The following is a 72,089-nucleotide window of genomic DNA, read 5'->3' on the forward strand; positions in this document are numbered from 1 at the left end:
AATAACATTGTGACTTGGAAATTTGCTTGGTCCATTTCGCATGTACAACACAACTGCTCTCGATCATATATTTTTCTTCTGACATTGGACAAAATAAATGGTTGCGCCAAGCAAAATGAAATCCATATACATATCGTAGAGTAAGAACCTAAAAATAGCTATTAAAAAGTACAGCAACAAATCCAATATAGTTCTATCGTAGAGTCAGAACCCAAAAGTGTTAATTATATATGAAGATCATTTTTGTAAATAAAAATATTTCATGAAATAATAGATGTTGTGGCGAATGGTGAAGTGGAAATTTCAATAGAAATATTAGTACGTTAGATAAAATATATATTAAAATAGTAGTGCTTTGAATTATAAGCTAAAATTGAATCAACCTAACTAATGTGTTCCCTTGGAATATAGCTTTTGTATAACTTCATCAATATTTTGAGATATGAACAAAGAAAAATGTAGAGCTGGATATAAGCGAATAATAATTAGCATCAAAGAACAAATTACTGATGAAAGACATTGAGTATGACAATCAATCAATCTACGAGCACGGATGTTCAAGCCTCTACATCGTTAACAATGAGATGGGTTGAGGAAGAGAATGCCATGTCCAGATGTAAGACTTAAATATTTTGATTTAATTCTTGGTTGAGACTTATTCCTAATATTAAAATATCATCATTTGGTAAGACTTAAATATTTTGATTTAATTCTTGGTTGAGACTTATTCCTAATATTAAAATATTATCATTTGGTAAAATTGCCAACCGATGAGGAAAAACAAATAGAGTGAGAATAACGTGTGTTTGCTAAAATTTAGAGAATTAACTACTAACATATTAATGATTTTTTGATCTCGCAAGGCAAATATTTTGAATTTATCAATGCTTCACATTCCACATAGCATATTCATGTGAAAGCAATGATCAAATTATAAAATGGCATGTGTAGATAGATATATGTTGAAACTTATTCTTTAGAAGAGCCTGTCTAAGATTATAGGTAGTCATTGAAGCAGTAGGTAGCTCCAGCAAGAACATGGATTTTTTTTAGATGCAACACACGCTTCATCCACATTGTCGCACCTGGCGCAAAGACCGGGAGGAAACCAAGCATCTGAACCAAGCAAATAAGAATATTAAGAGACCAATCATAAATTTTTGAAGCATAAGGAAAATGATACTTGGATATGATGTTACATAGCGTTATATATTACAATGCATAGAACGTAGCTGATGGTTTAATCTATATACATGCGATTGCCGCAACTAACATACATAGCCGGGGATAGCTTAAGTTCAAAGTCCATCAACAGGATAGAAGCTCTGGAAAGACTGACAGATGAACTATGGCAGTGATCTTCTCTAGACAAAGGTAATCACTTGATATTCAAAGAAGGCTGTTGTAGCTGGTAGTATCGGCATCTTCTGAAGGCACATAGGCTGTGGAAGTAGATCCTCTCCTAAGTGGATATACCGATGTGTTTTGGATTACCTGCATAGAGTTTTCACTCAACTGGCCAAGATGAGCATTTGCATTGTGAATATCTATAGCCGCTTTGTCGAGCTCGCGACCACTTATGGAATTGGCTGAGCATACACTTCGTTTAGCTGGGTGGTGAATCTCAGAAGAAGTGCTTTTAACCTGATATAAGTAGTCTGCAAAGTCTTTGCTAAGTTCTCTAATCTTCAGAGCCTGTTCTTTGATTTCTTTTTCTTTGTCCCGACAAACCAATCAGATGCAGTTCTCTTTCCTTTGTTTGTTGCAGCTCGTTGTAACTATAGTCTTTCAATACCTTGGCACGCATGGTCTCCATATATTTCATTACTCGAGCAGCTGCAACGTCCATTGCATCTTCTATAGAATTGTATGAATAGCCAGACAATGTCATTGCTTCATCGTCACGTCTGTGATGTTGTGTGCTCGGAGGAAACATGATTGCACTGCAATTCTTTCCCCAACTTTGCAGCAGAAGAACTGACATTGACATCCACAACTTACTACTACAAAACAAAGGCACATAACCTCTAAACCAATCTCCTAGTTCTGAAGCTTAAAATGAAGTACACCATGACAGAGTATATAAGAGAACATGCAGTGAATACAAATTTTCAAGTCCTGATACAAATTTGCACCTGTAAATAATATCTGCATTGTTTTTCATAAAAAATACTGTATAACGATAAAGGTGGCCATGTCAAAATAAAAAGAGACGTGATCTTTATCCCATATGATTTCAAAGTTTAGAACATTATAGGCATGATAAAGGAATAACTAATATGCCTTTATATCCTAGAACAAAGTGAGTAAACAATTATAACAATAACAAAACCTGCAATAGCAAAATAACCATGCACTTGATTCGAGGAATAACTAAATAGAGAGGAAGAGCCAAGGGAAAGGCTATTAGCAACATATCAAACACTGAACTACAATGATCAACGTACAAAGAGAGCTAAAGTGGTTTCTCGTGGTTAATAGGCAAGTTTCAATGGCCATGAAATGGTATGGAATTCCTGCTAGGAAACATCTACATTTCTTGTAAATTACCTTCAATTGTAACAGAACATGCATGGGCACCAATTAGTGAGCAGTTAAAAGTTAATTGATTGAAAGAAAAAACCTGAAGCATTATAATGCTAGCTTCAATTCTTTAAAATTTATATAATTCTAAAACCTACTCACCAAGAAGATTACATACACTGTATCTATTATATACAATGCGCACCAGAACTTATAACAAAGTTCAGCTAGTGCAACCACCAATAAGTTATGTGATGATCCAGCTTGTGAGAAAAACAAATTTGACTCTGTATGTTATGAAGATCACTCCAGAAACTTATATGTTTAATAAAGTGAATAAAATAAAACAGAACATGCATGGGCACCAATTAGTGAGCAGTTAAAAGTTAATTGATTGAAAGAAAAAACCTGAAGCATTATAATGCTAGCTCGATTATTTAAATTTTATATCATTCTAAAACCTACTCACCAAGAAGATTACATACACTTTATCTATGATATACAATGCGCACCAGAACTTATAACATAAGCTCAGCTAGTGCAACCACCAATAAGTTATGCGATGATCCAACTTGTGAGAAAAACAAATTTTACTGTGTATGTTATGAAGATCACTCCAGAAACGTATATGTTTAATGAAACGAAAAAAAAATAGCCAAAATTACACTGGCAGTAAGTGAAGGCTTTACTTTCATACCAAAGTAGTCTTGGGAGGCCAATGAACCAAAGAGAGGGAGCATAGACTGGAAGAAGCACATTCAGATTCAAGCTGTGAGCGATCAATAGCACTGCCAAGGTGATGAGGGAGTCTACTAAACATCATCTCGATCCACACCATGACATACCAATAAAACCATTCATAAATTTTGAGTACCATCATGCAGATTTTCTGGAAAGTAAAATACAAGAGACCGAAAAAATCTCACCAATTACTCCTCCTATAAAGTGAGATGACCAATTCGATCAGGATTAGTGTGCTCCAGCCTCCAGCCATGTCTTGGTTAAAGATTCAATAACACCAAAGATATATTCCACCTGTAGCAAGTGAACCAATAACACTTGGACTAAATTCCCCTGTTATAAACATGCAAACAGGCGAACGGTACAAAAAGGTGAGGAATGCTATGTTTATCAAGACTACTACTATTAATGTTGCGAACAAGTTCAGTCATTTGGCCACTGTCAACCTCAGGCTCCGGTATCACATGGCTGAAGCAAGCTGGCAGCTCAAATATGATTAGACTGTCTCTTTGAACCATAAAATCATTCTCCTCAAATTTATATGCAGCACAAAAACAAATACACAAACCTTCATAATGACAAGATAAAATCAGAAAAGGGTGAGTCTGAACCGTATCATCATTTGCCTCAAATTTATATGTAGCAACGCAGCTGAGAACAAAATACACAAACCTTCATATGTACAAAAAATACACAAACTTTCATAATGACAAGATACTACTAATGGATAGAATCACTATTCAATGGCCACTGCAGCAACCATATACAAAAAGAAAACGCAACGCCAGCGAAACCCATGGTAAAAATTAGGACCAATGCTTCAGCAAGCAATTATTAAGCATGCATGGCAATAAAACACATGTCCTTCAAGGATGACTATAATGTATTAACACAATACCAATTTAGTTTCGGTATAAGAATCAACGAATAAGCATATGCCTACTTAATTCTGTCACAATATGTAACCAGAAGTAGTTGATTTAGTGGACAGAAAAATATACAACACACTCACCCTTCTGATAAAAGAAACTGTCCTCTAGGAGGGACTCTGCTTTGGAAGTAACATTGATGTATTGAAGAGAAGTGTAATGATCTTTAACAGAAAAGGTACATGATAAAAAAAATATGAGCTCGATTTCAATGCATATAGAATACTTTAAACAACTATGAGCACGATTTCAGTGTATATAGAATACTTTAAATAGTTGAGTTATATATACGATGAGAATCAATCAACGCAATCTCTCTAGGGGTGCTATAGCTCCTGCTCTACCTGTATTTCAGAACATAGAGCTTATATATTTTTGTCAATGCCTATCGATCCACAACTTTTGACAAGCTTAAGGATCGTGGCCAAGGGAACGTTCAAATGCATGCGGGCAACTAACACTTGTATAAGCCCAAATGTCTGATGGATAAGTCTGTGTACTAGGGTCCTTGTGGGGCTGCAGCACATGGTCCTTGTGGCAGTTAGGAGGATAAAGTCCTGGACCATCAAGGACTGGCTGTTAGGATAGAGTTCTGTTCTTGACCATCAAGGACTGTCAGTTAGCATCTTAGACTAGCATCTTAGACTAGCATCTTAGACTGGCATCTTAGCAGCATCTTAGCATATGCCTTGGCTGGCTAGCAGCCTATAAATATGTATCCCCAACCCCTCAGGTTGGCATGGCATTGTGTGAGAAATAAACCAACGAAAATTGTCCCAACTCTCCTAGTGTCATCCACAACTATCAATGCTCAGGCTGAAAGGCCTAACAAGTGGTATCAGAGCCTCGTTAACCTGCACCCTGAGCATTTCCTGTGAGCAGCCCAAGTCGGTAGCAGCAGCTGCTCCGTCTGCCTCTGGTTACCTTCCTCCCTCCGGACTGTCGAGCAGCAGCTCGTCTTCATCAGCCTCCTCTTCACGCAACAGCCCCCCTGCAGCGAGTCATGTCTGCAGGTCGCTCTCAGCACACGGCTACCTCGAGCATGCGGCGCCGGCAAGAGGCCGAGCGCGCCGTGGCAGAGGAGCGTGAGCGAGCGGCTGTAGCAGCGGCTGCTGCGGCGGCAAGAGTGTCGAGGCTGGCTGCAGCGGAGCTGGCAGCAGCCAGAGCGGAGGTAGAAGCAGCCAGGGCGGAGGTAGAAGCAGCAGCAGCAGCAGAAGCAGCCCGTGAGGCTACGGCGGATGCCAAGGCACTCCGCGGCAGCCCCGGCAGCTCCAGCAGCTCCGCGCCTGCGGACGACGGCGCCGACGCAGATCGCGCCAAAGTGGCGCAGGACGCAGTGGGCAGCCGAGCACGCCCGCGCTCCAAGTGGAGGCGCGCACCGCGACGGCGGCTGCAACGACCAGGACCGCGGCCTCTACGAGGTCCGAACTGTGGTCAGGGATGTTGGTTCCAGTGTTGGGTGGCCTACCCTCACTAAAACCAACTACGTCGAGTGGGCCGGGATCATGAAGGTCAGGCTCCAGGTGCGGCGCATGTGGGAGGCAGTCCAGGACAGCAACGTCGACCACCTAGAGGATCGACGGGCGCTGGACGCCCTCATCGCCGCAGTCCCGCCCGAGATGCAGTTCTCGCTTTCCAACAAGCGGACTGCCAAGGAGGCTTGGGACGCCATCGCCGCAGCACGCATCGGCAGCGACCGTGCTCGCAAGTCCACCCTGCAGGCACTTCGTAAGGAGTGGGAGAACCTGGGCTTCAAGCCAGGTGAGGACGTTGATGACTTTGCTCTCCGTCTCAACACTCTGCTGCAGAAGATGGTGAAGTTTGGCGATGCCACCTACACCGAGGAGAGAGCTGTCGAGAAGCTTTTTCGGTGCATTCCCGAGAAGTACAAGCAGATGGCTCGCTCGATCGAGTCGTTGCTGGACCTCTCCACGATGACGATCGAGGAGGCGATAGGTCGACTCAAGGTCGTCGACACCGACGAGCCACAGCCCCCCTCGAGGCCCGTCACCACCGGCGGGAAGCTGCTCCTAACTCAGGAGCAGTGGGATCCCAGCCTTGGTGACAAGAAGAAGGGGGAGCCTTCCTCCTCGACGGGCGGCCGCAAGCGTGGCAAGCAGCGTAAGGCGCGAAGAGGCCCCCCGGGCAGGGCACAAGGACGTGTCGCGGAGGCGCCAAGGACGGCGCCGCTGGCAAGCCCAGGCCGGCACAAGACAACAGTTGCCACAACTGTGGCCGGTTTGGCCATTGGGCCAATGAGTGTCGGCAACCACGACAAGGCCAGGCTCACGTCGCACAGGCGAAGGAGGAGGAGACGGCTCTGTTCATGGCGCATGCAAGCATTGAGCTACCCTCGGCGACTCCAGTCGCAAAGGCTTTCATCCACCTCGATGAGCCAAAAGCACACGCTCTTCTCGGCGATGGCTCCGGGAAGGACAAGGCTACGGGGTGGTGCCTCGACACCGGCGCCACCCACCACATGACCGGTCGAAGGGAATTCTTCGCCGAGCTCGACTCCGATGCGCGAGGCTCCGTCAAGTTCGGGGATGCCTCCGTTGTGGAGATAAAGGGCGTCGGCTCCGTCATCTTCACCACCAAGATGGGAGAGCACCGGCTGCTCACCGGTGTCTACTACATCCCCGCGCTAAGGAATTCCATCATCAGCTTGGGACAGCTGGATGAGAACGGCTCACGCGTGCTGATTGAGCATGGGGTCCTACGCATCTGGGATCACCAGCGTCGCCTTCTCGCCAAGGTGCCCAGAGGTGAAAATCGACTCTACGTCCTTGATGTGCAGGTGGCACAACCGGTCTGTCTCGCTGTCCGTCGAGACGACGAGGCGTGGCAGTGGCATGAGCGCTTTGGGCACCTTCACTTTGAGGCCCTGAAGCGTCTAAGTGCCAAGGAGATGGTGCGAGGACTGCCATGCCTCGACCATGTGGAGCAGTTCTGCGACATCTGCGTACTGACAAAGCAGAGACGACTCCCCTTTCCCCAACAGGCGAGTTTTCGGGCTAAGGAGAAGCTGGAGCTCGTGCACGGAGACCTGTGCGGCCCGGTGACGCCAGCCACACCAGGAGGTCGACGCTACTTCCTGCTGCTCGTCGACGATCTCTCCCGCTACATGTGGGTGATGATCCTCGGCAGTAAGGGAGAAGCGGCGGACGCCATCAGGCGCGCGCAGGTTGGTGTGGAGGCGGAGAGCGGCCGCAAATTGCGCGTGTTGCGCACTGACAACGGCGGCGAGTTCACGGCGGCTGAATTCGCGTCGTACTGCGCCGATGAGGGCATCCAGCGCCACTACTCCGCGCCGTACAGCCCGCAGCAAAACGGCGTCGTCGAGCGGCGCAACCAGACAGTTGTGGGGATGGCTCGGGCTCTCCTCAAGCAGAGAGGGATGCCGGCTGTCTTCTGGGGAGAGGCAGTGCTAACGGCCGTCTACATCCTCAACCGCTCTCCTACTAAGGCACTCGACGGCAGAACTCCGTACGAGGCCTGGCATGGGCGGAAGCCGGCGGTCTCTCATTTGCGGGTCTTTGGCTGCCTTGCGTTCGCCAAGGAGCTCGGCCACATCGGCAAGCTCGACGACAGGAGCACTCCGGGAGTCTTCATCGGCTACGCGGAGGGCTCAAAGGCCTACCGCATCCTCGACCCAAAGACACAACGTGTGCGCACAGCGCGAGACGTCGTGTTCAACGAAAGGCGAGGGTGGCAATGGGACAAGGCGGTGGACGACGGCTCGACGCCGACGTATGACGACTTCATTGTCGAGTACGCTCACTTCAAGGAAGCTGGGGGAGCAAGCAGCTCCTCTTCACCGGGCATGTCTACCCCGGCCCCCAAAACTACATCGACTCCGGCGCCTGCTACACCGACGACACCACAACCGGCGACGCCGCATACTCCAGCCCCGGCGGTCGCCACTCCGGGCTCGTCTTCATCAGCACCAGCTCACGCAGAGCACAGCCCGATGAAGTTCGCTTCCCCGCTCACTCACGACGAGGAGCGGGTCGACGCATGGTATGGAGGCGAACCGCTGCGGTACCGTACAATGGATAATGTGCTCGGCGACTAGCCGGTGCCAGGACTGGTGCCACGTGACCTGGAGGCGCAGCTACAGCTCGTGTGTGAAGATGGCGAACCACGGTCCTTTGCAGAGGCCGAGAGAGACGCGGCATGGCGCGCCGCGATGAAGTTGGAGATGGATGCGGTCGAGCAAAACCGCACCTGGGAGCTTGCTGATCTCCCTCGAGGTCACCGCGCAATCACCCTTAGTGGGTGTTCAAGCTGAAGAGGGATGGAGCCGGCGCCATCATCAAGCACAAGGCTCGTTTGGTGGCCCGAGGCTTCTTGCAGCAGGAAGGAGTCGACTTCGACGACGCTTTCGCTCCCATGGCACGGATGGAGTCCGTGCGACTTCTCCTTGCGCTGGCTGCCCAGGAGGGCTGGCGTGTCCACCACATGGACGTTAAGTCGGCATTCCTCAATGGCGACTTGAAGGAGGAAGTCTACGTGCATCAGCCACCGGGGTTTACGATTCCCGGCCAGGAGGGCAAGGTGCTCCGCCTGCGCAAGGCTCTCTATGGCCTGCGGCAGGCACCCAGGGCGTGGAACGCCAAGCTGGACTCCACGCTGAAGAAGATGGGTTTCGAGCAGAGCCCGCATGAGGGTGCCGTCTACCGACGGGGGAGTGGAGGAAATGCCCTGCTGGTGGGCGTCTACGTTGACGACCTGGTGATCACCGGCACCAAAGATGCAGAGGTGGCGGCGTTCAAGGAAGACATGAAGGCCACGTTCCAGATGAGTGACCTGGGGCTCCTCTCCTTCTATCTAGGGATTGAGGTGCACCAGGACCACTCCGGGATCGCGCTTCGACAGTCCGCCTACGCCAAGCGCATCGTTGAGCTAGCTGGGCTCACCGACTGCCATCCAGCTCTCACTCCGATGGAGGAGAGGCTGAAACTAAGTTGCGACAGCACAACGGAGGAAGTGGATGCTACGCAGTACCGACGCCTTGTGGGGAGCCTTCGCTACCTCACTCGCACACGGCCGGACTTGGCATTCTCCGTCGGCTATGTCAGTCGGTTCATGGAGCGACCAACGTCGGAACACCAGCAGGCAGTGAAGAGGATCGTCCGCTACATAGCAGGGACCCTCGACCACGGCCTCCATTACCCTAGGTGCCCTGGGGCGGCACACTTCGTCGGGTACAGCGACAGCGACCACGCCGGCGACATCGACACCAGCAAGAGCACGAGCGGGATCCTCCTCTTCCTCGGCAAGTGTCTCGTGAGCTGGCAATCAGTCAAGCAGCAGGTGGTGGCCCTGTCCAGCTGTGAGGCTGAGTACATAGCGGCCTCCACCGCCTGTACTCAGGCGCTCTGGCTTGCTCGACTGCTTGGTGATCTTCTCGTTCAAGACACCAGAACGGTGCAGCTCCTGGTGGACAGCAAGTCCGCCCTGGCCCTGGCAAAGAACCCCGTGTTCCACGAACGGAGCAAGCACATCCGACTGAGGTATCACTTCATCCGCAGCTGTGTGGAAGAAGGGAGCATCGAGGCGAGCTACATCAACACCAAGGATCAGCTCACAGACCTGCTCACCAAGCCCCTTGGGAGGGTCAAGTTCCTCGAACTTTGCTCCAGGATTGGGATGATTCAACTCTCCCACAAGACGACGTACAAGACTTAGGGGGAGAATGATGGATAAGTCTGTGTACTAGGGTCCTTGTGGGGCTGCAGCACATGGTCCTTGTGGCAGTTAGGAGGATAAAGTCCTGGACCATCAAGGACTGGCTGTTAGGATAGAGTTCTGTTCTTGACCATCAAGGACTGTCAGTTAGCATCTTAGACTAGCATCTTAGACTAGCATCTTAGACTGGCATCTTAGCAGCATCTTAGCATATGCCTTGGCTGGCTAGCAGCCTATAAATATGTATCCCCAACCCCTCAGGTTGGCATGGCATTGTGTGAGAAATAAACCAACGAAAATTGTCCCAACTCTCCTAAGTGTCATCCACAACTATCAATGCTCAGGCTGAAAGGCCTAACAATGTCACCATCACATTATCTGTGACTTTTCATACTGCTAAAAGCCTAAAACTGTATGAACTATGAAGAGAATATATATTTAATTAACAGTGAAGGGCAGTAAAAGACCGCAGTACTGCACTGAGCGCAGCCTCCCTTGCCCGAGCCCCAGCATCCTCTCTGTTTTGTTTTTCTTTGATATATTGTAGAACCTTCTACATATATGACAAATATCCAGTATGCACATAAAATAAGTGGTTCATCTGAATTGGTGAACATATATTTAAGAACCCTGTGAAATAATGAGCCATTAAGCAAACAACAAAATCAGTATCTACAAATATAGACAAGGCGGCCGACAATCCAAACAAAAGGTTTACCTGATCGAGCAGAATTTCATTGACAAATTCCAAAAACAAAAATTGTCAGCACTGTGTTGTTGCAACAAAATCCTGCGAGATAGAAATAAAATTGGAACCACTGTAAGAACAAATTAGCTCATGAACACATCATCAGACACGATAGGGAAATAATCCTGCCCTCATCCAATGTTGTCCCAAGGCTCTCTTACTCTTGTTAAGTGTACTGGTTGGTCTCTTGTCGTCGAGGTCGGTGCGCTTGACCTGGCACTGCATGCTACTGCCTTCGTGTCCCAAGGCTCTCTTACTCTTGTTGTCCTCTCCCTCGAATGCAATGAACAATAGGTACATACTGTTAGTTATAATATTAAGTCATGTACCCCTTTGTATTAATCACGTTGTATAAGGGGTTTTCTGCATATGTTCCACACCTGTACATGTATATATATCGGCCTATGGCCTCATGGGAATACAAGTTGCTTTCCTAACATGGTATTAGAGCTAGGTCAATTTTTTACACGCCGCAACTCGTGTGATTGATCCTCCCGTGGCGCCGCGGCTGCTTCTCTCTCCGCTCCCGATCGCACTCGAAGTCAGATCGCAGTCGCCTGCTCGTTGTCCTCTCGGATCTGGTGTTGCTCGCGCCCCCCCTTTTTATCTCTCGCTTGGATCGGCGACTCCCGCAGTCTTGCCAGATCGAAGCGTTCCAGCCCACGTGACAAGGCGGTCGACCCGCGTGTCCTCCAGATCGCTCCAGACCGCTCCAGCTTCACGTGCACTCCAGGTCGCTCCAGCTTCACGTGAACTCCAGATCGCTCCAGCTCCAGCTTCACGTGACGCCTTGCTCCAAATTACCAGCTGCCGAGCTGCTCCTCTTCCTGCTCGCCTCCCGATCGGACCCCGTCGCCTAGCTGCTCGATTCTGCCCTCCAGATCGGATCGAGCTTCCACGTGATTGTAAAAAAAAAGACAAAAAAAAAGGGTGCGATGTCTCTGTCCTCAGGCTATGTTGCTGTCCCTCGCTGTCCGGTGATCTTCGATGGTACTAACTACACCGAGTTCACTGGCTTCATGCGCATTCACATGCGTGGCATCCGTCTCTAGGGTGTTCTTTCTGGCGAGGTCTGCTGTCCGCCACGTCCGGTTCCTCCGGTGGCCCCTACTCCGCCGACTCCACCGGTTCTTCCTACGGATGCTAATCAGGCTGCCAAGGATGCGGCTAAGCTTGCTGATGAGGCTGCTGATCATGCTTATGAAAAGAGGGTTTTGGCTTATGAGGAGGCTCTTCAGACGTATCATGGTGCTTTGTCTGTTTATACCCAGTGGCTTGATGATGATGCTCGTGCTGCAGCTGTTCTCACTGCTAGTGTTCTGCCTCAGTTTGCTTCTGAGTTTCTGGGTCTTCCTACTGTCTTTGAGATGTGGACCCGTCTTCGTCAGCGCTATCAGCCCTCTGGTGATGCCTTATACCTTTCTGTGGTCCGTCAGGAGCATGCTCTTCAGCAGGGTGACTCTACTGTTGATGACTTCAAAGCACAGAGTTCTGCTATCTGGCGCCAGCTTGATTCTCTCCGCAGTGCTGGTTGTCGTACTTGCCCCTGTTGCCAGGCTGTCCAGGCCAATTTGGAGTTTCACCGCGTCTACGAGTTCCTGTCTCGGCTCCGTAAGGAGTTTGAGCCCCGGCATGCTCAGTTGTTTGCTCGTGGCCGTATTTCTCTCATGGAGGCGCTTTCCGAGATTCGTGCTGAGGAGACTCGCTTACGTGGTGCTGGTTTGCTGGAGGTTCCCTCTGTGCTCGCTACTCGGCCTCCTTCCACGCCACCTGCTGCACCGACCCCTTCTCGCTCGAGTGCTCCGCCGCTCCTGCCCACTCCTTCTGGAGGCTCAGGTCGCCCCCGTCCACATTGCGACTATTGCAACAATGATGGTTATATTGAGTCTCAGTGCTACACGAAGAGGAAACACATGCGCAAGGCGCGATCATCATCTTCAGGGACTTCGTCATCTACCTCGATAGCTTCAGCCATTGCTTTGACTGAGCAGGATATTCTGAGACTTAAGTGTCTGCTCGCGGCTTCAGGTTCTTCCTCGGCGGGTACTGCTGGTTCTGTGACTGATGCTTCTCGCACTAAGCAACCACCCTCTACACAGTCAGCTACATCCCCATGGGTTCTGGACTCTGGAGCTTCTTTTCATATGTCTTCTCATTCTTCCAGTTTGTCCTCTCTTCGATCACTGGATTCTCCTGTTCATGTTCTCACTGCTGATGGTACTCCACTTTCTGTTGTTAGTAGAGGCAATCTTACCACTCCTTATTCTGTTCCTGATGTTGCTCATGTTCCTCGACTTACCATGAATCTGTTTTCTGCTGGTCAACTTACTGATTCTGGTTGTCGCGTCATCCTTGACGTTGACTCTTGTTCTGTCCAGGACCGTCACACGCACACTCTGGTTGGGGCTGGCCCTCGTCGTCGTGATTCTCAGGGTCTTTGGGAGTTGGACTGGCTTCATGTTCCTTCCGCTGCCACCACCATCGCCAGTTCTTCCGCTTCAGTCGCCTCCGTTACTGGTTCCTTCAAGCAATGGCATCATCGACTTGGTCATCTGTGTGGTTCTCGATTGTCGTCTTTAGTTCGTCGAGGTCTTCTGGGGTCTGTCTCAGGAGATGTCTCTTTAGATTGTCAGGGTTGTCGTCTAAGTAAGCAGATTCAGTTACCATATTCACATAGTGAGTCAGTGTCTAACGTCCGTTCGATTTGGTCCATTCTGATGTATGGGGTCCGGCTCCTTTCGCTTCGAAAGGTATAAATACTATATTATTTTCATAGATGATTTCTCTCGTTACACATGGCTTATTTCATGACTTCTCGTAGTGAGGTGTTGTCTATTTATAAGCGTTTTGCTGCCATGGTTCATACTCAGTTCTCTTCACCCATTTGTGTTTTTCGTGCTGACTCCGCTGGTGAGTATATCTCTAAGATGTTGCGTGGTGTTCTCGCTGAGCAAGGGACTCTCTCTCAATTCTCTTGTCCTGGTGCTCATGCTCAGAATGGTGTGGCTGAGCGCAAGCATCGACATCTTCTTGAGACGGCTCGTGCATTGATGATTGCTGCCTCTCTCCCGCCTCATTTTTGGGCTGGGGCCGTCTCCACCTCCACCTATCTTATCAATATACAACCTTCCGCTGCTCTACAGGGTGGTGTTCCTTTCGAGCGTCTTTTTGATCATTCCCCCGATTATTCGATGCTTCGCTTGTTTAGTTGTGTTTGTTATGTTCTTCTTGCCCCTCGCGAACGCACCAAACTGACCGCTCAGTCTGTTGAGTGTGTCTTCTTAGGCTACAGTGATGAGCATAAGGGCTATCGTTGTTGGGATCCTATCAGTTGTCGGATGCGTATCTCTCGAGACGTGACTTTTGATGAGTCTCGTCCCTTCTACCCACGCCCATCTTCCTTGACTTTTTCAGTGGAGGATATCTCTTTCCTCACTTTTCCTGACTCACCTATCACCCCCGTCGAGCCTGTGTTTATTCATTCCACTCCCTCTGCTTCTCCGCCTCTCGTCGATTTGCAGCCCCCATCTTCCCCGATCTCCTCGCCTAGCATGTCACCGAATTCTACACCTTCATCTCCGGTGACTTCTTCGTCGCCAACCCCCGATTCTACCTTGGCGATTCCTCCTTCTATTGTTCCATCTTTTCCTCAGCATTACACTCGTCGTTCACGACCTGTGGATGCCTCTGTGGATGAGTCGTCATCTTCCTCTCAGCCTACTTATGGCTTGCGTTCTCGTCCTCGTCCGCCTGTTGATCACTTTGGATTTCCCACTGCTGGTGCTGTTGTTCTTGAGCCGACTTCTTATCATCAGGCTGTTGTTCATCCTAAATGGCAATTTGCGATGGCAGAGGAGATTACTGCTCTTGAACGCACTGGTACCTGGGATCTTGTTTCTCTTCCTCCCGGAGTCCGTCCCATCACTTGTAAGTGGGTCTACAAGGTTAAGACTCGCTTCGATGGTTCTCTTGAGCGTCACAAAGCTCGTCTTTTGGCTCGTGGTTTTCAGCAGGAGCATGGTCGTGATTTTGACGAGACTTTTGCTCCTGTGGCCCATATGACCACTGTTCGTACACTTCTTGTTGTTGCCTCTGCACGCTACTGGTCTATATCTCAGCTTGATGTTAAGAATGCCTTTCTTAATGGTGAGCTGCGTGAGGAGGTATACATGCAGCCACCACCTGGGTATTTTGTTCCTGATGGCATGGTATGTCGTCTTCGTCGATCTCTCTATGGCCTTAAGCAAGCCCCCCGCGCCTGGTTTGAGTGTTTTGCCTCTGTGGTCACTGCAGCTGGTTTTTCAGCCAGTGCTTATAATCCAGCATTGTTTATTCACATTTCTCCTCGTGGTCGGACTCTTCTTCTTCTCTATGTTGATGACATGATCATCACTGGGGATGACCCCGAGTATATTGCCTTTGTAAAGGCCCGTCTTAGTGAGCAGTTTCTTATGTCTGATCTTGGACCTCTTCGCTACTTTCTTGGGATTGAAGTCTCTTCTACGTCTAATGGCTTTTTTATATCCCAGGAAAAGTATATCCAGGATCTTCTTGCTCGTGCTGCTCTTACTGACAAGCGCATTGTTGAGACTCCTATGGAGCTCAATGTTCACCTCCGTCCTACTGATGGTGATCCCCTACCTGACCCGACGCGTTACCGTCATCTTGTTGGCAGCCTTGTCTATCTAGCTGTCACTCATCCGGATATCTCTTATCCGGTTCATATTTTGAGTCAGTTCGTCTTCGCTCCCACCTCGGTCCACTATAGTCATCTACTTTGTGTTCTCCGATATCTTCGGGGCACAATCTCTCACCGTCTATTCTTTCCTCGCTCCAGTTCTTTACAGCTTCAGGCCTATTCGGATGCTACGTGGGCTAGTGATCCTTCAGATCGCCGTTCACTTTCTGCTTACTATGTTTTTCTTGGTGGTTCTCTCATTGCCTAGAAGACGAAGAAACAGATTGCAGTTTCCCGTTCGAGTGCAGAGGCTGAGTTGCGAGCAACTGCTCTTTTGACGGCAGAGGTGACTTGGTTACGGTGGTTACTTCAGGATTTTGGTGTTTCTGTCACTACACCGACTCTGCTCTTATCTGACAGTACAGGTGCTATTAGCATTACGCGCGATCCTGTGAAGCATGAGCTCACCAAGCATATTGGTGTTGATGCGTTCTATGTGCACGCTGGTGTGCAGGACCAAGCTATTAGCTCTTCAGTATGTGCCTTCTGAGTTACAGTTGGCAGACTTCCTGACGAAGGCCCAAACTAGAACACAACATGGCTTTTATCTCTCCAAACTCAGTGTTGTTCATCCACCATGAGTTTGAGGGGGGGTGTTAGAGTTATAATATAAGTCATGTACCCCTTTGTATTAATCCCGTTGTATAAGGGGTTTTCTGCATATGTACATGTATATATATCGGCCTATGGCCTCATGGGAATACAAGTTGCTTTCCTAACACATACACCATAGAGAAAATGTTAGCAACTGAATATATGACATATCCTTCATCAATTATTAAATAAAAATTGAAAATGGAGGTCATCTCATCAGCTCATAGCCTTCTCATCAATTTTTGCTTTTCACAAAGGCTTTTCAGTGTCACAATTAACCAAATAAAGAAGCAACCAGCAACTAGTAGTAGCAGTGTAACACATACCAGCAACACAAGCAACCAGCAGCACCAGAACCAGCACACACATCTAGCAGCACAAGTAGTAGCTGTAGCTCACAAAGCAACTGCACAAACACACAGTACAGCACAAGCACAAAATAAAAGGGAGACAGAGAGGAAGCAGGAGCTCATCTGCCTGACAGAGATGAGAACGAGCCGAGGAGGAGGGGCGTGAATGACAGGTGTGTGGACGGGCTTCTCGGGTGGATGGACAGTGGCGCGAGAGCAAGACGGAGCCGGCTTTCTTGGCGGCCCGCCCTCCCACTGCCGAGGACGACGGCGACGGTGCTGTGGACAATCATGCCAGCGCTTGTAGCCTCGTGTGTCCCTCCCCCTCCAGATCGAGAACCTGGGAGGAGACAAGGAGTGGTGGCCGCCGCGAGGGGATGGGCCGGAAGCCATGGACTGAGAGGGATGTGAGCAACAGGGAAAGCGGGAGGAGGTGGAGATGAGTGGTGGGCAGAGGGCGGCGAGGGAGAGGGCGCGCAAGAGGAGGCAACTTGTCATCACCTTGCATCGGTCGAGCCACCGCCGGGAAGCCCGAATCTCCTCTTCCTCCTCCAGATCCCGCATCTCTCCTCTTCCTCCAGATCCAGGGCTGGCTTGCGTGGGGGAGGAGAGAAGGGGCAGCGGTGCGGGAGAGGAGACGAGGGAGAGGGAGGAGAGGAGGCGGATGAGGCATGGGATGGCTCGAGGCGGGGGAGCAAAGGCTTCATGGCGACGTTTGGCTCGAGGCAGGGGAGCGGCGAACGCGATGCCGGCAGCGGCGAACGCGGTGCCAGCAGCGGCGAGCATGGAGAAGGGGAGAAGGGGGCGTAGCGGCGGCGGCAGGAGAGGAGGTGGTTAGGTCTCTCGCTACAGCTGCTCGCTCGCTTTTTCTTTTTCTCTTGCTCGCTTCTCTACTCGCGCGGGACGCAACGCTCACTTTGCCGGCACTATTCATAGCCTACGTGGACACGGCGGTTGTGCCTAGCACCCCGCTCATCCTTCATATATTTGATGATCCAACCAAGCCCACTATCATTGTTATCTAAGTCAAAGCAAGTTTTCATTGTTATCCAAAAATTAGAAGTTCTTATCCACCGTTGTGTCACAATCACATAAGTAAATCCAAATTGTTCCAAGGTTACTAAAAACCTATTTATTCACCAATATAAAATCACTTCATAAGTGATACCCTCCTACTCCCTCCGTCTAGGTGTGTAAGTCATCTTACAAAAACCAAATAATCCCAAAATACTTAGGCGCGGTACATTAACTTCTACCTCGTTTCTTATTTCTTCACATATCAACCAATAAGAGACGAGGTGTGTGCATGCTTTTAATGACTTGAGACTATCAAACACGACATGCAGTGGTTAGTTCATTGCATGCAATGCTATTAATTAGCAAATAAACATTAAGGTCTCTCATTTTCTCCTCCTCCTTGATCACGGTGCACATCCTAGATGACTTACTCACCTAGACGAAGGGAGTACTACTGTATCTAAAGGAGCACAAACACATAATCTATACCAATATAAAAAGACTCAAAGGGGCAGATCCAAACCATCTCAACCGTCAAATCATGTTATCTAGCGGTTCAAATCGCTACAATGTTGAGCAACAAACACGTTTAACGCTCTAATTACCCACCACTACCATTGGGTATAAACATGTTTTGACTCAACGCTATCCTATGAAATCTGCCATGTAATTAATATCCTACCATTCTCGTGAAGAAGTAATTGATATCTTACCAAATATCAATGTGCAACTAATATCCTACGTAATATAAACGTGCATTGCACGTACATTATTACTAGTAAAAGCAAGGTCAGCTTCTCCAACGAGGCTCATACCACTGAAATTGTCATCTATTCTGATTAATTCAAATTATCCTCCTAAGATGATCTTGTACTCGTAACATTCTTGGGTAGGGCTAGCAAAATCATCAAAGTCAATCAACTACAATTCGTTTGTATCATCTTCATGCTATGTCCATATGGGACACATACAAGCTATCCAATCATCTAGTAGTAATATAACTATGATAAAACCATCTCCCCGCCTTACCTAATCGCCATCCCCTCGACGCTTGGCTCCAAGTACAGTCTGCTCCCAACAACGTTTTCATCCCTTTCGCCATACCTCATGTGCAATCATCAAAGTCAACCAACTACAATCCGTTTGTATCATCTTCATGCTATGTCCATATGGGACACATACAAGCTATCCAATCATCTAGTAGTAATATAACTATGATAAAACCATCTCCCTGCCTTACCCAATTGCCATCCCCTCGACGCATGGCTCCAAGTACAATCTGCTCCCAACAACGTTTTCATCCCTTTTGCCATACCTCATGTGCAATTTGCTCCCTGCCAGCCCGACCGGCGTCCTTTCCTGGCTTCGGGTTACTATGTGCGATGCCTCAATCCCACATCTCGTGTTTCCCTGCTGGGCACCGCCATAGCCACACAGGCAGTCGGCATCGCAATGGCTAACCCACAAGACACAGCCCGAGAGCACGACGTTACCTACCAATCCTGCTGATCATATTTACACATATAAATCCAATATATGTCCGATTGATCATATTAGACCCTAAAGTTCTCTAGTTTCAATCTCTAAAGGTGTGCATCTAGTACAAATCATAACTACGATCCAAACAAGCCCACTATCATGGTATTCATCCAGTATAAAGCAAGCTTTCACTGGATCACTATAGATCAAAAAAATAGAATTTACTTATCCATCTGATTTTGTTTCAAGATCACAATCAACTAAGTAAATCTAAATTGTTCCAAGGTTATTAAAGATCTATCTTTCCACCAATATAATATCACTTCATAAGTACTACTCTCCTTCCACTACTGCATCTAAAGGAGCACAAACACATAATAAAAGCAAGATCAGGTGCTCCAACAAGGCGCATACCACTGAAATTGTCATCTATTCTAATTAATCCAAATCATCGTCCCATGATAATCTTGTACTTGTAACATTCTTGGGGAGGGCTAGCAAAATCAGCAAAGTCTACCAATTACGATCCATTTGTTTCATCTCCATGCTCATATCCATATGGAGCACATACAAGCTACTAAGCTTAGGCCAAAATATCACAAATCCAAGTGCTCAAGTCATCTCCAATCTAGAATCCAACTAGTAATATCCAAGATCATCCAATAGTCCACCAATACCGCATTCGTGCTAATCATACTATACCTATATAAATCCAATACATCCCAGGTTGATCATGCTACACCCTAAAGTTCGCCAGTTTCAAGCTGTCAAAATATCACAAATCCAAGTGCCCAATCTCAAGTTTAACTCCGACCTAGAATCCAAGCACATATATCATTAAATATTTAAATCTAACATTTCTATTACTCCAGTATCTTTGTTTTCTTCTTACTAGTTCAATCCAAGATAATGTAATAGTCCATCAATTTTCACAATCATGCGGATCATATTACACATATAAATCCAATATATCTTCGATTGATCATACTACACATTAAAGTTCTCCAATTTCAATCTCAAACGGTGTGAATCTAGTAGTAACCATAACTATGATCCAACCATCTTCCCACCTTCCCCAATCATCATCCCTCGACGCTTGGCTCCAAGTACAATGAATAACGGAAATGACAGTTCGCTCCCACCAACGTTTTCATCCCTTCCACCATACCTTAGGTGCAATCCGCTCCCTGCCAGTCCGACAGGCATCCTTTGCCTGGCTTCGGGTTACTATGTGCGATGCCTCAATCCCACATCTCGTGTTTCCTTGCTGGGCGCCGCCATAGCCACACAGGCAGTCGGCACCGCAATGGCTAACCCACGAGACACAGCCCGAGAGCACAACGTTACCTACCGCCAAGGCCAAGGACGCACGGCGGGAGAACGTGTGATGCCGGATCAAATCATTAGCACAGAACTCGCAAACAAGGGAAGGACACCCAGCCAAATCGGCAGGAATGAACAATGCACATGAGGTGTGGGAGAGGGTGAAAACCCTGTCAGCCGCATCGGGCTTTTATCCACCAATATAATATCATTTCATAAGTACTACCCTCCTCCTCGTACTACATCTAAAGGAACACCAACACATAATAAAAACAAGATCAGTTGCTCCAACAAGGCTCATACCACTGAAATTGTCATTTATTCTAACTAATCCAAATCATCCTCCCAAGATCTTGTACTCGTAACATTATTTGGGAGGGCTAGCAAAACCATTAGAGTTTACCAACTACGATCCATTTGTATCATCTCCATGCTTATATCCATATGGGGCACGTACAAGTTACTAAGCTTAGGTCAAAATATCACAAATCCAACCTAGAATCCAACTAGTAATATCCAAGTCCATCCAATACCACATTCATGCTGATCATTACTATACCTATATAAATCCAATACATCTCAGGTTGATGATGCTACACCAAGTTCTCCAGTTTCAAGCTCATGTCAAAATATCACAAATCCAAGTGCCAATTTTCAAGTTTAACTCCAACCTAAAATCCAGGCAGAAATAGCATTGAGCCTAACACAAACAACATTTCTATTACTCCAATATCTTTGCTTTCTTCCTACTATTTCAATCCAAGATGATGTAATAGTTAATCAATTTATTACACTCATATAAATTCAATATATCTCTGATTGATCATACTACACCCTAATGTCCTCCAGTTTCAATCTCTAAAGGTAGTAATCATAACTATGATCCAACCATCTTCCCACATCCCCAATCACCATCCCCTCGACGCTTGGCACCAGGTACAACGACAATGACAATCCGCTCCCACCAACGTTTCCATCCCTTCCACCATACCTCATGTGCAATCCACTCCCTGCCAGTCTGACCGGCATCCTTTGCCTAGCTTCGGGTTGCTATGTGCGATGCCTCAATCCCACATCTCATGTTTCCTTACTGGGCGCCGCCATAGCCACACAGGCAGTTGGCACCGCAATGGCTAACCCACGAGACACAGCCCGAGCGCACGACGTTACCTACCGCCAAGGCCAAAGACGCACGGCAGGAGAACGTGTGATGTTGAATCAAGTCAGTGGCACGGAACCCACAAACAAGGAAAGGATACCAAGCCGAATTGGCGGGAAATGAAGAATGCACGAGAGGTGTGTGAGAGGGTGAAAACCCTGTCAGCCGCATCGGCCTTTGCGCCAAGCCGTTACGGCAATGTCGGTCTTCAGGAGATCGAGTAAAGCTTCTCATGTGCTTTCTCATCGGTCCTCTCCAACTACCTCAGCCTCCACTGGATTACTATAGATCCAAATATTAGAAGTTATTTGCCCACCAGATTTGTTTTCAAGATCACAATCATCTAAGTAAATCCAAACTGTTCCAATGTTGTTAAAGATGTATTTATCCACCAATATAATATCACATCATAACTACTAGCCTCCTTCTCCTACTGCATCTAAAGGAGCACAAACACATAATAAAAGCAAGATCAGTTGCTTCCAAATCATCCTCCCATGATGATCTTGTACTCGTAACATTCTTGGGGAAGCTAGCAAATCATCGAAGTCTACAAACTACAATCCGTTTGTATCCTCTCCATGCTCATCCATATGGGGCGCATACAAGCTACTAAGCTTAGGTCAAAATATCACAAATCCAGGTGCTCATGTTATCTCCAACCTAGAATCCAACTAGTAATATCCAAGATCATACAATAGTCCACCAATACCGCATTCATGCTAATCATACTATACCTATATAAATTCAATACATCTCAGGTTGATCAAGCTACACCCTAAAGTTCTCCAATTTTAAAGCTCATGTCAAAATATCACAAATCCAAGTGCCCAATCTCAAGTTTAACTCCGACCTAGAACTAGAATCCAAGCAGATATATCATTGAACCTAACACAAACAACATTTCTATTACTCAAATATCTTTTTTTTCTTCCATCAATTTTCAAAATCATGTTGATCATATTATATTCATATTAAATCCAATATATCTTCAATTGATCATACTACACCCTAAAGTTCTCTAGTTTCAATCTCTAAAAGTGTGCATCTAGTACAAATCATAACTATGATTCAACCAAGCCCATTATCATGGTTATCTAAGTCCAGTATGAAGCAAGCTTCCACTGGATGACTATAGATCCAAAAATATTAGAAGTTATTTATCCAGCAGATTTTTTTCAAGATCACTATCATATAAGTAAATCCAAACTTCATAAGTCCTACCCTAAAGTCCTCCAGTTTCAAGGTTATTAAAGATCTATTTATCCATCAATATAGTATCACTTCATAAGTCCTACCCTCCTACTACTGCATCTAAAGGAGCACAAAAACATAATAAAAGCAACATCAGCTGCTCCAACAAGGCTCATACCACTGAAATTGTCATCTATTCTAATTAATCCAAATCATCCTCCCATGATGATCTTGTACTTGTAACATTCTTGGGGAGGGTTAGCAAAATCATCACGGTCTACCAACTACGATCGTATCATCTGCATGCTCATAACCATATGGTACAAGCTACCAAGCTTAGGTCAAAATATCACAAATCCAACTGCTCAAGTTATCTTTAACCTAGAATCCAACTAGTAATATCCAAGATGATCCAATAGTCCAGAAATACCGCATTCATGCTAATCATACTATACCTATATAAATTCAATATATCTTAGGTTCATCATGCTACACCCTAAAGTTCGAGTTTCAAGCTCATGTCAAAATATCACAAATCCAAGTGCCCAATCTCAAGTTTAACTCCGTCCTGGAATCCAAGCAGATGTATCATTGAATCTAACACAAACAATATTTCTGTTACTCCAATATTCTTGACTTTGGCTCTTGTTCTAATTTAGGATTTGCACATGGGTGCTCTATTTGGTGTTGGCCCTCGACGTTGTGACTCGCACGGCCTCGCAATGTAACTTTAGATGTCAAGTTTGTCTGCTAGGTAAACACGTTCAGTTACCGTATCCTCATAGCGAGACTGTGCCTCGGTGTCCTTTCAATCTTCTTCACTCTAATGTTTGGGACCCAGCTCTCTTCGCCTCGAAAGGAGGCCATCGCCACTATATTATCTTTACAATTATTTCCCTTGACACAAGTCGATATATTTTATGTCTTCTTGTAGTGAGGTCTTATCTATCTATAAGAAGTTTGCCACCTTGGTTCATACCCAGTTTTCCGCTACTATCCATGTCTTTCGTGCAGATTCTGCTTGTGTGTATCGCTCTCATTTGTTGTGCAGATTCCTTGTTGAGCAAAGCACACTTGCTCAGTTCTCTTGTCCTGGTGCTCATGCTTAGAATGGGGTTGTTGAGCGCAAGCATCGTCACCTTCGTGATGACCGTAGCCACCTATCTCATCAACATTCATCCTTCCTCAGCTCTACAGGGCGACATTCCTCTCGAGTGTCTTTGTGAGCATTCTCTCCTAACTACTCAACACTTTATTTGTTTGGTTGTGTTTGCTACGTTCGTCACGCACCAAACTATTTGATCAATCTGTTGAATGTGTCTTCTTAAATTACAGTGATAAGCACAATGGGCTATCGATGTTGGGATCTTGTTAGTCGTCGGATGGGTATTTCTTGATATGTGACTTTTGATTGAGTCTCGTCCTTTCTATCCGAGTCCATCCTCTCCTTCGGCCTCCTGCATTGACAATATTTCTTCCCTCAATTTTCCCGATACACTTATCACTCATTTATTGCCCTCGCCCACCTATCCCAGCTTATCTTCCCGTACTACTGTTGTAGACCCCACACGTCGCCACATGCGGCTTCCCCACCTCGTTCATTACCTGAGGCTACCTCACCTCGCTCATCCATGAGGTTTCCCCGATGATTCCCCCTTATCATCTTCTTCACTACACTTGTGGTCCACGTGTTGTGGATCCTTCTAATGAGCCATCTCCCTCGTCAAACTCTCCTTCTATATGTCGATCATCACTGCGATGACTCTAAGTACATTGCCTTTGTGAAGGCTCATAATAACCACCATAAGAGTGTGCTAATAAGGCATATTCCCTTACTGATAATCCAAGAGTTAATGTTTCTTTTCTTAACTGACAAGAACATAAAACAAAATTTAGGATGTCTCTGATTTTGTCGGCTTCTATAAAGACACTATAGTGCAACACGATTACACATCTTCTACTATGCAGTCACCTATACTTGTGGTTCTCTTTCCCTCGAAGCTTATTTCTACTGTTACGAGACCATAGTGCATCTGAAACTATTTATCAAGCTTCAGTCAACCCATAGGCTTTGAGGTAAGTTTATAACGTTACTTGTTTGTTCTCAGGTATATAATCCTAGTTTTTGGAGAAACACGCACAATCCAAATCAGAACCGTCATATGCTAGATTGTGTCGTGCAAATAAAGGGAGCTATATCGAGGGGGGTTATCTAGATGGGATTATAGTTCACTAAGAAATCTGAGAGTATTTGCCTCTAGAAATGGACATTGGCCCCAGAACATCAGAACCGTGCGTGTCTTTCCACAAAGTTAGAACTTATTTTTTTTTAATATCATATAAAAGAATCGTGGAGCTTCTTAAGCCGGTAACTAAGAACTCAAGTAGTAGTATATCTGGTAGGTAGGAAGATAACTGTTGCTTCGGTAGTGGAAAAATAACTAACAGAAACCATGACTATGTTAATCAGGCAACCATGTTAAGTAAACAAAAACCCTCTTATATGTAGTAGGCAGGAAGATAGGTTGTTGAATAGTACTGCAAGAGAACTGGGAAATAATGCAAAAAACAAACTGATAATATTGTACTAAGTAATTTACAAAAATGGTCAAGCATTTCCATACCTGGTGATTTCATGAACCTTTTATATCACATTGTATTCAGGAGCGTAGCTTTCAGACCAAACACCTTAAAGCGCAGTTCCAGATGAGAAAAAGTGTGTCCTAATTCAGGTGCACTGATTTTTAATATTGGAGCTGAGACCTGTCACGAGCAGAGTTCAGGCATAATCTATTCCATTAAAAATATAACATATTTCCTTTTTTGTTCACTACAATTTCATTATCACAGTTGAGACCTATCTTGAACAGAGTTAAGGCATAATCTATTCCATTAATCAAATGATTTTTCTGTTCTGCTCAGAACAATTTCATTATCACAGCCGAGACCTGTCTTGAACAGAGTTCAGGCATAATCTATTCCATTAATCAAATGACCTTTTTCATATTCTGCTCAATACAATTTCATGACCACAACTGCATATACTAGCAATTTTTATCAGCACAAAATTTCCAGAGATTAGAGCAATTATGCAAGAAGGAAAGCAATGGAAATATTAATGATTTGAAAAATAAACAAAGCAGGATCAAAAGAGACAAGTCACACTTACATAGCGATTGCTTCTGCAGCTAACATCTTCTGTCACAATCATCATAGCACCATAATGCACTTGATCATAGGGCGATCCATGTCAACTTGAGATCCTTGATAGTTGATACAAATGCTCAAAGATTGCCCCTTTAAACCCAAACCGAAGTACATATCCCCAATCCATGCGCCTGCACATAACATGTGGAAATTATAACGAAAACGCTGGAAAGCATAGCCATAGGCTGGCAGGGGATAACTGACTGAACATGTGACTTTTTCGGTCATCCCAGCGCATTCAGGTGTGTATGCTACTGAGCTGCGCAGTTTACCCAGTAAATTGAACAACCACACACAATTGATCACCAAGCAACAGATAAGTAGAAGAACAGCTGCCGCATAAACCGTGAACCACACAGGTGCTGCATTGCCATTTAGTTACCAAATGGCGGAGCAGAGTAGATCTATAGCAGCAACAGTCTGGATTCTGAAATTCACTAGCCACTTCCCTGCATCCACGGCTGCTCATCTTATTAACCGTTCCTACCATGTGAATTCGCTTGTCCGAACAACGCAATGTAATGTATGGGTTGTTCATGGCAGCATGTATGGTTGTTTCTGATTCCTGAGGGGGGATGTGTATAGTACCTTTCTTGCGGACGCAGTAGTTGTGGTCGACGGAGCAGGCGTCAAGGTCGTCGCAGGCCTCCCTCCCCACCGCTGCCACCATCCATGGACGCTCAGATCAGAAACAAATGACAATTTTACAATCAATGGATTCCCGACAGAGGGTTGAAGGGCACGCACCGTGGTAGTTGAGGGTCGCGCACGCGGAGGCGGCAGCGGAGACGTGGCCGCGGAAGCGCCGACAAAGAGGAGGATCTGCGGCCTCCGGGCACTCTGCCGGGGCGCCGTAAGGGAGGGGGGCTCCGTGCCGTCGTGCGCCCAGCCGTCCACGGCGCCGCCGTCCTGGGCATGGTGCGAGGGGACGGGTGGCGCTGTCCTGCTCCATCCCCGCGAGCTGAGGCGAGCAAGAACTGGGCGAGGCGGCGGAGATGCTCCATCTCCGTGGCGTCTAGGGTTCGTGGGCTGAGGCAAGGAAGATGGGTGTACGCGTGCTTGAGTGCGGGGAGGGACGGCGCACGAAGAAACGGGAAACACTCATCAATCGGCCGATGGCGGAAGCGACGGGATGCGAGACGGTGATGGGAGGAGACAGCGGCGGCGGATTGCGTTGGAGACGGAGGAGACGGACGATTGCGTGTGCTACTGGGCTGGGTTTTCCTTTCCTACAGTAAAAGTGGAGGTCACGCACCAACGGTCAGAAGAAATAAATACTGCAGGGCCTTTTACTGTAGCTTCTGCCTTCCCAGAAAAGTACAGTAGCTTGTGATTCCAAAATTTGTGAATGAAATTTGAAAAAAGAGGTAACCTTATTTTTTCTGAAACTTTTGAACCATTTTTGGAATTTCGAACATTTTTTGGAAAACCTGAACAAAAAACAAACATTTTTTTAATCTTAAAACATTTATTGAAAAGTGTATCATCCATCCACACGCAAGATTGTAGTAGTCATCGTTCAACGTGTATCCATTATCACTTGCTAATAAAAGTGTATCATCACTTGATAATGGTTACAACGTTCAACGAGGAAGAAACTTCGATGGGGCATCATCCATCCACACGCAAGAAGGAGCTTTCATGGCCATCCTAACTAGCTCATGTGCTACGCCATTATAAAAGAATACGAGGAAACTTGCAAGCAAGGTTGTAGTAGTCATCGAAAATCACCGCCGCTATCCCCCTTGATCAACCTTTATTCTTCATAGTTTCCACGACTTTTAAGTTGTTCAAATTTATCAACAACTTGTTGCATCCCACTTTTGGCGACAAATAAACCCCAACACAATGCCATAGCTTCAGCATATAGTACATATATACACATGTCGATCTTTCAGTCAGGAGCAGATAGTAAATTACCAGATGAATCACGAAGGACACATGTCCAAATCGATGCACCTTTTATGTGGTCTTGATCAAAAAGTTGCATCCACATTAACTTTTGACAAAACCAGCTGGTGGCTTAAGCCATCCATCTTTCTTTATCATTGCATTTGGAGCTAATGAGGCGACAAGATTCATTGTTAAAGCTTTGATGTTTGATACTATTTTATTATAACTCTGTGTTTGTTCACCATGGACAATTTTCCTTCTTTCCCATCAAAAATACCAATAGGCGATGGCTATTTTCCATGTATATTATTTTGACCGAGAAGACCAAGATCTTGTACCGGAGTCTGAATCAAAAAATTCCATTATAGCTTCACCTGCCCTATCGATATTGCACGCCCTCTTGATATATAATCTCATCCAACCATAAAAGACGACATACCTCGGCAGCTTTGCTGCATTTAAATAGTAGGTGAGTTACATCCTCTCTACATGCGTTGCACATGGGCATTGTATAGAAACCATAATGTGTCGATTGGGAAGACTGACTCAGCAAGGAAGCATCCTCCTTAAGGTCTACACAAAAGGATTTTCACCTTAGTTGGGAATTGTTTCTTTTTTAAGAAAAGGAGGGTGCACCCCCAGCCTCTGCATCTGAATGATGCATACGACCATATTATTAATTATTCCCAAAGACCTTACAAGGTAATACATCAAAAAGTCTGAAGCCACCATCTTGGCAACACCCGTTGCTACTCCTATCCCTTGATGAAGGGGTGTGGAATGTCGGAGCCTAATACCAAGCAGACATCACACCAAAACCTAACATCTAAAGCTAGATGTCCCATCCAAGCCACTACCTAGACTGGGTCACATACCGGTCTGACACACTCCCAGTAAGCACCACACACTGCAAGGGTCGTCACCTCCATCTTCCATTGATCCATCCTCAGAGCAAACCTGATGCATCGACCTTACTAGGCCTGTCTGCCATCGACACCACCATGACGCCAGACAGCGTCCTCCTCCTGCGCGAGTCCATCTTCGCGCATCGGACGTCGGGTCTCCATTGCGCCATGCTGCCGAGATCCGCCGCCATCATTGCGTAAGATGAAGCACCGCTCCATCAAATACACCTCCCACTGGTCCCTCGAGCCGAAATGCAACCTCCAAGACTGATGCCCCCAAGAGGGAAACAACGTAAGAGCGCCGCCATCATCCGATCGAACTGATCTAGGGTTTCCCTCGGACGTAGCGGATTGAGGTCTTGAGCTTCTCCACGGCGATGCCTTCATGAAGGATACGACACAGAAAAGCGCTGCCATCACCGGCCTTGGCGCCTAGCCGAGAGCGGGGCTTTAACCCGGATCTGCTCGACGAACCTTCATCCAGCATCTTGTGCATCTGAACTCAACCACCCCCGGCACCTCAGCGTCGTCGGTGCTTCAGTCACCACCGCTTCACCTCGCGTCTCCACGCCCTGGCCATATGCTCATGGCGCCCCTGCCACACCGCACCGGCGGAGTCTGGCCACTAGTTGCATCACCACCTCTGTCCCGCAGGGTAGCCGACCACTCCCTAGTCAGCAGCCTCCATCCCCGATCAGATCTGAGTGCACCCAGATCCGCCGCCAGAAGACACTGGTGTCCGTGTACTCGAGCTGAGGCTGGCCGCCTGCTCCGTCTTCTGGCACCTCCGCCTCGCCTTCGTCCTCCGCCTCGTCCTCCTCCTCGGTGCTGGAGTCGATCACCTCCGCCAAGTCCTCGCCATACTCCGGATTCATCCCGAACCACTCTGGCGGCACTTTCTCGCTGCCTTCAGCCCGCTCGGGGATGAAGACACTGGTGTCCGTGTACTCGACGATGGCCGCCGCACGCTCGATAAGGGCGCCCTCCACGGCCTCCAGCTCGGCCTGGGCTTCTGACCGGAACGCGGCCAGACGGTCCAGGTCCTGCCCTGGATACCACGCCTTGACGAACTCCAAGGCCCGGCGCGCTCCGGCCCAGGCCGAGGAGCCCTTCCAGGCCTCAAGACGGTCGGCAGCGACCTCCAGCCAGTCGGCAGTTCGGCTGGCGGTGCGCAGAGCCGGCGTGCCTGGCCACAGGGCGGCAACCGCCTGGGCGCCGGCATGCTGAAGCCGGCGCATCAGCCGGTGAGCCGGATGAAGACAGGCTTCAATGCTCAGAAGCTGCTCATCGATGGTTCGGGGGGCATTAGCGGCGATCTCCTCACCGTTTGCCCTTCGCGCCTCACGATCAGCCTCGATGGCCAAAGGGACTGCCTGCGAGTGACCAGGGAAGAAGTCTGCCAAGACCAAAAAGAAGCAAGTTGAAAAATCAGAAGTCGGCCTGACACATAGTCAGAAGCCCGAAGAAACTAAAGAAACTTACCATCAACGATATCCTCGATCTCGTGGAAGCCGGAGGTCAGCATCGCCTCCCTGTCAGTCCAGGAGGAGCGCTCGTTCTCGAACTCGGCCAGGAGAGCGGCCTCCTTCTTCTCGGCCTCGTCCTGCGCCTTCTTGAGCAGCTCCTTCTGCTCGGCCAGCTGTGCCGCCAGTAGGTCGCGCTCCACGGCAAGCTTGCCACACTCCTCCTCCTTGGCACGCCGGGCGGTATTGGCTTCGCCCAGCTGCTCCTGAAGAGCGGCGTTGGCTCCTGAAGAACGAAAGAAGAGACAAATAATTCGTCAGCAAAGAAGATCGCCGGGGAGATCCGGCCCGACTGCTCAGCAGTCGGCCCGAATCTCGGGGACTACAGCCCGCGGGTGCGCCAGCGCGCCCCCGCGAAGAAGAAGAACTTACTCCGGCTTTCCAACAAGTCGGCAGCCCGCTTGCTCAACTCCTCAACATTGCGGTTGAAGGCAGTGGCGCGGAGGTTGTGATACTCCTGCAATAAGTCATTGAAGACAAAGTTAGTATTTGGAACTCGCCAGAGGGAGTTCCGAACCGCCTGCTCAGCAGCCGGCCTGGAACTCGGGGACTACACCCAGTGGGTGCGCTGGCGCGCCCCCACAGAGAAAAACAAGAATCAAAAAGGAAAAGAAACTTACTCGGACGGCCGTTCGTGCGGCCAGATGCGCTCTGGTGCAGGCTTGAAGGGCGTCGCCTTCGGCCCGCAGCTTCGCCTGGACTTCCAGAAGCGATTGATTTAGCGGCCCAGTGCCACCTCCGCGCAACCACCCAGTGGGCGCGGCGCTTGTGGCCTCGGCGTCTAGGGTTGCCGAGCTGGCAGCGCCGGTCTCCCGAGGTCGCGGCGCCGAGGTCGCCCTCTCAAGACGGCGACGCACCGGTGAGGCGACTTGGAGAAGCAGCCGCGCCTCGGCCTCGTCCGTGACCGGCGGCTCCGACGGACCCATCGGCTGTTTGCCGTGCGGTCTCCCAGACGACGGTGGAGGCGGCGGTGGTGGCACGGGAGTGTCCGACATAGAAGCCTCGCCGCTCTCCTTCTCCACGACGGGGTTCTCGGTGCCGGCCTCTCCAGTCTACCCCGTGAACTCCGGAGGCGGCGGTGCAGACGACAGTGGGGGGACGAGCATCGCCGATCGGCGACGCGCGGCCTCCTCGGCACGCCTTCTCGCCGCAAGGGCGGCTTCGGCATCCTCCAGCTTCTTCTGGGCGGAGGCGGCCGCCCTGTCGGCCTCTGCCTTCTCCAGACGTTCGTCCTCCTCCTCCTCACGCTTCTCCCGCGCATTTCGCTCCGTCGCCTCCCGGAGGTCGGCGGCGGGGTCGGCCCGCCGAGTATTGGCGGACGTCTCTGCCGACCCCATGACGGAGGGGACGCCGACTCTCTCAAGGGAAAGAGGGGCCCTGAAGAAGAATGGAGGAAGTATAAAAGAAGACTCGGACAAGATTCAACGAAGGAAAATAAAAAAGCGTAAAGACTTACGCAGAGACTAGCGGCGGCCTTCTCACTTCCCTTCGGAAGCGGTTGGCCTTCGCGGCCGCCTCCTCCCGTCTGGTCGCGGCGGCCGCCCCCTTTATCTTCTTCAACTTGCCGCCGAGCGCACTCGGCCCGGCGTGACGCCTCTTCAAACCGCCTTGGCCGGCGGAGGAACCGACCTTCGGCTGGTGGCGCGGGGCGACCTCCCCTTCGGCGTCATCATTAGGCCAGTCGGCGAAGGTGGCCGAGGGCCTGAAGCCGCCTTCTGCTCCTTCTCCCCCGCCTTCGGCATCGGCTTCCATCGCCGCCGCCCCCAAGTCGGGGTCGTCGACATCGCTCTCCGCACGATCGGGAATATACTAGCGGGGCTGTCTCGTGGCGCCGGCTGCAGGCTGCATAAGGGGATTCTAGCTCAGAAGAAACCGACAAGAGTCAGAAGCCGGAGTCGGCCGCAAAGAAGACAAAACAATAGGGGACGCGACTTACCACTGGTGGGGGGTTGTCGCGCGAGTACGGCTCCTTGCCGAACTGCCAGTCCTCCTCGAACTCGCAGTGCGTGATATGGTTCACCAAGTTCGCCACCTCCTTGCGGGGCATCTCCTTGGTGCTCATCCGACTTGGGTCTCGGAGGCCGCTCATCTGACAGATCAGGTGAGGCCGGCCTTGGAGCGGGAGAACTCGGCGCGTCACGAAGGCGGCCAGCAAGTCGGCCCCGACGAGACCCTCCGACTGCGTCAAGACTCGGAGTCGCGCTACGGCGGCGGCTCCGGCGGGAGTCAGTGTCTTGACTCGGTGAGACCAGCTGGGGAGCCTCCCAGTTAGGGGGGCGGCGTTGTAAGGCGACAGGTTGACCCAGTCGCCGTCGGAGGCGAGGTTCTTCACGTAGAAGTATGAGCGCTGCCACATCTTCACCGACTTGATCAGCGTGATGGGAGGAAAGGGGTTGTCGGCAGTCGAGCGTCACACCGCGATGTAGGCGCCGCACTGAGTCGGCACGTCGGCAACGTGCGTGCCGAGCTTAGAAGAGAAGAATTCTCCCCACAGCTCGATGGTGGGGAGAACGCCGAGGAAACCTTCGCACAGAGTGGCGAAGGCGGAGAGCAACACCACCGTATTCGGAGTGAGGTGGTGCGGTTGAAGGTTGTGGAACTCCAAGAACGAGCGGAAGAAGCCGCTCGCCGGCAGCCCCAGGCCGCGCATGAGGTGCGAGCGGAAGATGACCCGCTCGCCCTCCTCCGGCGCCGGCCGGATCTCCCCCTCCGGCGCGGCGCGGGCGCGCACGAGGTCCGCGCTGGGAAGACGACGTGTCCGGTGGAGGAACTTGATGCGTTCCTCTTCTACCTCCGAGCCGTCCCACACGCCGGAGCGCGCGGCGGGGGCCGCGGCGGAGGAAGAGCTCATCGTCGTGGTGTGGAGTGCTCTTGCTCAACGGCGGAGGCAGGAGGGAGAGAAGGCAAGATGAGGCGGGGGAGCGGGGAAGAAGAGCGCGCGTGCTGTGCCGCTCCGCTCCCCCCTGCCTACTTATAGCCCTGCGGGCTGAGAAGCCGAGGGGGCGGGCGTGAGATTAACTGCGCATGATGCCCCACGCCGCCCCACGATTTACCCCACGAAGTTACTGCGCGCAGTAACGACGTGGGAAAACCAACCGTCCACGGCCGCAACGGATCCGTTCATATGCCGAGGCACGGTAGTGGCAGGCCCCACCTGACGGCCCGTCCCGTCGCGCGCGTGGGCAGGCAGACTGTCCTCTCCATGTGGCGCCACGCGATAGGACCGCCCCGATGGCTGCGGGGAAGCGTATCAGGCACGCCGCCTGGTTTCCCGCCGTGACTTTCGAGTTGCGGCTCTTCGCTAAACATCTGACTCTCGACAGTCGGCCCAAGGGAAGACGGCAGCCGAGTTCCAGAGTCCGCTCCTGGAAGGTTGAAACTGTTGAAGCCCCACAATGCAGCGTCCGCAGGGCTTCACCAGCTTCCGGGACTACTATCAGAGTAATGGGCCACAGGTAGGCTAACCCGAGTCCCAGGACCTTTCAAGACATCGGGGCAGGCCGCGCCCCTCAAGTCGAGTCCCAGGAGCGACTCCAAGACAAGCCGAGTCCCAGACGGCGACTCCGAGATAAGCCGACTCCGAGCTGGCGACCTCCAGAGAGGCCGACTATGGAGAGTCAGCCCATGACTCCTCCCTCATCTTGAAGTACGATGCGGGGTACGGACACGGCGTGGCCATTCCCCCTGCTTACGAAGGGCCGGCATGGCTACAGTGAGCCGTATCGCTGGAAGATCTCCGGTGAGGCGCGGCACTGTTGCCATGCCTGCCCTGACCTCAGCCACAGTGCGCAGCACACTGTGCCCACGACGCCGGCCGGTACGACCCGAAAGCGACGGGGCCGCCTGTTAGTGGGTGGGCCGAAGGCGGCCTGAGCGCCCCGAAGACGGGCCTGTGGGAGTCGGCCGACTCCTTCCCAGGGCCCCACGAGCCATTAACCAGATAGGATGGGGAATGGCGATAGTGATCGCCCGATAGATGGCGGCACTGTTGCCACGACCCAATGACCGAGCCTGCGTCATCAGGAGTGCCGCTACAGTATCAAGCTTGTCCGCGGGACCCGCCAGTCGGCGGGCCCCAGAAGCCGACGGGGAGGACGGCGGCCTGAGAGACAGATGGCTGGGACCCGCGCCCAACCGGATTACTATTGTACCCCCGGGGGTAGGCCTATATAAACCCCCCGGGGCACCCATGCAAAGGGTTCGTACCTAGATAGAGATAGACCAGATAGCACAAGGAGGAGAGAGCTAGCCTTGCCCTCTCCTGCCTCCCGAAACAGCTCCAGGAGCACCATTGTAGTCACTTTGCCTTAGTGATCATGCGGAGACCCCGCAGAGCAGCAGTAGGGGTGTTATCTCCTAGGAGAGCCCTGAAGCTGGGTAAGTTCCGTCGGCGTGCATGTCTTCGCCTCATCCCGCTTCCATGCACCGGCGACGTTCTACTCGCTCCCACCATGATAAGTCATCCTTTGGCATATGTCGTATCCAACCCCCGACAAGTGGCGCCTGTCGGCGGTGGGGAGGGGAAGGGCGGCGAGGGAGGAACCCCTAGGTGGCGGCGGTGCGCCCGAGTCGCCCGCGGGGTGGGGCGACCCGAGACCCAACGTGGCTTGTACAACTCCATTCAGATACATAGACTCAATTCCCTTTCTACTCTCCAATTTCTAGCCACATTGGTGGTCCCATTTTTCGCGTGATATGCTGAACGGGCTTAGAACAAACCATCTTTATCAATCCATCCCACAAAATCATCCATGTCATGAGCAGGCAAAGGAATAGACAAAGCACGCTAAACATCTATTTGTCAAAAAGTTAGAATTACCAACTCCCCATCCTACTACCTCATAACCGGATCAATAAGGTCGTTAACCTAAGCATAATTAATAATGGCATCATAGCCACAAGCATAGCAAGCATCAACTTAATCAAAAAATAAAAATTTAAAATTAATCCAGGGGATCATAGCATTCATCAACGTAGCATTTACCCATTGGTAAGTACGAAGGAAAATTAAACAATGTATGAGTTAAAGAGTTACTCATTCCATTCCACAATGTAGTGCCTATAGATTTTTGTGAAAGCCAAACTTTATCAACTTTGACCAAGTGTATAGAGAAAAGTGTCTACATCTACAATACCAAGCATGTACATTCTGAAAATATAACTCACGATGTATCCTTTGATGTGCATTTGGTATTCTAGATGTACCTACTTTTCTCTATAAATATGGTCAAAGTTGATAATTTTTGACTTTTGTAAAAATATATAGGCACTACATTATGGAACGGAGGGAGTACTCACGTTAGAAGTGGACACGGGTGATCAATCCGCTCTTCCTCCTTGTTTTGTTCACTCCACTCTTCATCTTTTTATCTAATGAGATCACAGTTTCAGCCAAATTTTTTTCCATATATTCTTTTAAAATATTACTCTCTTCTAGGGCAGCAGAAATTCTCTCAATAAATTCATTAATATGAGCATTGTATCCATAGTTTTTATAGTAATATTTAAGTATGGCAAGATTTTCAGATTTATAAAGCGCATCATTATATTTTCAAGCAAAGAAACAATTTCATAAGCACCCTTAAAAGCAACGAATTCTTCTATTTGCTTCACATCATAGTAATCATATACACCATTAGCATAAGAATCTAAGATTTCATTATCATTAAACTCACATTAAAAGGGAAGATGGTTAATCCTCATTCTAGAGCAACAAGTAAAATCATACATGGAGCACAAATTCCAATCATACTATGTAACATTTTATTTGATTCCAAGCATGCCAATTGTCTATTCTAAAGCAACAAGTAAAATCAAACATAGAGCACAAATTCACGGCGGAAGCGACGAGATGTGAGAGAGGGAAAATGATGGGGGGAGAAAGCGGCGGTGGATTGGTTTTTCAGTTCCTCACTCGTGTTCGTGTTGGAGATGGACACGGAGATGGACGACTGCTTCTTGTGGAAGACGGACGATTACATGGGATACCGGGCTAGGTTTGTTGCCTTCTCCTTCATATTGAAGAACAACTTTGGTAAGTGGAGGGGACCTTCTTGTACGCCCTTCTGGGCCGGCCCATGTGGGGCGCAAGGTTCCCTCCTATTTTTTTCTTCGAGATATCGAAAACAATTTTGACTTTCAAAAATGTTCACGGATTCAAAAAACTTTTACTGAATTCAGACAAAGTTATAGAATTCAACAAACATTTGCGATTTCAAAAGAATGAACAATTTTCAAATTTTTATGAACAATTTTTCATGGACATTTTTTGTATTTAATGAACAAATTTTGAATTCACTGAACATTTTTTAACTTGATGAACAAACTTTGTATTCGATTTTTTTAAAAAAAATGGATGGACAAATTTCATATTTATGAACATTTTTTGAAAAAGATGAACAAATTTCGAATTTGATGAACATTTTTTTTAGTTCGCTGCACAAAAATTGATGTTTTATGGAATTTTTTTGAATTCCAATGAACAAAATTTGAACTTATGAACATTTTTTTAATTCGGTGAACAATTTTTTTTTCACGAATTTGGAAAGAAAATTCATAAACAAAAGTGAAAAGGTAAAGAAGGAAAAAGAAAATAAAAAGAAAACAGAAAACAGAAAAATAAAAAGGAAGGAAAATGAAAAAAGGAAAAAGAAAAAAATGAAAAGAACGAAAAAACGAAAGAAAAAAAATCCTGTGGAGGCAGGGTCGTCCTATATGACACATTCCGTATCGTATAGCACCAGCACGCAGAGGCGGGAAGCGAACTGGGATGGCCCATTGGCAGGCAAGCCAAGTAATACCACGCTGCATCGGTCCACTGCAGCTCGTCAAAATACTGTAGCGCCTAAATGTAGTTCGTGATTTAGAAGTTGCGAAGGAAAATTCAAAAAGGAGTGAAGATCAATTTTCAAAATTTTGATTTTTTTTAAAATTTCCAACATTTATTGAAAAAGTGAACAGCAAATGGAAATTACAAACATTTTTTGAATTCTGGCACATTTATTAAAAATTCAGTTTTTTCGAAGTTTCAAACAAATTTGAAAACTTGCAGAATTTCTGAAAGCATGAAGAAAAATTTGAAGGTCACATCATTTTTAAATTTTGTGAACATTTATTGGTGTTTTAACAAGTTTCATAATTTCAAATATTTTTCGAAAAATATGAAAAAAAATCGAATTCCTAACATTTTATTAAAACATGAAAAAAATCACATTCCGAACATTTCTTTAATAACACGAACAAAATTTGGAAATCCAATTTTGTTAAACAGGAACAATTTTTGAAATTCTGAAAAAACAAAAAGGAAGAAAACAAAACCTAGAAACAAGAAAAATGAAAAGTCAAGAAAGGAAACCACAAAAACCAGTAAAAAAATCAACAATAAAAACCAACCAGAAACTAGGAACCTTCTAGAAGGTTCCTAAAACCGGAACATAATGCCTCTATGTGGACCGACCCATTGAAGTCCATGGTGCGATCCTCATGTGCGATGCCCCGATTATTTGATGCAATATGCATCAAAATGGGAACTCTGAGGAAGCGGACGACATACAAAAAAATTGATACACAAGAAGAAAATGGAGAAACATACCTTCTTTTTCTCTCTCTCTCTATATACAACTATTTCAATATACACTTTTTTGTATAACTTTCCTCTCCCTTTATTAGCAAGTGTAGGGGCGGAGCGATTTGATCACTTGGGGGGGGGGCAAGGAAAATGTTGATCGTACTCCAACAAATATAACTAAAATATTATCGTGTTTGAAATATAGTATCGATATCAACATTATGAAAATATGTGTGATGAAAAGAAAATTGTGTTCACATCTGCTACAACCACGAGGCCTATCTAACTATAGTCAACAATCTCATCACATGCAAGGGCTCTCGAATGCCGGAAGGGAGGTGTTGATCAAATCAGTGCTTCAAGCGACTCCTATGTTCTCCATGAGCTATTTCAAATTTGCCAAAAAAACATGCCGGAAGCTGACATCTATTTCTTCAAAAAATTGGTGGGGAGCGGAGAGTGGGAAACGCAAGGTTCACTGGATTGGTTGGGACAAAATGTGCATGAGCAAGAGAATGGGAGGCATGGGGTTTCGAGACTTCGAAGTTTTCAACCAAGCATTGCTCTCCTAACAGGCTTGGTGGATTCTATCTAACCCGACGTCTCTTTGTGCTAGAGTGTTGAAAGAACGGTATTTTCAAGAGACAAGATTTCTAGATGCCACATGCCCAAAGGCACACATCATACTCTTGGCATAGAACCTAACCTCCCACGCTGCCCCCACGAGGCGATGGGGAGGGGCCTCCTATTTACACCGCCGGTCTCCTCCTGCTGCCTCCCTCTCCCTCGCCGCCGCTCAAGGGTGCGTCCAGGCAAAGCCCGACCGGCAACAGTGGTGGCCGGGCGTCTTCTTCCCCATGCATGATGGGGTGGCACGGGCCGGCCTCCTCGGGTCTAGGCGCGGCACAATGCATCGTGACGCGGTGGCTCACCAGCATGGGGTACCTGCGTGGGTGATGCGGCGGCCTGGAGGACTTCATGGCGGTGGCGATCCAGGGTGGCGGCCTTGGAAGGTGCTGGTAGGTGAAGCCCACGCCTCTCATGGCGGCATGGCATGGCGATGTCCCTGTCCAAGGCGGATCTGCGCCGGCGATCTAGTGTCTTTTGCTTCGGATTGCATCAGATTAGCGACAGTGACGAGCGCGTGGGATTCATCTTGGCGGCTCTCACGGCTTGGCGAGGTGGGGTGGCGGCCCTCCTCCTAGGCTCTAGTGGTGGCACACACCGGCAGTGGCCGATGCGCCAGGGCTCCCATGGTGGCAGTGCTATTGTGGATGGTCGCGTGGATCTGGGTGGCCAGATGTGGGGCTTTGAAGGCGGTCTGGACCGTGCACATGTTGTCGGTTGGATGCACATGGGACAGATCTAGGTGAAAACATGGTCTCCGACCAGTGGCCGAAGCCGGTGATGGTGACGCCCTCGGTGTCGTTTCCTTCTTGAAGGCATCATCGAGGTGAAGCTCCCAACTCGTTCCGCTACCTCCGGGGGAAACCTAAGATTAGTCGATCGGATGATAGTGCGCACTTGATGTGCTTTTTTGTATGCTTATTTATTTTGTATCCTTGCTAATTGTTTATTCTCTTCCCAATGCAGGTTTGCTAATCATGGGCAAGGCCAATGACGCGGGTTTCCTAAGCAAGTTCAAAGGAGCTGTTAGTCGGAGTGGACAACTCCGTCAGCCTCCTCCTGGACTAGTTGAGGATGACACCTCACAGGGAGGTCGAGGGGTTAGGGGAGGAGCCCCTAGAAGAGGAGGGGGTGGGGGAGATGGGGTCAGGGCAGGAAATTGTGCTCCGTGTCTGATATCGGGGGTCGTCTTCAACGCCTTCCTATAGTGAGGTACCCTCAAAGTCCAAGGAGGAGGATGTTCGCAAGGAGGAGGGGGCTGTGGAGGAGGAGGTTAAGGAGGAGGAGGAGGTTCGGGAGGAGGACAAGAAGGAGGAGGAGGAGGAGGTTCAGGAGGAGGGCAAGGAGGAGGCAGGTGAAGAGGGTGGTGGCGGGGAGTGGGGTGACTTGCCAATGGCCGGTGCGAAGGGGTGGCTATGTGGTTGTGCAGAACTCCCTAAACTTCCGGCTACTGAGGAGCATAAGTGGCTCATTGTATCCACGGAGAAAGAATAAGTGCCTCTCAATCATATTTTGAACACATACTAATACTCCAGTTTGAACTACTTCAAAATCCTATCAAGGTATGTACTCATTGAAAAATCTTATCAAGCGTCTTGATCTATCTCTATAGATCTTGATGCTCAATGTGTAAGCAGCTTCACCGAGGTCTTTCATTGAAAAACATTTATTCAAGTATCCTTTTATGCTATCCAGAAATTCTATATCATTTCCAATCAACAATATGTCATCTACATATAGTTTTAGAAATGCTACAGAGCTTCCACTCACTTTCTTGTAAATACAGACTTCTCCAAAAGTCTGTATAAAACCATATGCTTTGATCAACTCATCAAAGCGTGTATTCCAACTCCGAGATGCTTGCACCAGTCCATAGATGGATCGCTAGAGCTTGCACATTTTGTTAGCACCTTTAGGATTGACAAAACCTTCTGGTTGCATCATATACAACTCTTCTTTAATAAATCCATTAAGGAATGCAGTTTTGACATCCATTTGTCAAATTTCATAAAATGTGGCAATTGCTAACATGATTCAGACAGACTTAAGCATCGATACGAGTGAGAAAATCTCATCGTATTCAACACCTTGAACTTGTCGAAAAGCTGCGACAAGTCGAGCTTTGTAGATAGTAACACTACTATCAGCGTCTGTCTTCCACTTGAAGATCCATTTATACAATATGGCTTGCCGATCATCGGGCAACTCCACCAAAGTCCAGACTTTGTTCTCATACATGGATCCCATCTCAGATTTCATGGCCTCAAGCCACTTCGCGGAATCTGGGCTCATCATTGCTTCCTCATAGTTTGTAGGTTCATCATGGTCTAGTAACATGACTTCCAGAACATGATTCGTACCACTCTGGTGTAGACTGTACTTTGGAAGACCTACGAGGTTTTGTAGTAACTTAATCTGAAGTTTCATGATGATCATCATTAGCTTCCTCACTAATTGGTGTAGGAATCACTGGAACTGATTTCTGTGATGAACTACTTTCTAATTCGGGAAAGGTACAATTACGTTATCAAGCTCTACTTTCCTCCCACTCACTTCTTTCGAGAGAAACTCCTTCTCTAGAAAGGATCCATCTTAGCAACGAATATCTTGCCTTCGGATCTGTGATATAAGGTGTACCCAACAGTTTCCTTTGGGTATTCTATGAAGACACACTTCTCCGATTTGGTTCGAGCTTATCAGGTTGAAACTTTTTCACATAAGCATTCCAGCCCCAAACTTTAAGAAACGACAACTTTGGTTTCTTGCCAAACCACAGTTCATAAGGCGTCGTCTCAACGGATTTTGATGGTGCCCTATTTAACATGAATGCAGCTGTCTCTAATGCATAACCCCAAAACGATAGTGGTAAACCGGTAAGAGACATCATAGATCGCACCATATCCAATAAAGTGCGGTTACGATGTTCAGACACACCATAACGCTGAGGTGTTCCAGGTGGCGTGAGCTGTGAAACTATTCCACATTGTTTTAAATGAAGGCCAAACTCGTAACTCAAATATTGTCCTCTACGGTCAGATCGTAGAAACACTATTTTCTTGTTACGATGATTCTCCACTTCACTCTGAAATTCTTTGAACTTTTCAAATGTTTCAAACTTGTGTTTCCTTAAGTAGATATACTCATATCTGCTCAAATCATCTGTGAAGGTCAGAAAATAACGATACCCGCCACGAGCATCAACACTCATTGGACCGCATACATCGGTATGTATTATTTCCAATAAGTCACTAGCTCGTACCATTGTTCCTAAGAATGGAGTTTTAGTCACCTTGCCCATTGTGACACCCCCGATTCAATCATACACTAATCATACACGCAAACGTGTACGATCAAGATCAGGGACTCACGGGAAGATATCACAACACAACTCTAAACACAAAAGAAAGACCTGCAAGCTTCATATTACAAGCCAGGGGCCTCGAGGGCTCGAATACAAAAGCTCGATACACAAGCGAGTCAGCGGAAACAACAATATCTGAGTACATACATAAGTTAAACAAGTTTTGCCTTAAGAAGGCTAGCACAAACATCAACGATCGAAGAGGCAAGGCCTCCTGCTTGGGACCTCCTAACTACTCCTGGTCGTCGTCGGGCTCCACGTAGTAGTAGGCACCCTCTGGGTAGTAGTAGTAGTCTACGGGGGTGGCATCATCTAGCTCCTGGGACCCACCATCTGGTTGCAACAACTAGAAAGAAGGAAGAAGGGGGAAAAGGGGAGCAAAGCAACCGTGAGTACTCATCCAAAGTACTCGCAAGCATCAGATCTATACTAAGTATGCATTGGTATCAAATGGAAGGGTTTTATCTGTGGACTGGACTGCAGCATGCCAGAATAGAGGGGGAAGGCCTAGCCTATCGAAGACTAGCATCTTCAAGCAGCTCCGAGCATCCTGCAGCATGTAGAAGAGTAAAGAATAGTAGTTCATAACTAACAAGCATGTTGTAGCATTAATGCCCAGAGATCCTTCCTCGACTCCCTGCGAGAAAGCAATCCCGGAGCCACATATCCAACACATATCTCAAGTATCCATTTCTAGTTATATAAGATAAGGATACAAGTCTGAACGCCCGTTACCGTGGACACGGCTATTAATAGATAACCTTCCCTGCAGGGGTGCACCATGTTTTCCAACACGCTTGATTACTCTGGCTGGACACACTTTTCTGGGTCAATGCCCGGACTCAGAAGATCAACACGTCGCAGCCCTACCTAGGCTCAGCAGAGAGGTCCCTGCCGGTCTACATCCTAAGCACTCTGGGGTCTGGGCCCATCGCCCGTTGCACTTCGGATCATTGCGTACAGGGTGGGTCCAAGCTCCACCACTACAGAATGGTGCCGGCCTAGCCGTGCCGCACTGCTGAACTGGACGTCTGACAAAGCTTCGGCTGATACCACGAGGCCGAGGCCCATAACTATTCTCGCGTGGTGGTTGGTGCGTAAAGGCCAGAGGCCAACTCAGAACAAATACCCAAACCATAGTGTATTATTAACTTGCGGAGATGAGCAGAGACTCACGATCGAAGTGACCCCGTCGCCTCGTCTCGTGGACTTACGACAAGGGCCCAGAATGCCCGACCGTGCATTATCTTGCGGGTGCTCTCCAGGCCCGCACGACGTTCACCAAGGTCTCAAGTAAATTCATTGTAACTGTGTGTCCAAACATCAAGGGGAAAACCCAAGGAATCACCCTCGGAGCATTCCACTCGATGTAATCATCAAGGTGAACGTAAGAGGAACCACCCTCGAGGTTCACACTTGAGGTGTTGCACAACAGGGCCGTATCGGGAATGGTGAAGGAGGAACCACCCTCGATGACCACGACCGAATAGCTACACTACAGAGATCTCATCGGGAGTGATGTATGAGGTTCCACCCTCGGCACTCGATGGTAACTCTGTAGAGTCGAGCAACAAAAAGGGGCGTGATGTGATGTGAGGTGTCGGGCTCTGGTCGTTGATCACGTTGATCGAGTCGTCGATGATGAAGCAGGGGCAACAAGGACAAGGTGGGGGTCACTGATGGATCACTAACCAACCTATACTAAGCAATTTAGGATAAGCATGTAAGGTAACAAATGTAGGTACAAAAGAAGGCTATGCATCAGAATAGGAGCAATCAATAACAGTAGCAAAATCTAATGCAAGCATGAGAGAACGGAATGGGCGATATCGGGATGATCAAAGGGAGGGCTGGCCTGAAAGCTCCGCTGAAAGGGAAGAAGTGTTGTCGGTGACGTAGCCGATCACTGGGGCATCAACAACGGTCTCGGGGTCTATCAGAGAGAAGAGGGGGAAGAAACAGTAAATACACGCAAATATATGCATAACAAGACAACAAGCAGAGCTAGACGTGTTCTAACGCGGTGCTACACGATACCGGCAAAGGGGGTAACATCCGAGAAAGTTTTCCCGAAGTTTGGCATTTTCGGACAGATGAAACAGAGGAGGACGGTTGCAGGTTCGCTATGCTAGGGACGTGTGACAGACGAAATGAGGGTGTATCCGGATTCGTCTCGTCGTTTTGAGCAACTTTCATGTAGAATTTTTTTCATCCGAGCTGTGTTTTTTTTATGAATTATCAAAGTTTATTAATTTTTCTAATTTTCTAGAATTTATTTAATTCGAAAATAACAGTAAATCCTTTTGCCACCCAGGGCAGTGCCAGCCAGAGTGCATGACAAGTGGGGTCAGTGAGCAGAGTTGACCCAATCAAAAATTGACTAGTCAATAGATGAACAGTACAAGTGGTCCCAGGTGTCATTGACTTGCACATTTTTTAATTAGCTTTTTTTAAAACTAACAGTGGTCCACATGTCATCATCTATTAGACTAACTTAGTACTAATTTTAATCCTAATCTAACAAGGGCTAGCCACACACGGCTATGGCATAGCCGGCCACACACACCACACACAGGACGCAACACAGTATGCTACGGGGTTAATTATGTTCTCTCTTAACACAAGATAGCAATTTGTGATTTTCATATTATTTAATTCATGCATCAAATGGACTTGTTCCAATGGGATAAAATGAAGTTTGTCATGTATACTTTCTACTCATATTATTTTTACTCATGTTAACAACCGTTTAGACGTTGTTTAGGGGCTGTTTAGAGGGCTAGTCAGTGTAGAACTAGAAAAGCTAACTAGTAGCTACAGTAACTGAATGTTTCTGTAGAAGTGTAGCATAGCAGCAGGCAGCGGTTGCGGGCGCACGCGTGCGGCAGTGGTGGCGAGCAGCGCGGCTGCAGGCAGCAGAGCAGCAGGGTGGCGAGCAGCAACAGCAGGCCATAGCGGGCGGGCGGTGCGGCGCGGTCACGGCGACTGCGGGCGCGAGCAAAGGCAGGGGCTGGTGCCCGCGGGCGTGGTGACGCGCGTGTGGCGGGTCGGCGAGCGCCGTGCGGGGCGGCGTTGGAGCAGTAGCAGCGCTGGGCGAGACTAGCCGGGCGGCAGTGGTGAGGCCTCGCGAAGGCCAGCAGGCGGGCGTGGGTCTGCACAGACGTCGGAGCTGCAGAACGTGGTCAGGGCGGAGGGGTCGACCGGCAATCATCGGCGTTGCAGTGCAGCGGGGTGCGACGTGGGCGACCGCATCATGGAGGCCTCGGGATCGAGCCCAGAGACTCGTCCGAGTTGAACTGGGGCTTGCACGCGCCACCCTAGCGTCCAGGAGCACGGCGACAGGCAACGGGTGCGAGCTAGGCTTTGGTGGCCGCGGCGACGAAGCAAACGGCGGCGACAGCTTCGGGTGTGACGGGGACTGACGCTAGAAGGGGCGTGTTGGAACCGCCAACTCCTCGCCTCACTCCTCCTAGCTCTCTCTGTCGCCGAAGAAAGGCAAGGGGACACGGTGGATTTTCCGGCACACGAACGCCACTTCTTGAGCACAAACTCAGCCCGCAACACCACACCATTACAACGATCACCGCAGCTGCCTTTATACCCGTGCAACGCTGGGCTCCGACCCACTCGCTCCTGCCCACACCCGCGCTCTGATCGGCCCGCTCTGCGTGCCCCGCAACGCGCTCCGCGCACGCGCCCCACGTCTAGCCCGCACGACCTGGCGCTCCCGCTGCGCCCGGATCGCCTAATGACCTAGTCTATATACACACCCGTGCGGTGTACTCCTGCATGGACACGCCCATGCACCACACACACGCCTACACACACGCACACACTCGACTCGCCGCGGACCCGACGCGCTCTGCACACCTGACACGCACCCATACACGCGCCTGGTGTGTTGAACTCGTCGCCGCGGCTTATTGCACCCAACACTCGCGCCCTAAGTCGCGGCTCAGAGCAGCCCGCCATCCTCGACGTCACCGTCGACCGACAGTGCACGCTTCGGTGCCGGCGCCTTCTTCCACTGCGGGCACTCGCGCTTGAAGTGCTCACGGTCACTGCACTTGTAGGAGCGGCCGCGCCGGTTCCCGCCGAAGCCCGACGCCTCGCTACGCGCCCCGTCGTCATCGTCCTCTCCGCGCCTGCCGCCCCGACGCTGCTTGCGCGCCTGCCACTGCGCCGCGGTAAACATCAGCTGCTCGCCGCCGTGGTTGCCTCCATCCTGCCTGCGCCGTCGCAGCCTCTCGTCGAAGGCTTTCAGCCGCCCCAGCGCATCCTCAAACGCCATGGCGTCGACGTCACAGAACTGCTCAATCCCGGCCACCGCCGGGTATAGGCGGTTCGGCACCGAGTCGAGCAACTTCTTAATAAGGGCGGCGTCCTCCCGGGTCGAGCCCAATGCCGCGTAGCGCGCCGCCATCCCTCCGAGCCTGCCGGCGAAGTCGTCTAGTGTCTCGGCGTCCGCCATGTGCAGGAGCTCGAACTCCCCGCGCAAGGTGCCCAGCCGCGCCGCCCGCACACGGTCCGCGCCGATGAACCGTGCCTTCAGAGCAGCCCACACCTCCGTGGCGGTCTTCTTTGTCGCCACCTGCAGCAGCAGGTTCTCCGCGAGTGTGCCGAGCAGGTATGCCCTCACCAGCTTGTCCTTCTTGGCGATCACGGCCGCTGCCGCGTCCTCCGGCACGACCACCGCCTCCCACAGCCCGGCCGCGTCGAGGTTTACCTCCATCTTGATCGCCCACGCCGTGTAATTCTCGCCGGTGAGCTGCGGCACCGCCTGCGGCAGTGATTCGTCTGTTCCACCGGCGTACGGGATGATGGGCATCGCCGGCGCGCCCTGACCAGACCGTGGCTCTGATGCCAATTGTTGGAACCGCCAACTCCTCGCCTCACTCCTCCTAGCTCTCTCTGTCGCCGTAGCTCTCACCGAGGAAGAAGAAGTTTAGAGGAAGAAGAAAGGCACGGGGACACGGTGGATTTTCCGGCGCACGAACGCCACTTCCTGAGCACGAACTCAGCCCGCAACACACACCATTGCAACAATCACCGCAACTGCCTTTATACCCGGGCAATGCTGGGCTCCGACCCATTCGCTTCTGCCCATACCCGCGCTCTGATCGGCCCGCTCTGCGCGCCCCGCGACGCGCTCCGCGTGCGCGCCCCGCGTCTAGCCCGCATGACCTGGTGCTCCCGCTGCGCCTGGATCGCCTAATGACCTAGTCTACACACACACCCGTGCGGTGTACTCCTGCATGGACACACCCATGCACCACACGCACGCCTACATGCACGCACACACTCGACTCGCCGCGGACCCGACGCGCTCTGCACACCTGACGCGCACCCATACACGCGCCCGGTGTGTTGAACTCGTCGCCGCGGCTTATTGCACCCAACAGGGCGAGGGAGCTAGCTAACAGAGGGAAAAGAGGTGGAGCTCACCTAGGAGGCACAAGGGGGCCCAGCGAAAGCTTAGTAGCAGCAGGGCGGCCGAGATCGGAGGAGATCGCCGACGGGCAGAGGAAGAAGAAGAAGATGATGCACTCGTCATTGGGAATCCCAACTCAACCTGGTGGGCGTAGACGACGTATCATATGGTGTCGGTTCTTCTGGACAAGGTCCTAGGTCCCGAGGTCGACAGTGGGCGCGTGAATCAACGGCGGACATGGTGACGGTGGCGCGATCGCTGTGGATCTGGGAGAGGGAGAGAGAGCGGCCAGGGAGGAGGAGAGGGGAGAAAATATCTCAGGGAGCAAGGGGGGCTGACGAGGCCAAGAGGGCTCGTCCTTATCTAGGCGCTGCCGAGGTGCGGGAACAATGAGCCGGTCGGGCAGCGACCACGGGCACGGGTGCTCGGTCGCCCGCACAGTGAAGACGAAGCGGGAGGGGGAGCTGGGTCGTTGGGCCGGCTGGGGGAATAAGGCCGAGGGGCAGGGGGGTCGTGTCTCTTTCCCCCTTTTTCATTTTTTAGATTTTTCCTTTTAAAACCTCTGTTTCTTTTACTTTAGCTAGCAAAAAATAGTTTTACTAAAATATGAAAGTGGCTCCACAAATAGAGTTGCAAAATAATCCTCTGTCACAAAAGTTTGGCACTTATGTAAAATAGTTTGTACTTTTTTATATAATTTAAAAAGCATTTAAATTATTGTTTTGGACCTTGTCTTAATTAGTTTAGGGCATTTAAACACTTTAAAAAAAATGTTGGGTCACCACCACAATTGGTTATGGAAAATTTGCCACACTTTGAACATTTTAGTTTTCATGTTTTAAAAAACTTTGAGTTTTGGACTATAATTTGAATTTGAAAATGTAACCGGTTCGAATCTAAACGAGATCAGCAATAGTAACAATGGTGACGTGGCATCATTAGCAGAGGATTACTGTAGCTTAATTATCCAGGCGTTACACCCATAAGGCATGGTTCACAAGCATCAAGTGATTCATAGTCAAGTGATTCCAAAAGTCCATCTTTATGGAGTTTCTTCACGCGCTTTACACTGATATGACCCAAACGGCAGTGCCACAAATATGTTGCACTATCATTATCAACTTTGCATCTTTTGGCATCAATATCATGAATATGTGTATCACCATGATCAAGATTCAATAAACCATCAACATTGGGTGTATGACCATAGAAGGTTTTATTCATATAAACAGAATAACAATTTATTCTTTGTCTTAGATGAATAATCATATCGCAATAAACATGATCTAATCATACTTATGCTCAACGCAAACACCAAATAACATTTATTTAGGTTCAACACTAATCTCAAAAATATAGGGAGTGTGCGATGATGATCATATCAATCTTGGAACCACTTCCAACACACATCGTCACTTCACCCTCAACTAGTCTCTGTTTATTCTGTAACTCCTGTTTTGAGTTACTAATCTTAGCAACCCAGGGGTTAGTATAAACACTAGTAAGGTACACATCAATAAGATGTATATCAAATATACCCTTGTTCACTTTGCCATCCTTCTTATCTACCAAATATTCAGGGCATTTCCACTTCCAGTGGCCATTTCCTTTGCAGTAGAAGCACTCAGTTTCAGGCTTTGGTCCAGCTTTGGGCTTCTTTGCGGGAGTGACAACTTGCTTGCCATTCTACTTGAAGTTCCCTTTCTTTCCCTTTGCCCTTTTCTTGAAACTAGTGATCTTGTCAATCATCAACACTTGATGTTCTTTCTTGATTTCTATCTTCGTCGATTTCACCATCATGAAGAGCTCAGGAATCGTTTTCGTCATCCCTTGCATACTATAGTTCATCACGAAGTTCTACTAACTTGGTGATGGTGACTAGAGAACTCTGTCAATCACTATCTTATCTGGAAGATTAACTCCCACTTGATTCAAGCGATTGTAGTACCCAGACAATCTGAGCAAATGCTCACTAGTTGAGCAATTCTCCTCCATATTTTAGCTATAGAACTTGTTGGAGACTTCATATCTGTCAACTCGGGTATTTGCTTGAAATATTAACTTCAACTCCTGGAACATCTCATATGGTCCATGACGTTCAAAACGTCTTTGAAGTCCCGATTCTAAGCCGTTAAGCATGGTGCAGTAAACTATCTAGTCATCATATTGAGCTAGCCAAACGTTCATAACGTCTGCATCAGCTCCTACAATAGGTCTGTCACCTAGTGGTGCATCAATGACATAATTCTTCTGTGCAGCAATGAGGATAAACCTCGGATCACGGACCCAGTCCGCATCATTACTACTACCATCTTTCAACTTAGTTTTCTCTAGGAACACATATAAAACATAGGGAAGCAACAACGCAAGCTATTGATCTAAAACATTATTTGCAGAATACTATCAGGACTAAGTTCATGATAAATTAAAGTTCAATTAATCATATTACTTAATAACTCCCACTTAGATAGACATCCCTCTAATCATCTAAGCGATCACGTGATCCAAATCAACTAAACCATATCCGATCATCATGTGAAATGGAGTAGTTTTCAATGGTGAACATCACTATGTTGATCATATCTACTATATGATTCACGCTCGACCTTTCAGTCTCAGTGTTCCGAGGCCATATCTGCATATGCTAGGCTCGTCAAGTTTAACCCGAGTATTCTGCGTGTGCAAAACTGGCTTGCACCCGTTGTAGAGGAACGTAGAGCTTATCACACCCGATCATCACGTGGTGTCTCGGTATGATGAACTTTGGCAACGGTGCATACTCAGGGAGAACACTTTTACCTTGAAATTTAGTGAGAGATCATCTTATAATGCTACCGTCAATCAAAGCAAAATAAGATGCATAAAGGATAAACATCACATGCAATCAATATAAGTGATATGATATGGCCATCATCATCTTGTGCTTGTGATCTCCATCTCTGAAGCACCGTCATGATCACCATCGTCACCGGCGCGACACCTTGATCTCCATCGTAGCATCGTTATCGTCTCGCCAACTATTGCTTCTATGACTATCGCTACCGCTTAGTGATAAAGTAAAGCAATTACAGGGCGATTGCATTGCATACAATAAAGCGACAACCATATGGCTCCTGCGAGTTGCCGATAACTCTGTTACAAAACATGATCATCTCATACAATAAAATTTAGCATCATGTATTGACCATATCACATCACAACATGCCCTACAAAAATAAGTTAGACGTCCTCTACTTTGTTGTTGCAAGTTTTACGTGGCTGCTACAGGCTGAGCAAGAACCGTTCTTACCTACGCATCAAAACCACAATGATATTTCGTCAAGTTAGTGCTGTTTTAACCTTCGCAAGGACCGGGCGTAGCCACACTCGGTTCAATCAAAGTTGGAGAAACTGACACCCGCCAGCCACCTGTGTGCAAAGCACCTCGATAGAACCAGTCTCGCGTAAGCGTACGCGTAATGTCGGTCCGGGCCGCTTCATCCAACAATACCGTCGAACCAAAGTATGACATGCTGGTAAGCAGTATGACTTGTATCACCCACAACTTGTGTTCTACTCATGCATATAACATCTACGCATAAACCTGGCTCGGATGCCAATGTTGGGGAACGTAGTAATTTCAAAAAATTTCTACGCACACGCAAGATCATGGTGATGCATAGCAACGAGAGGGGAGAGTCTTGTCCACGTACCCTTGTAGACCAAAAGCGGAAGCGTTAGCACAACACGGTTGATGTAGTCGTACGTCTTCACGATCGGACCGATCCAAGTACCGAACGTACGGCACCTCCGAGTTCAGCACACGTTCAGCTCGATGACGTCCCACGAACTCCGATCCAGCGGAGCTTTGCGGGAGAGTTCCGTCAGCACGACGACGTGATGACGGTGATGATGTTGTTACCGACGCAGGGCTTAGCCTAAGCACCGCTACGATATGATCGAGGTAGAAAATTGTGGAGGGGCACCACACACGGCTGAGAGAGATCAACAGATCAACTTGTGTGTCTTGGGGTGCCCCCTGCCCCCGTATATAAAGGAGCAAGGGGGGGGGGTGTCGGTGTCAAAACCGGTGGATCTTGGGTAGGGGGTCCCGAACTGTGCGTCTAAGGCTAATGGTAACAAGAGGCAGGGGACACAATGTTTTACCCAGGTTCGGGCCCTCTCGATGGAGGTAATACCCTACTTCCTGCTTGATTGATCTTGATGATATGAGTATTACAAGAGTTGATCTACCACGAGATCGTAGAGGCTAAACCCTAGAAGCTAGCCTATGATTATGATTGTTGTTCTACGGACTAAACCCTCCGGTTTATATAGACACCGGAGTGGGCTAGGGTTACACAGAGTCGGTTACAGAGAAGGAGATCTACATATCCGAATTGCCAAGCTTACCTTCCATGCAAAGGAGAGTCCCATCCGGACACGGGACGAAGTCTTCAATCTTGTATCTTCATAATCCAACAGTCCGGCCAAAGTATATAGTTAGGCCGTCCGAGGACACCTTAATCCAGGACTCCCCCAGTAGCCCCTGAACCAGGCTTAAATGACGACGAGTCTAACCCGCAGATTGTTTTCGACATTGCAAGGCGGGTTCTTCTCCAAATTCTCTAGGGTACCTATTGTAACGAGCAGTGTCTGACCTCCCATTAATGTTGCACTCCTCGGCTTATGTGCTTTAATAATGGCTGTCTCCACGTGTCGAGCGAATGCGAGAAGTCGGGGCATTTTTACAATTGCCACCCTGACCATGTGAGTAAATTGTCTATTTAAAGAGACGGGGATCCTCAGATCCAAATCACACCATCTCCTCCCAGCGAGTATCCATCAGAGCGCACCTAAAAAAATCCATACCACCATGGCCGGCCGTCGCGGATCCTCCTCTCGCTCCCGTAGCACCAGGCCAGGTGATGTGAGAAATGTTCTGTCCCCCACAGCCGACTAGTAGAGTTGCAGACCAAGGGGTTTCTTCCGCCTGCGTACATGGTCCCCGTCCGAGCTGGACTAGCCACTTATAATGGCAGGGAGCAAGCGGAGAGTTCTCCAAACCCATCCAAGGGGGAGCGGGTATGCTTTGTCCCCTATTTGTTGAGGGGACTCGGATTTCCAATCCATCCTTTCCTCCACGGGCTCCTGGAGTTCTACGGACTCCAGCTGCATAACTTTACCCCAGCCTCCATACTGCATATCGCAGGCTACGTTGCCTTCTGCGAGCTATTTCTGGGTTGCGAAGCTCATTTCGAGATGTGGAAGAGGCTATTCTGCCTCGTACCCCGCACTCACGAGGGGTCGGTATATCAAGTGGGCGGAGCCGAAATATGGCGCATCGCCGGGACCGGATACCTATCCGGCACCCCGAAGAAGACATTCGAAGACTAGCCTTCGGAGTGGTTTTATATGGAGGATGTCCCTCTTCCGGACCCTATTCATAAGGGCCTTCCCAAGTTTCTAAATGCCCCGTTGAAGAAACGTCACAGCTGGCGCCCCCGGAGCCCCCAGGAGGAAGATAACAGAGAGATCCTTTTCCTGATGGACAGGATAAAGACGCTGGCCAAATCAGGGCTGACAATAATTGAGGTTATGTCCATATGTATAATGCGGGGAGTGCATCCACTTCAATATCGGGGGAAACCCATGTGGCACTTCAACGGAGAAGACGATGCCACCCGCTGCGGCCGCAAAGGTCTGGACTCCCCTGCCGCTCTGGCGAAGATATTGTTCGATTTGTACAAAGGAGAAGAAGAGGAGTTCATCCGTATCAAGCCTCGGGATGGATTCTCCATGTACAACCCCCCAAGCTGGGTGAGCGGCTATCTTTTATTCCAGTCTTTCCCGCATTCTTTAGCATAAATATTTACCTTGCCAATTTATAGCAGGAACTGTGAAAAGCTATGAGGGAGGTTCACAGCCCGTCTCGACAGCTAGAGAACCCCGAACGGGCCCTCGACCCCGGACTCGAAGAAGATCCGGACACATTTGTGGAGCTCGTCGACCGAACATTTTATCAGTTAAGCTGCGATGGTGCATTGGTGGCCATCATAGCTGATTATCTTGGCCTGCTCCCTATATCACAGGTAAGTAAGACCGGAGTCCCAACTTCCAAAAAGGAATCCCTCTTAGAGATTTACCCACCGCACATGTATTGCATTTTACAGGGAAGGCCATCGGGACGCCATGCCGAACCCGCGGTGACTCGTCCACAAGGGGCATCAAAGCCGGGTAGGCTTAAAAGGAAGGCGGTCAGGACCGAGATGCCGTTGCAAAGGTATGTTTAAAAACCTGCTACGTAACTATCATCGTTAAAATATAACGATGTCCATTGTCCTCTGGCAGAAAAAGCGCTCGCCGGACTATATTCGGAGAGCCTGCCGGCCACGCCTCCACTAGCCAGACTCCGAGGCTGGACTCAAGGGCGGAGGTCAACACGGACGATCCTCCTACAGAGGATGCAGATAGATTCTATGCTACAAACTCCAAAGTGGAGAGCACCATGAATCATAGGCGCCGACGGGCCACACTACGCGACCCTAATTTCTCCGAAGAGGCGTTCAATGCCTTCAACTCAGGGGACACGTACATTCGGGCTGCTCAAGGTGGCCTCGCCAGAGCCATGGACCAGTACGTAAAGGATATACGGGTAAGAAAATTTGATAAGTATGTATATTAGTAGCCCCTGAGACTTGAAACAGTTGGCACAACTGATTTAAGGATCGTCGTGTGCATAGATTCTGACAGAGAAGAATACCCAGCTGTCTAAAGAGCTGGAGGAGTGCAAAGCCCAACTGCAGGCCGCAATTGCCGTAATGGAGGAGTCTACGAAGGCCCCATCTGGTAATATTTGTTTTGATCAAAAATAATGTCATGGCATGTACCAGTTTAGTATTCAGCATGAATGCAAATCTAACAATAGATTCTGCAGACAATCCCGGAGGCAATCCGGAGATCGTACCAGAGGATGAGCAACATGTTCGTTGACAGCTGAAGGCTGGCGAGCGTGTGCTTACAAAGGTTATAAAGGAGAAAAATACTCTCCAGGACGCGAACACCCGACTGGACGTCGAATTAAAGGATGTTTGGGCCCAGCTGGCTGACTCTGTAAAGGAGATTAAGAGACTTCGACGCGGCATATTCAGTAAGTGCTCTAACGAACCACTATAAAGTTCGACGAAGAAGCGTGCTAACAAAATTATGTCCGTAGGCCTACTGACAGGTCGTCCCGAAGAGGAGATGCCCGGATCTGCAGGCGATCTTCCGCCGGAGCTCTCACAACTGCACGAACAAGTTCGACAGGTGATGCAGGGTATTGCCCAAGCCTTGTGGCCATCCACCTCCCTGCCAGGAGGCATGGGGGAGCTTGTGTAGATGCTCAAGGGAGCGCGGTGGCGCTTCCGATTATGGAAGATATCAGCCTGCTGACAAGGTGCGAGAGAAGCCTGCACCATGATGAAGACGCGATATATCAAGGCTGACCCGAACCACATGGCCGAGGTCGGATCTGTAGGATCAGATGGGAAAGAGATCCCTGTAAGTCTGGTATATGACCAGGTAGCATTAGCTGCTAAGTATTCCTAATAGGACTGTAGGCTAGACAGCCTGTTGGATGGTATAGAAGAAGAATTTAGTCAGTCTAAGTGACTTTTGTACTTTGAAGGACACATTTGTCCCTAGCCGGATTGTAAATCATTTGTCTTGGCGGACCTTTTCGCTTCAACCTCTGGACCCGACAGTTTGGAGTGTATCCGAATACCCGCTCGGTTATGTGAGAACCGGGGCACGCGTGGAAACCAGGCGTATGGGTCATAAGCGCTTGAACAGACAAGTACCCAACTAGTTATGTTATATTACATGGGTAGTAAGAAACATCTTCCAGGGAGAATAGTTCCATTAAGGGTTCCTTTCCCTGGGTGTGCACGCAGTAAGGTGCATGCCCGAACTGCAAAAAATGACGCAGGATATAATCATCTAGGGTAATGTTTTGTAATAAGTAAATGACATCTTTTGTTCACCGACCGAATATTCCCTTAAGAACGCTAGCTTTCGGCTTCACCCAGTCTGAGGTACACATCCGGCTGACCATGCAGTAACAATCGCAGAGGTGCTCCCCTTATGCCCTAGCCGAATTAACGGGAACGTAGGGCATAAACACAAGAGCCAGGCAACCCAGCTTGGCCAAAACTTAAGTCATATCGATGCATATAATGGTGAAAAAGGCACATATGGGGAAATGACGCATATGTGGTGGGCATAAAGCCCATAAGGTAACTATATTAAGCTTCCGTACAAGAAGCCCCTAGGTATATTGAGCGCGCATAGCACGGCAGAGTGTGCGGTCAAAGCATACTTGAAGCTTTTAAAGCTATATATAAAAAGGAGAGAGAGAGACGATAAAATTTAAAAGGGGAGATGGAGGTAAGGAGACAAACACAGAGTTCGACACTAGGCGTATAATCTTCGGAGTCTGGCCGCGTTCCATGGGTTCGGCTCGAGTCGATTATCTGATGCATGACGCAGGCGGTACGCACCTCCAATGAGAACTTTGTCAATGATGAAGGGACCCTCCTACTTGGGCTTGAGCTTTTCTTCTCTGGTAGGCGTAGAACGAGTTCGCCAATGTTATTAGTTTTGGCATGTACTTCTCTGCTTTGATACCTTCGAGCCTGCTATTGATAGAATGCGGAACGGGCCTTTGCAACGTCACGCTCCTCCTCCAGGGCATCTAAGCTGTCCTGCCGATCCAGCTCGGCTTCTCTCTCTTCGTACATGCGCACTCTAGGTGAGTCATGGATGATATCACAGGGTAGCACCGCCTCTGCGCCATACACCATAAAAATGGTGTGTATCCGGTTGTGCGATTTGGCGTGGTCTGCAGCCCCCATAGTACAGAGTCGAGCTCCTCGACCCAGTGCATATCTGATTCCTTCAAGGATCGCACTAGTCTGGGTTTAATGCCGCTCATAATAAGACCATTCACTCGTTCGACTTGACCATTTGTTTGGGGGTGATAGACGGAGGCATAATCTAGTTTTATGCCCATTTTGCTGCACCAGGTTTTCACCTCGTCCACTGTGAAGTTTGAGCCGTTATCGATGATGATGCTGTGGGGGACACCATAGCGGTGTACGACCCCGGATATAAAGTCTATCACTGGTTTGGACTCGGCCGTTTTAACTGATTTGGCTTCTATCCATTTGGTGAATTTATCGACCATGACCAACAAGTACTTCTTCTTATGGCTTCCTCCTTTAAGGGGTCCAACTATATCGAGCCCCCAGACCGCAAAGGGCCAAGTTATGGGGATTGTTTGGAGGGCGGTAGGTGGCATATGGCTTTGATTTGCAAAAATATGGCAACCGACGCAATGTTGGACAAGGTCCTGTGCGTCTGCCCGGGCTGTCGGCCAGTAGAAACATGTACGGAAGGCCTTGCTTACGAGGGCCCGAGCTGTGGCATGGTGGCGGCCGAGTCCGGCATGAATTTCGGCCAAAAGCTGCTGCCCTTCCTCTTCGGAGATGCACCTTTGGAGCACTCCGGTCGCGCTTTTCTTATAAAGCTCTCCCTCATGGACTTTGTAGGCTTTAGAGCGCCGCACAATGCAACGTGCCTCATTTTGGTCCTCTGGGAGTTCCTGCCTATTTAAGTAGGCTAAGAAGGGTTCTGTCCACGGGGCGATGACCGCCATAATCACATGGGCCGAAGGTGTTATTTCGGTGGCGGAGCCTCCGATTACGTTAGATTGTTCAGGATCTAGGGTTGTATGCGGATCCGGACTGGTATTGCCGGTCTCCCCTTCCCATACCACGGATGGCTTGAACAGCCTTTCCAAAAAAATATTAGATGGGACGGGGTCGCGTTTAGCGCCGATGCGGGCAAGGATATCCGCTGCTTGATTGTTTTCACGAACCACATGGTGGAATTTGAGCCCCTCGAACCGAGCTGACATTTTGAGAACGGCATTGCGGTAGGCCGCCATTTTCGGGTCCTTGGCGTCAAAGTCTCCATTTATTTGAGATATTGCGAGATTTGAATCCCCACGTACTTCTAGGCATTGAATGCCCATGGAGACTGCCATCCAAAGACCATGCAACAATGCCTCATACTCGGCTGCATTGTTGGAATCTGTGTAAAGTATTTGGAGTACGTATTGGACTGTATCTCCGGTGGGGGACGTCAGGACGACGCTAGCCCCTAGACCAGCTAGCATCTTAGAGCTGTCAAAGTGCATGATCCAATTGGAGTACGCGCCGTACTCTTTAGGGAGTTCGGCTTCTGTCCATTCAGCGACGATGTCAGCTAGTACTTGCGACTTAATGGCTCGCCGTGGTTTGTAAGTTATGTCGAACGGGAGGAGCTCGATAGCCCATTTAGCAATCCGGCCCGTGGCATCGTGGTTATTTATTATGTCATTGAGTGGTACTTCGGAGGCCACCGTGATTGAACACTCTTGAAAGTAGTGTCGTAGTTTTCGGGATGCCATGAAGACCGCGTATGCTATCTTTTGATAATGTGGGTACCGTGACTTGCATGGAGTGAGGACAGTGGATACGTAGTATACCGGCTTTTGTAGTGGGAATTTATGTCCATCTGTCTCTCGTTCGACGACGAGCACTGCGCTTACAACCTGGTGTGTTGCAGCTATGTATAGCAGCATGGGTTCGCTGACATTTGGTCCTGCTAGGATTGGATTGGTGGCCAAGAGGGCTTTTATTTCTTCCAGCCCAGCCGTAGCCGCATCCGTCCACTCGAAGTGTCCGGTGTGTCAAAGAAGGCGATAAAGAGGCAGTGCCTTTTCTCCTAATCGAGAGATAAAGCGGCTTAGGGCGGCCACGCATCGAGTTAATTTCTGGATTTGCTTGAGGTCTGTTGGGGTAGCCAACTATGATAGAGCTCGGATTTTAGTCGGGTTTGCTTCAATTCCTCTATTGGAAACAATAAAGCCCAAGAGCTTTCCAGCTGGTACGCCGAAAACACATTTTTCCGGGTTGAGCTTGATGTCATATGTTTGGAGATAGTCGAACATAAGCCTCAAGTCGTCTATTAATGATTCGACGTGTCTGGTTTTGATGACCACGTCGGCTACATAAGCCTCCACTGTTTTGCTGATTTGTGTTTCTAGGCATGTCTGAATCATGCGTTGATAGGTTGCACCGGCGTTTTTTAACCCGAAAGGCATGGTGTTAAAACAGAAGGTTCCGCATGGAGTGATAAATGCCGTTGCGGCTTGATCAGACTCTGCCATCTTGATTTGATGGTATCCAGAGTATGAGTCGAGGAAACACAATGAGTCGTGTCCTGTGGTGGCGTCGATGGTTTGATCAATGTGGGGGAGGTGGAAGGGATCCTTGGGGCAAGCCTTATTGCAGGTCCTTGAAATCGACACATAGGCGCCAGCATTTGTCCTTCTTTGGTACCATCACCAGGTTTGCTAGCCAGTTCGGATGTTTAATTTCTCTGATGAATCCGACCTCGAGTAGCTTGGCTAGCTCTTCTCCCATGGCTTGTCGCTTGGGTTCTGAAAAGCGCTGAAGAGTCTGCTTGACCGGCTTGTATCCCTTTAGTATGTTTAGGCTATGCTCGGCCAGCCTGCATGGGATACCTGACATATCCGAGGGATGCCAGGCGAAGATGTCCCAATTCTCGCGCAAGAACTCTCGTAGTGCGGCGTCTATTGTGGGGTTCAGTTGTGCCCCAATTGATGCTGTTTTTGTAGGGTCCGTTGGGTGGACCTGGAATTTGACTATTTTGTTTGCTGGTTTAAAAGAGGTGGACTTGGGTCGTTTGTCGAGTATCACATCGTCCCTGTCCACTGCGGAGCACAGTGCAGTTAACTCTTCGGCCGCGAGGGCTTCGGATAATGCCTCCAGGGCTAGTGTGGCAGTTTTATTTTCGGCGTGGAGTGCTATGTCCGGATCACTGGCTAGAGTGATGATTCCATTGGGCCCCGGCATCTTGAGCTTCATGTACCCGTAATGGGGTATAGCTTGGAAGCTTGTGAATGCATCCCGCCCTAAAAGGGCGTGGTATCCACTGCTAAGCAGGGCCACTTGGAATGTGATTTCTTCAGACCTATAATTCTTCGGAGTGCCGAATACCACATCCAGTGTGATTTTTCCCGCGCATCGTGCCTCCCGACTAGGGATGCTTCCTCTAAAGGTCGTGCTGCTTTGCTCAATGCGGCTCTTATCTATTTCCATTTTGTTAAGAGTTTCCTCGTAGATGAGGTTTAATCCGCTGCCTCCGTCCATGAGAACTTTAGTAAGACGGAAGCCGTCCACAATTGGACTAAGGACCAAAGTGGCTGGTGCTCGGACTGTTCGGAATTGAGGTTCGTCGCTGGCATTGAAGGTTATGGCCGTATCGTTCCATGGGTTTACTGTTGCGACGTGGCAGACTTAGATGAGGCCGCGGAGCACTCGCTTGCGCCTATTGTTTGAGGCGAAATTATCGAAGACTGTCAGTATTGTATTGTTATTTTCTGCGGGATGGTGCTCTGCGGTATTGTTGATGAGAAGGTCCTCGCCGCTCTTGGCCACCTGCCGGAGTAGCCAACATGCTCTAAGGCTGTGTGTTGGTATGATGCCCAGTGTGCTGTGAATTTTGCATGGCCTGTTGAGCCATCCCTCCAGTACGGCTCCACGCACTGTAGAGGGCTTTGGCTTCTTTGTAATTGGATTGGGTGACTTGCGAGAGCGCACCCTTTTAGTTCAGACGAGGGGTTTAGTTAGGGCCAGGGGATTCCAGAATTTTGTTTGGGTTTTCCAGGCGCTTTCCATCGCACAGTATTTCTGTACTATGGCCGCCAAGTCGGCAAAGTGTGCTATGTCACGGCGACTTATGGCGTTGAGAATTCCCTTGTCCGTGCAATTTTTGCAAAAGAATGAGATTGCGTCTTCCTCGTGATAGTCCTTAACCTTGCTCATTACAAGGAGGAATCTGGCCCAGAAGTGGTGTACTGTCTCTTGGGGCTCTTGTCTAATGTGGGAAAGATCACTTGTGTCTGGGTGGGTGGGTAGACTTAAGTCTACATCCTAACCCAATCTGAGACCCAGGGGCAAAGGAGCTCCCGAGCTTAGCAGCTCGGGCTCCAGAATGTTTCCCAATATTTGTGGCCCGTTGCCCGATACTATGTTCGAAGCCTGTGCCATGTCCTCCCGTGGACGGGTATCCGGCTCGGAGAGCTCGGGAATCCGGACATAGTTTGTCCTCAAAATAGAGGAAGAATCGCTATTTTGTTCCTCCACTATCGCTATCTGATGGGTGACCAACGGAGAGTTAATATCCCTTTGGTCGGGTTTGAGCCTGATCCGATCATAGTCCATAGCGACTCCCAGGGCGGTGATGCGATCCAAGAGCTCGTTCAGGGAGGAGAGCTCCATTGGATCTAGGGGTGGGTGTTCGGTATAAACCGAAAATTCGGTTTCTACCATTCGTTTTTTTTCAATTCGGTTAGGAAAAGCACTAACCAAAAATGGTGACAAAAAATAGCTAACCGAAAATATGGTTAGCCGAAAATTCAGTGCGGTTTTCGGTTTTATACCGAATGACCACGTTTGAGTATTTGTGCTTGAATGGATGCAGCGGTGCCCTCTTATATAGGCAAAAAAACATGGCTGTTTTCCTTGGTCGGGCGAGGTGGGACTAAAGAAACAAAACGTTCTGGTCAGCTGTACCTATACGCTCGCACGACCGCACACACCCTTCACCAAAAAGCCCATGGGAGCTAGGCCTTGCATACTTGTATGCAGCTTTGTCAGGGAGGCCCATGCTATGCGTGACGTGCGCGGTGCGTTGGTGGCGATCATGGGCGAGTTCTCGAGAAAAAGGGATCGTGGGCGCGACTCTCGGGAGCGTTCGCCGTGCCTGTTTTTGCGTTGGTTTGCTATGCTTTTACGCCAGCTCATGTTGTTCGGTTGGTTGTCCGGTTAACCGAGATGAAAACCGAACATACCGAATTCAATTCGGTTAGTGGACTTGAAAACCGAATTTTTTTGTGACAGAAGAAAAAACCGAAAATTTCGTTAATTCGGTTTCGACATCGGTTCGGTCTTCGGTTCATCATTTTTTATGCCCACCCCTAATTGGATCCATCTGCTCGGTGAATTCCGAGCTGACGTGGAGGCTGTTCTTGATGACCTGAGAAGTCATCATCGGCGTAGCAGCCGAACGGGCGGCCATGACGAAACCGCCCAGCCGGAGAGTTTGGCCTACAACCAGGGATCCGCCAGAGGTGACGTTGTTCTTGACAACAAGGCGAACCATCAAGCCCTATCGCGACGGCACAGTGGAACTCTCAATGAAAGCACCAATGTCGGTGTCAAAACCGGCGGATCTCGGGTAGGGTGTCCCAAACTGTGCGTCTAAGGCTAATGGTAATAGGAGGCAGGGGACACGATGTTTTACCCAGGTTCGGGCCCTCTCGATGGAGGTAATACCCTACTTCCTGCTTGATTGATCTTGATGATATGAGTATTATAAGAGTTGATCTACCACGAGATCGTAGAGGCTAAACCCTAGAAGCTAGCCTATGATTATGATTGTTGTTCTATGGACTAAACCCTCCGGTTTATATAGACACCGGAGGGGGCTAGGGTTACACATAGTCGGTTACAGAGAAGGAGATCTATATATCCGAATTGCCAAGCTTGCCTTGCATGCAAAGGAGAGTCCCATCCGAACACGGGACGCAGTCTTCAATCTTGTATCTTCATAATCCAACAGTCCGACAAAAGTATATAGTCTGGCTGTCCGAGGACCCCTTAATCCAGGACTCCTTCAGGGAGGCCGGCCGGCCCTGTATGGCGCGCCAGGAGGAGTCCTCCTCCTAGTGGGAGTAGGACTCCCCCTTTCCTAGTCACACTAGGAGGAGGAAGGAAGGAGATGGAGAGGAGAAGGAAAGAGGGGGCGCAGCCCCTCCCCTAGTCCAATTCAGACTAGGCCCATGGGGGGCGCGCGGCCAGCCCTCGTGGCTTCTCCTCCTTTTCCCCTAAAGCCCACTAAGGCCCATATGTACTCCCCTATTCCCGTAACTCCACTAGTACTCCAAAAAATACCCGAATCACTCGGAATCTTTCTGATGTCCGAATATAGTCGTCCAATATATCGATCTTTACGTCTCGACCATTTCGAGACTCCTCGTCATGTCCCCGATCTCATTCGGGACTCCTAACTACCTTCGGTACATTAAAACACATAAACTCATAATATAAATCGTCACTGAACGTTAAGCGTGCGGACCCTACGGGTTCGAGAACTATGTAGACATGACCGAGACACGTCTCCGGTCAATAACCAATAGCGGAACCTAGATGCTCATATTGGCTCCGACATATTCTACAAAGATCTTTATCGGTCAAACCGCATAACAACATACATTGTTTCTTTTGTCATCGGTATGTTACTTGCCCGAGATTCGATCATCGGTATCTCAGTACCTAGTTCAATCTCGTTACTGGCAAGTCTCTTTACTCGTTCCGTAATGCATCATCCCGCAACTAACTTATTAGTTACACTGCTTGCAAGGCTTATAGTGATGTGCATTACCGAGAGGGCCCAGAGATACCTCTCCGACAATCGGAGTGACAAATCCTAATATCGATTTATGCCAACCCAACAAAAGACCATCAGACACACCTGTAGAGCACCTTTATGATCACCCAGTTACGTTTTGACGTTTGGTAGCACACAAAGTGTTCCTCCGGTATTCGGGAGTTGCATAATTTCATAGTCATAGGAACATATATAAGTCATGAAAAAAGCAATAGCAATATACTAAACGATCAAGTGCTAAGCTAACGGAATGGGTCAAGTCAATCACATTATTCTCCTAATGATGTGATCCCATTAATCAAATGACAACTCATGTCTATGGCTAGGAAACTTAACCATCTTTGATTCAACGAGCTAGTCAAGTAGAAGCAGACTAGTGACACTCTATTTGTCTATGTATTCACACATGTATCAAGTTTCCGGTTAATACAATTCTAGCATGAATAATAAACATTTATCATGAAATAAGGAAATAAATAATAACTTTATTATTGCCTCTAGGGCATATTTCCTTCACTCAAGCCATTTCGCAGAATCTGGGTTCATCATCGCTTCCTCATAGTTCATAGCCTCATCATGGTCTAGTAACATGATTTCCAGAATAGGATTACCGTACCATTCTGGTGCGGACCATACTCTGGTTGACCTAAGAGGTTCGGTAGTAACTTGATCTGAAGTTTCATGATCATCATCATTAGCTTCCTCACTAATTGGTATCGGAATCTTTGGAACTGATTTCTATGATTGTCAGGACCCCGACTCAATGCCACATCGATCTAGCATGTAACACCTCATATCACTTTGCGGCCTCACGCACGGTATTCCCACGGGTGTCGCCTTACCTTAGCCCGGGACCGTTTGCGCCTTTTGGCACACGTATATGACAGTGTCGCTAGCATCCATATGATAAGGAGCCCGGGCTGACATGGCTAGTCGTAAACCCAAAGTGGCACAGACTTACAGGGACAGGCATCCATGACCCAGCATCGAACGTGTCGGTCATCAGCGAGTGAATCCAGGCTGTAGCACTGGGCTAGCAGGACTCCGGTGAACCGGGCTGTAGCAGGCTAACAGGACTCCGGTATTCATCGCGTGACATTTCCTCGAAGGGACAGACACAAGAACGAAGAAGGACACATGCCGACCAGCCTAAGTGTTCCGGAGCAGTAGCAAGCTACCATGGCTCGGTGGAAACACTAGGAGACATTTCCCGGTAAGAGAGGCTACTAAAGATAAACAACTAGATAGTCAGATCCCACACATACCAAGCATTTCAATAACATACACACAATATGCTCGATATGTGCAAACACAACATGGCATCACAACATGACTCTACGACTCAAGTATTTATCCAATAGGCTCCGAGGAGCGAGATATTACAAACATGAGTCTCATGACCCAACATTCAGAGCATACAAATAAAAGCACAAGCGGAAGCTATCATGTCTGAGTACAGACATCTATAAATGAGAAAGGCTGAGAAGCCTGACTATCTACCAGATCCTGCCGAGGCACAAGATCGTAGCTGAGGTAACAAGCTAAACGTCGAAGTCCACGCGGAACTACTAGCGAGACCGAAGTCTCTCTGCAAAAACATAAAATAGGCAAACGTGAGTACAAATGTACCCAGCAAGACTTACATCAGGACTAACTACATATGCATCATTATCAACAAAGGGGATGGTGGGGTTTAACTGCAGCAAGCCAGCTTTGACTCGGAGGCTATCCTGAACTACGACTGCAAGTAACTCTTTTGAGGTGGCGCACACGAGTCCACATATTCACCATATCAATACACCACTATGGATCCGCTCCCGTCTCCCTACGAGAACGCCATCCATAGCACTCACGCTTATCTTGCGTATTTTAGAGTATCCACTTTCACTTGTCTATGAACTGATACAAGCAACCCAGAAGTCCTTTTCCGCGGACACGGCTATTCGAATAGATCATATTAACCCTGCAGGGGTGTACTTCTTCACACACGCTCTCACCACTTACCGCCGTTTACACGACATGTACTCGGCAACCTTCAAGCGGAAGCCCAACGTGGGTGTCGGCCACGGCCTACCTAAACACTCAAGTCTCTAGTCTAGGTTTATCGCCTATTCGGGTTCCATCCATGAGGAGATCCGGCCGGAGTTTCGCTCACAGCCCCAAACGATGTGAACAGGGTTCCATGACACCAAACGGGTGCCCGGTTTACCCGGCCACATGCCTACCGCATCACAGCCCACCCCTACGGTCAGCGCTGCCCACGGCCTCCAGCATACTACAAACACCAGAAACTACTTGCAACTCCTGGACAGAGGACAAGGGTGATTAAGAAGCCGAGAGGGTCCATTGGTTTCGGGCCCAATGCGTGGTAGTAACTGAATCATGGATCACAAACACAGAACTCAGTTCCTGAGGACGGCTGCAATGAGACAACCCACCATGTACTCCTACATGGCCTCTCACCGCTACCTTTACCAAATCGTATTCACACACTTAGCTCACACACAGTAGGACATGTTCACACACCTCTGATTCATTCCCGATGAATCAGACCTGACTCAACTCTAAGCAGTAGCAGGCAGGACAAACAAGCATGAATGAGTAGGCACAACAGGGCTCAAACAATTCCTACTCATGCTAGTGGGTTTCATCTATTTACTGTGGCAATGACAGGTCATGCAAAGGATAAAGGGGTTCAGCTACCGCAGCAAGTAACAGATGAATCGATGTTGTCCTAATGCAGTAAAAGAGAGCAGGAGCGAGAGAGTGGGATTTTATCGGAATGAACAAGGGGGTTTTGCTTGCCTGGCACTTCTAAAGATAACATTGAGTCTTCATCAGTGTCAACGATCACAACGTCGGAACATCGTCTACCGGGAGGGGACAAATACCGGCAACACAGAAGGGAACACAATCAATGCAATGCACAATATGATGCATGATCATGACATGGCAAAATGAATGTGTTTTGGGCTAATGCAACTAGCAACAGATTAAATGAAGTTGGTTTGAATACAAGATTCAAATTCAAACTCCATATGTGATTATTCAAATGCCATTTAATTGATTTGTGCTAAACAGCAGCTATAAGTTGTTCTAACATGCATGAAAATGGTACAGATGGATTCCTTGAATTTTTCTGATAATTTTTCATATATAAATTATTTAATTTGGAGTTACGGTTAATTTTCTATGATTTATTGAAGTTTAGGGCATTTTCTGAAATTTCCTGAATAATAATAAATCCAGAAATGAATTATGGCGTCAGCACCACGTCACTGTGACGTCAGCAGGGTCAACTGGGCTGGCTCGGGTCAAACCTGACGTGTGGGGGCCACACATCAGTGACACATGACCTAATCCCGGTCAAACCCAGCGCTGACTGGGGTTTGACCAGGGGTGGGGCCCACAGTCAGTGGCCTAGGGGTTTGGTTAGTGCGTCATTAGTGGCTAATGACAGCGCCACGTCATTGGCGACCGGAGTTCGGCCGGCGGCGACCCGAAACGCGGCGGATGTTCACCGGGGTTGCGCTACGGGCGGCGGCTGGACGCGCGAAGGCCACCAGAAGGTAGCCCGTACACGGCCGCACCTAGCTGGCTGCACGAGGGGCCGCGGGGTGGCCGGAGACGACGGCGGCGAGCACTTCCGCGGTGGCCGGAGTTCGGGCTGGGGCAGGGACGCGGCTGCAGCGCTCGAGCGAGCAAACGGAGTGGAGAGGCATCCTCCTGGAGGCGCCAGGAGCGTGTCAGTGCCCCTGGTGCGAGCAGGAGAGGCTCGGGAACGCGGGCTCGCCGGCCATGGCGGACGGCGGCCTCGGGTGACCTCGGGGCTACGGCTAGAGGGCGGGAGCAAGCAGGGGGGCAGAGGGGAAATGCTCAGGGGCTCACGGTGAGTTCGAAGAGAGGGTCGGCGTGCTCGGGGAGGCGACGGAGACGGCGAATCGGCCGGCGATCTTCGATGCCCATCGGTGAAGATGGCGGCAATGGCGTCACTGCAGGGCTCCTGGTGTTGCTTGGAGCGGTGGGGAGGAAGAGTAGGTCGAGGCAGAGCTTTGGGAGGCATCGGGGAGACGAGGCGGTGGTTGTGGCCGCGGCGAACGGCGTCGGTGGCGACGGGGCTCCGCTCGGTGGAAGAGAGAGGGAGCCAGAGAAGGGGGGGAGAAGGCACGGGGAGAGTGCGGGGCCTGGGAGGGTGCGTGGCGTCGCGGACGGGGTCCAGGGCGACGAGAAGAAGCAGGAGGTGGCCAGGGAAGCAGGAGGTGGCCGAGGCCTCTCGGGCGCGCGCCACGCCTCGGTCCTTCTGGCGAGGAGGAAGACGACAGGGGGAGTGGAGATGGGCTGGGCCGTGCTGGGCCAGGTAAGTGGCGCCAGGTAACTTCCTTCTCTCTCTCTCTTTTATTTCTTTTCTATTTCTATTATTTTGTTTTTGATTTGATTTAAAATACCAAATCATTTTATAAAATCCTGGAAACAATTGTGGGTGCTTTCTGAATTATTTCAGTGACCCTTAACAATTTCCAACATTTATTTGAACATTTAAATTATTTATAGTATTTAAATGCCCAAGGTCAAATACAATAGGATTTAATTCAAAAATCCAGAATGGCCTAGAAATATGTGCATCATTGATGGCAGGGGTTTTCACCTTAAACAAAAATAATGAACTTTTCTAAAGGGCATTCTGGGTTTATTGAAAATATTTTTATTTTGATCCTAATTGCATTTTATTTAGTGCTAGGGTTTGTCATCCCCATTTCAAGTTTCATAAAATTTAAACATGTTGCATGGATGCTAAAGCAAAAACAAACAAGGGCTGATCTGGGGCTGTGACAGTGATGAACTACTCTCCAATTCGGGAGAAGGTACAATTACCACATCAAGTTCTACTTTCCTCCCACTCACTTCTTTCGAGAGAAACTCCCTCTCTAGAAAGGATCCATTTTTAGCAACAAATATTTTTGCCTTCGAATCTGTGATAGAAGGTGTACCGAAAAATTTCCTTTGGGTATCCTATGAAGACGCACTTCTCCAATTTGGGTTCGAGCTTATCAGTTTGAAGCTTTTTCACATAAGCGTCGCAGCCCCAAACTTTTAAGAAACGACAACTTTGGTTTCTTTCCAAACCACGGTTCATAAGGCGTCGTCTCAACGGATTTTTGATGGTGCCCTGTTTAAAGTGAATGCAGCTGTCTCTAATGCATAACCCCAAAACGATAGTGGTAAACTGATAAGAGACATCATATATCTCACCATATCCAATAAAGTGCGGTTACGACATTCGGACACACCATTACGCTGTGGTGTTCCAGGTGGCGTGAGCTGTGAAACTATTCTACATTGTTTTAAATGAAGGCCAAACTCATAACTCAAATATTCTCGTCCACAATCAGATTGTAGAAACTTTATTTTCTTGTTACGATGATTCTCCACTTCACTATGAAATTCTATGAACTTTTCAAATGTTTCAGACTTGTGTTTCATTAAGTAGATATACCCATATATGCTCAAATCATCTGTGAAGGTCAGAAAATAACGATACCCGCCACGAGCACCAACACTCATTGGATCGCATACATCGGTATGTATTATTCCAATAAGTCACTAGCTCGTTCCATTGTTCCAGAGAACGGAGTTTTAGTCATCTTGCCCATAAGGCACGGTTCGCAAGTATCAAATGATTCATAATCAAGTGATTCCAAAAGTCCATCTTTATGGAGTTTCTTCATGCGCTTTACACCGATATGACCAAAACGGCAGTGCCACAAATAAGTTGCACTATCATTATCAACTTTGCATCTTTTGGCATCAATACTATGAATATGTGTATCATTACGATCGAGATTCAATAAACCATTAGCATTGGATGTATGATCATAGAAGGTTTTATTTATGTAAACAGAATAACAATTATCCTTTGTCTTAAATGAATAACCATATTGCAATAAACATGATCTAATCATATTTATGCTCAACGCAAACCCCAAATAACATATATTTTAGGTTCAACACTAATCCCGAAAGTATAAGGAGTGTGAGATGATGATCATATCAATCTTGGAACCACTTCCAATATACATCGTCACTTCACCCTCAACTAGTCTCTGTTTATTCTGTAACTCCTGTTTTGATTTACTAATCTTAGCAACCGAACAAGTATCAAATACCTAGGGGCTACTATGAACACTAGCAAGGTACACATCAATAACCTGTATATCAAATATACTTTTGCTCACTTGGCCATCCCTCTTATCCGCCAAATATTTGGGGCAATTCCACTTCCAGTGACGAGTCCCTTTGCAGTAGAAGCACTCAGTTTCAGGCTTAGGTCCAGCTTTGGGTTTCTTCACGGGAGTGAAAACTTGCTTTCCATTCTTCTTGAAGTTCCCTTTCTTTCCCTTTGCCCTTTTGTCGAAACTAGTGATCTTGTTTAATCATCAACACTTGATGCTTTTGCTTGATTTCTACCTTCGTCGATTTTAGCATCATGAAGAGCTCGTGAATCGTTTTCGTCATCCCTTGCATACTATAGTTCATCACGAAGTTCCAAGAACTTGGTGATGGTGACTAGAGAACTCTATCAATCACTATTTTATCTGGAAGATTACCTCCCACTTGATTTAAGCGATTGTAGTACCCAGACAATCTGAGCACATGCTCACTGCTTGAGCTATTGTCCTCCATCTTTTAGCTATAGAACTTGTTGGATACTTCATATCTTTCAACTCGGGTATTTGCTTGAAATATTAACTTCAACTCCTGGAACATCTCATATATTCCATGACGTTCAAAATGTCTTTGAAGTCCCGATTCTAAGCCGTAAAGCATGGTGCACTAAACTATCAAGTAGTCATCATATTGAGCTAGCCAAACATTTATAACATCTGCATCTGCTCCTGCAATTGGTCTGTCACCTAGTGGTGCATCAAGGACATAATTCTTCTGTGCAGTAATGAGGATAAACCTCAGATCATGGACCCAGTCCGCATCATTGCTACTATCATCTTTCAACTTAGTTTTCTCTAGGAACATATAGAAAATATAGGGAAGCTACAATGCGAGCTATTGATCTACAACATAATTTGCAAAATACTATCAGGACTAAGTTCATGATAAATTAAAGTTCAATTAATCATATTACTTAAGAACTCCCACTTAGATAGACATCGCTCTAATCATCTAAGTGATCACTTGATCCAAATCAACTAAAATCATGTCCGATCATCACGTGAGATGGAGTAGTTTTCAATGGTGAACATCTCTGTGTTGATCATATCTACTATATGATTCACGCTCGACCTTTCGGTCTCCAATGTTTCGAGGCCATATCTGCATATGCTAGGCTCGTCAAGTTTAACCCGAGTATTCTGCGTGTCCAAAACTGGCTTGCACCCATTGTATGTGAACGTAGGGCTTATCACACCCGATCATCACGTGGTGTCTCGGCACGACAAACTGTAGCAACGGTGCATACTCAGGGAGAACACTTATACCTTGAAATTTAGTAAGGATCATCTTATAATGCTACCGCTGTTCTAAGCAAAATAAGATGCATAAAGGATAAACATCACATGAAATCAAAATATGTGACATGATATGGCCATCATCATCTTGTGCTCATGATCCCCATCACTAAAGTATCATCATGATCTCCATTGTCACCGGCACGACACCTTGATCTCCATCGTAGCATCATTGTCGTCTCGCCAACTATTGTTACTACGACTATCGCTACTGCTTAGTGATAAAGTAAAACAATTACATGGCGATTGCATTACATACAATAAAGCGACAACCATATGGCTCCTGCCAGTTGCCGATAACTTTGTTACAAAACATGATCATCTCATACAACAATTTATATCACATCATGCCTTGACCATATCACATCATAGCAAGCCCTGCAAAAACAAGTTGGACGTCCTCTACTTTGTTGTTGCAAGTTTTACGTGGCTGCTACGGGCTTCTAACAAGAACCGTTCTTACCTACGCATCAAAGCCACAATGATTTTTCGTCAAGTGTGCTGTTTTAACCTTCAACAAGGACCGGGCAGGGCCACACTCGATTCAACTAAAGTTGGAGAAACAGACACTCACTAGCCACCTGTGTGCGAAGCACGTCGGTAGAACCAGTCTCGCTTAAGCGTACGCGTAATGTCGGTCTGAGCCGCTTCATCCAACAATACCGCCGAATCAAAGTATGACATGCTGGTAAGCAGTATGACTTATTATCGCCCACAACTCTTTGTGTTCTACTCGTGCATATAACATCTACGCATAGACCTGGCTCGGATGCCACTATTGGGGAACACGGTAATTTCAAAAAATTTCCTACAATCACGCAAGATCTACCTAGGTGATGCATAGCAACGAGAAGGGAGAGTGTGTCCACGTACCCTCGTAGACCGAAAGCGGAAGCATTATGACAACACGGTTGATATAGTCGTACGTCTTCACGATCTGACCGATCAAGTACCGAACGCACGACACCTCCGCGATCTGCACACATTTAGCTTGGTGACGTCCCTCGAACTCTAGATCCAGCTGAGGCCGAGGGAGACTTCCGTTAGCACGACAGCTTGGTGACGGTGATGATGAAGTTACCGGTGCAGGGCTTCGCCTAAGCACTACGACAATATGACTGAGGTGGAAAACTGTGTAGGGGGCACCGCACACGGCTAAAGATCAACTTGTGTCAACTTGTGTGTCTATGGGGTGCCCCTGGCCACGTATATAAAGAAGGGGAGGGAAGAAGTGGCCGACCCAAGGGGGGTGCGCCAGGTGTGGGGAATCCTACTAGGACTCCCCAGTCCAAGTAGGATTCCCCTCCTCTTTCCTATTCCTAGTAGGAGAAGCAGGGAAGGAGGAAGAGGGGAGAAGGAAGGAGGGGGGCGCCGCCCCCTCCTAGTCCAATTCAGACCAGCCCATGGGGGGCGCGCAGCCACCCCTTGAGGCCCTTCTCTCCTTTCCCGTATGGCCCATTAAGGCCCACTACTTCCCCCGGTGAATTCCCTTAACTCTCCGGTACTCCAAAAAATACCAGAATCACTCGGAACCTTTCTGACGTCCGAATATAGCCTTCCAATATATCGATCTTTACGTCTCGACCATTTCGAGAATCCTTGTCATGTCCGTGATCTCATCCGGGACTTCAAACAAACTTCGGTCATCAAATCACATAACTCATAATACAAATCGTCATCGAACGTTAAGCGTGCGGACCCTACGGGTTCGAGAACTATGTAGACATGACCGAGACACGTCTTTGTTCAATAACCAATAGCTGAACCTGGATGGTCATATTGTTTCTTACATATTCTATGAAGATCTTTATCGGTCAAACCGCATAACAACATACGTTGTTCCCTTTGTCATCAGTATGTTACTTGCCCGAGATTCGATCATCGGTATCATTATACCTAGTTCAATCTCGTTACCGACAAGTCTCTTTACACGTTCTGTAATACTTCATCCCGCAACTAACTCATTAGTTACAATGCTTGCAAGGCTTATAGTGATGAGTATTACCGAGAGGGCCCAAAGATACCTCTC

The 72,089-nt window shown here is 48.4% G+C and overlaps 1 protein-coding gene and 1 long non-coding RNA gene across 2 annotated transcripts; both read right to left on the minus strand.

The window, feature by feature from the left end:
- Nucleotides 1–17,709: 17,709 nt before the first annotated feature.
- LOC119291438 lies at nt 17,710–26,881 on the minus strand. The gene is made up of 4 exons (XR_005142418.1): nt 26,441–26,881; nt 26,282–26,353; nt 25,656–25,824; nt 17,710–25,249 (listed from the first exon to the last, which is right to left on the minus strand). It is a non-coding gene; the product is annotated as an uncharacterized LOC119291438 (long non-coding RNA).
- Nucleotides 26,882–45,524: 18,643 nt separating this feature from the next.
- Nucleotides 45,525–46,040, minus strand: LOC119295989. Its single transcript, XM_037574411.1, has one exon. The coding sequence runs from the start codon at nt 46,038–46,040 to the stop codon at nt 45,525–45,527; it is 516 nt and encodes a 171-aa protein (XP_037430308.1).
- Between the last annotated feature and the right edge of the window lie 26,049 nt (nt 46,041–72,089).

The sequence above is a fragment of the Triticum dicoccoides genome, chromosome 4B (assembly GCF_002162155.2).
Source record: "Triticum dicoccoides isolate Atlit2015 ecotype Zavitan chromosome 4B, WEW_v2.0, whole genome shotgun sequence".
Classification (NCBI taxonomy): Eukaryota; Viridiplantae; Streptophyta; class Magnoliopsida; order Poales; family Poaceae; genus Triticum; species Triticum dicoccoides.

Bases quoted from the DNA above. Each gene is read 5' to 3' on its own strand.
- LOC119295989 (XM_037574411.1), bottom strand. From the start codon at position 46,040: ATGGCGGACGCCGAGACACTAGACGACTTCGCCGGCAGGCTCGGAGGG.